This window comes from Vanessa cardui, chromosome 1, assembly GCF_905220365.1.
Source record: "Vanessa cardui chromosome 1, ilVanCard2.1, whole genome shotgun sequence".
In the NCBI taxonomy this organism is placed as follows: Eukaryota; Metazoa; Arthropoda; class Insecta; order Lepidoptera; family Nymphalidae; genus Vanessa; species Vanessa cardui.
The window spans coordinates 13,640,427-13,712,515 of NC_061123.1; the positions used below are offsets into that span (position 1 = coordinate 13,640,427).

At 32.2% G+C, this 72,089-nt stretch overlaps 1 protein-coding gene across 2 annotated transcripts; it reads left to right on the forward strand.

The window, feature by feature from the left end:
• Window positions 1-13,087: 13,087 nt before the first annotated feature.
• LOC124531659 (monocarboxylate transporter 12-B-like) lies at window positions 13,088-35,850 on the forward strand. 2 transcript variants are annotated; one of them, XM_047106150.1, is made up of 8 exons: window positions 13,088-13,197; window positions 32,486-32,681; window positions 32,990-33,260; window positions 33,591-33,793; window positions 33,873-34,134; window positions 34,521-34,687; window positions 34,850-35,015; window positions 35,230-35,850. In XM_047106150.1, exons 2-8 carry the CDS (start codon window positions 32,568-32,570, stop codon window positions 35,580-35,582), a joined length of 1,536 nt encoding a protein of 511 aa, XP_046962106.1. In that variant the 5' UTR covers window positions 13,088-13,197; window positions 32,486-32,567; the 3' UTR covers window positions 35,583-35,850. The 2 variants fall into 2 exon arrangements, with proteins under 2 accessions (XP_046962106.1, XP_046962098.1); XM_047106142.1 differs by lacking the exon at window positions 13,088-13,197 and adding an exon at window positions 18,764-18,932.
• Window positions 35,851-72,089: the final 36,239 nt, after the last annotated feature.

A 72,089-nucleotide genomic window follows, 5' to 3' on the forward strand; every position in this document is an offset into this window, starting at 1 on the left:
TAATTCATCTCATGCTCAGCGGTGAAGGAAATCTACATGTAACAAATTTCATAGAAATTCTGCCACAAGTGTATTCCACCAATCCGCGTTGGAACAGCGTGGTGGAATATGTTCTAAACCTTCTCATTAAAGGGAGAGGAGGCCTTTAGCCCAAAAGTTGGAATTTACAGGCTGCTGTTGTTGTAATATTTGAACATACCAAGACAGATCAGTAGAATGCTCTCATAGTCCATTAATCTGGATGAAAAAACTCTGTCAGTCTTTGTGATTGTTCTGTTTTCATGCTGTTACTCTGTACCAAGAGCAAACCGCTGAATCTAATTTCAAGAAATTTATTTTTAACTCCAAGGCTATTTCCCAATTCCTGATAATCAATCCCTAAAACACGAGCGATACCGTCGGAAACTAGTACTCAATAAATAATTGAATTTATTAATTGAAATAAAATATTTCAATCGTTGAAATTTTACTAATGACCAGTCTTTAAAAGTTCTTCATAAAGCCTTCAATAAAGTTTCCCTTTTAAAGAGAAAAACTATACACTACTTTGGACATCAATGGACTTTTCCATTTCTTGTTGAGGCTGTTGTTTCTGTTGTCCCGCGGAGTTCCGCGGAGTTATTACCGACTGCTTTGTTCATAGTAACGTAAAACCGCAACTTTTACCGTAAATATTACCGGCCATTCGAAAACTACGAAAACCTAGACTACTATACAAGATTCTCTCATATACTATACAATGGTTAAAGTAAATAATATTGAAGTAACTATTTGGTCGAGATGTTCGCGTGTACAGCACCTGGATTGCAGTATTATTGTCGCGAGTTCAAAACCGAGCAAATATCTGATATTGTTAGTTCAAACTGTGTTGACAGTTTTATTCATGTAGTGCATCGTGAGGAAAGTACGGAAGCAACGTGGATGTCAGACAGTCAAGCTAATTGTGTAAGTTATTTATGTATTCATAGCTATTGACGACTTAATATCCTATGGCATGTAACATAATTATTCTGTAATTTGAATAAAAGTAGTTTGTCACTTACACCCTTTTTGCGTTATTGATTGATTTCGATTGATCGTTCTGTATTCATATCTACAGATTTTACTAACATAGTCTCCAAATTTAACCACTATAATTATTCCCGATATCTATATTCAAACTTTGAATTTAGAATATTACGTGTTTTTTGTTATTACTGTACTTACTTATAAGTTTATATTGAGTATTTAGATATGGTAAAAAATAAGAGCGAATTCATAAAAATATTCTTAATAAGACATGACCTCATTACAATCATAATATTGTTTGTCTGGTGCAAAAATAAATAAAGCGAATACAGAAAAAAAAATAGTAGAACATCACACTCACTCCGACACTCAGTCGGTGAGTATCGATCCTTCGACTACTATCTGGCATACAGTTTGCGGTATTGGGTTTAATTTAATATACATATCTTAAGTCGCTAGTCTGCTTTGCTCTGGAAGATAATTTGTAGTTCTATTCCGTAAGAACAAACTCGAAACTCACAGACACAATCGTGAAATCTCAGAACTGATATGCTACATTGACTATAATCATATACGAATATACAATGATATACGAATCAAAATAGCGTATCACCGTAACTAACTTAGAACATTTTAAGAGAATGAAATGCAATACGAAGAGAATCCTCTTAGCATAATTGTTTTAAATTCATAAACAAAATCAAAACAATTTTTCCCAACCCGTTCCCGTCTTCTTAACGAGAAAGTTTCAAGTTTAGTCCACATGATAGGTATATATAGCGTGGACCAGTCTTATAAGATCACCTTATGGCTTTTTAGAACTGGACTATATAATACTTGATTCTATTCAATTAATCAAAATAATCTTTATTCAAGTGGGTTTTTACAAGCACTTTTGAATCATCAATTAACAATTAAGTGAAGCTACCATCGGTTCGGAAAGTAGTAGATTCTACCGAGAAGAACCGGCAAGAAACTCAGTAGTTACTCTTTTTCAACTTTTAAAAAATGCAAAGTCATGTTAGTTAATACAATTATTAAAATTAACATATCCTGCGTGGAAGTCAACAGGTATTAATTCCACGCTTTTTTATCATCTACAAAATCTTGTATCGAGTAATACGCCTTTTTTACCAATGTTTTTTTTATAAACGATTCGAATTTATGAAGAATTTTATGAGTAAGACTTGGGATAGGAAGTCGCGTGCGCTGTGACGCCGATTATTTAGAAATACAAATCGCAATTTGTCCTCACGAAACAATCAGAGTCATGGAAGACGCTCTGCTATGTCGTTATGAAATCTCAGATGCCGCACTCTTCTGTCTTGTATTGTGTGTGAGTGACGCTGCTAGTGAATACGCTTCCTTGCTACGTATAATTTTTAAAATATTATTAAATAAACTATTTTATTTATTTTTTATTTAAAGTGTATATTAATAAAATTAAAAGTACCATAAATTATATAAAACTTTAAAAAATAAAAATTTAAAAAATAATTATTTTGCGATAATTTTAAAAACCTGGATTATCAGAAAAAAGGCAATCGGTGCAGAAACGGCGGAGAACGAGCCAGGATAGGCAGACGGACAAACATGACGAAACTATGTATAAGGGTTCCTAGTAGACAACGGAAACCTAAAAAAGACAAACAATACTCTGTTCGAGTGTTATCTATCTCTCATAATTTAGAATAAGAAAATTACTATTAAACTGAAATAGTGTTAACGTTGAATTAATGCTAAAACCAATATAAATATTTAATTCATTAAAAAATATTAAAAATTATAAAACTTGTATAATTTAATGAAAAAATAAAAAGAATATTGTAAAGGCCACTAGTGAGTCCGAGGATGTGATGGTCCCCCTGACTTAGCTTCTTTCTTCTACCCGACACTTGTCAAGGCTTGACAAATAATTGGCGGGTAGGAAATGCGGGCTATGTCTTACTTCCTTGTATATTATCTTAGAATTTATTCTATTTATTTATTTTATTCCAAAATTATTTCTTAATTGGTTTCCTTGAATTTTATATAGCTTTGCTTTGCTTTGAGAGGTTGGTTATCAGTTTTTAGGCATAAAAAAGTCTGTATAGCCTATGCACAGCTTTCAGCTTCAATCTTGTGTTATATCAAGTTGGTTAATGGATTTTGGCGTGAAAAAGCAATAGATACATAGAAAGAGAGACAAAGTTATTTGCTTTTATATATAAACATTAATCAATTCGTTCAATAACTCTCAGTTTTGAAGTTTTCGTGGCCGCACATCTTGTGTATCAATGGTGTATGCCAGTGTAACTAAAAGCTCAAGCCTGTAGTTACACTGTCTCACTGACCCTTCAAACCGGAGCACCACAATACTGAGTATTGTTGCTTGGCAGTAGAATATCTGATAAATGGGTGGTAGCTCTAACATCAAGTGGAACATTCCGAAACGTTGTTCATTTACTTGTGTCTCTTATTTAATACTAAATGTATTGCAAAAGCAGCTTTCTTTTAACCAGATATCACACTTTACGTGTTTCTTATACGAACGTATATTAAATAGTATAAAACAAAGTCGCTTACCTTTGTCTGTCCCAATTAGATCTTTAAAAAGGATTTCGATGGAGTTTTTTATAAGATAGAGTAAATTCGAGAGAAAAGTTTTTATATATAATTCATGTAAAATATAGTAAATTAACAAGAAAAGTTCTGTAGTATATTTAGTATCAGCATTACACCCGTGTGAAACAAGCTTGCCGCTAGTCGAATATAATTTAAAAAGCATAACATCTTCCTAATAAAATATTCCTAATAATTCATAACAGTCAGCAATATTAAATTGATTCAACTGAATCTGTAATAGCAAACTTTTAATTCCAAATTATAAAAACCTGATAAATATTATCATAGGGCTACGATGAGACTTCGATATTAATGGAAAAATAACTTCGACGTAAATATTTTGATAAGGAAACTCTAAGGTCAAAAGGTTTTAAAAACAAAATGATGGTATCGAGATCTTCTTTTTTTGCAATTCTAATTTAAATTAACATTGGTTCTTAAATACGGAACATTATTTATTTTTTATACACAAAGTTTAATTTGAAATATGCTTATCTTTAGTTCTAAATAAATCATTATTTTAATGTTATTTCAATATATTCTGATAGGAAACCCTACCTTCAGGAGATACTACTTTAGGATATGCTTATATTATTCCATAATTAGAAATAAACATAGTATATCACTTTAATTGTAATAAAAGGAATGGTTTTATGCCTAACAACTAGTAAGTAACTAGCACTTTTATTTTATATAATAGATGTTCTGTAAATCCTTAAAGGTTGGACTGATATTATATTGATGTTTTTTTTTGTGGTGTCTTAGTTAGACCCTGCCGGTAGTGTAGCAGTACCGGATGTTAAATGAAATTATTATAGTATTATATTGAATAAATGTTTTGGCTTCGATTTGATACAAATATTATCATAAAGTTATGTGAATATTTGTAACACTAACAGCGCTTAACCACTTACCAATAGAACTAAATTAGTATTAAGTTTGAAGTATCAATTTTGAAATTTCAATCAAATATATCATTTTTAATAAATAAAACACAAATTTATTATTAATTAATTTGCACGTTTAATGTGTAACAAAATAATTAAGATCAAAATCTTTTAAGATTTATTTCTAGATTTCATATCATTACTTTGTGTTGTTGAATTCTGATTCGAAGTGTGAGTGAAGCAGTGTAATTAAAACGGACATAATATGTGAGTAGGATCTTATTCTATTTGGTATTAATGAAGATATTCTAAATTAATAATTAACACAATGCTTCACAATAAGTTATCACTTTGCCATTCTGTATAATACATCTGTATAAATATGTATAATTTTGCTATCATTAGTTATATTCATGTTATACGCATAGAGTCACTACCAACGCTAGTACTTTACAAAGTTAATTTAATTAATAAGAAATATGTATAATATTACTTGAAGTTTGTACGTCAAGTTATAAGATATCTTCAAATAATGCCTGCGAACTTTTCTTTCACTATATAAACAGATATATTTAAATTAAGGCATTACATCTATATAAAGATTTTAGGAACCATAGAAAAAGAAAAAATATTTTATTTTATTTAACTTTGTAGTTAAACCACAGACAATATGAAACCATCGAGGTTTTATATAATAATTTATGATTACACAAAATAAGTATATTAATAAGTACATAGACACAAAACAAACAAGAAATCCCAACATAAAGAGACATCACAAACTTTCACCAGTAGACGGACTATGAAAATAAAATACGAATTTTTAAAAAGGGCATACCTACGCACGGGTTTTCTACGAGCGTCTGCCGAGTTCGCTTTGAAAAAGTTTAACCAGCAACGTACCTGTCTGCACGTCAATAACAGAGGACGCTCAAAAGAGCCGCGTGTCTTTTAGGCACGAACAAGGGAAGCGATACTGACGCAATGAGGATTTTATTGTTCTGAAACGCAGAATGAGGGAAACTTCGAAACTACAGTATTGTATCTTAAAGATTGAAACTGCTCATTTCAAAAGACTTTCCGAATTCGCTACGGTGAATTCGGAAATTCTGAATTTTGTGCGAACGAGCGTTTTGAATGAACCTTAAATTCTAGTGATATAAAACATTTTAATAATTGTGATGAAAATAAGATCAAATTGTTAGTATACATGCATATGTAATTACTGTTTTGTTTTTATACAGTTTTTTTTATTTAACATGGTATTTGATTGAATATCAAAGTAGTTAAAAACAAAATACCGTTTATTTTTAATAATGTTTAGTTATATTATATTACTTTAGTTTATAATATATTAACTAGTCTACACATTAAAAATAAACTCCAAAAATTATAACACACTCATTTTGACCAGATTTAAACAAACTTTTTAGATATGAGTTATTTTTTTCTTGTTCCTTATATTGTTCAATTTTAAAATATTTTAAAATTAGTTTACATATAAACATATGTGTATGTTTTGTATTATTTAATTCATATACATATCAGTTATAATATAACGAAGTCTATGTTTTTCTTATCAGGTGTAAGATATTGTGTACATTGTACCTTGAAAAAAATTAAATTAAATGTAGTATTTAAACAGAAATACAAATGACAATAGGCATTAAAGTTATCACTAATACCTTATAAGTAGTTAATTATTAGATTTTGTTGAAAAACCAGCCAAGAAGCCATGTAGTGAAGTCTGGCAGAGCCTCGGAAAACACGTGAAGTTTAACACGTTGAAAATGACAGCTATAGCTATCGGCCCTGTTTACTAATTAATATGCACGGCTTAACCTGTCACTCATACATCTATATAATAAAATTGGAGTGTTTGTTTGTAATATCAAAATAGCCCCTTTTTTACTGCATTGCATACGTGATGTACACTGTACATATACCAAAATATTTTTTTTTTACAATTTTTTGTCTCTCTGTCTGTCTGTTTGTTTAAGTTAATCTCTGGAACCGCTGGACCGATTTTGACGGGACTTTTATTGGCAGATAACGGCTACTATTTTTTTTGTTATATTCATAGTCAGTGTGTTATATAAAAATATTATACTTTAAGTTTTCCTATACATGCAGCTTTAATGTTTATACAGTCGTGTCAGTTTTATTTAAAATATTTTGGTTTTAATTTCATTTAGGCAATACGAACAAGACGTTCCTTCATTTATTAATATGTATTATTAATTTTATATGGTTTGGCTTGCAATATTATTGAGAAGATTTATTAGTATACTAGCTAAACCTACGGCTTTACATACACGAGATTTATAAAACTTTCCCTTTAGCACAAAAACTCTCAGTCCCCATTTTAACCCCTCGCTGTCCTTTCCGGGACTCAACCTATCTTTATACCAAACTTCATCTAAATCAGTCTAGCGGCTTAAGCTTGATAAGGTTACAGAGTTACATTTTCATTTATAATATAAGTATATATATATATATATATATATATATATATATATATACATATATATATTACTTACTTTATATTATTTGACGTATCATATTATTTGGAAATTATTAATAATAAAAAAGTTCTAAATTGTACAGTTTTCTTAAAAATATGGTATCATAACAAAATGATAATTCGTAATGCTGAACAAATACAATAACATTAGGCACTTAGCTTAATCCCGGCAATTAGCCCATTTAATATGATTAAAGTCTTAGGTAGCGTTCTAACCCAGATGATATACAGTTGTGTAAGCCAATGGAACTGTTAATAAGCCTCATATGCTCTGGTCTTAAGGGATTCGGGCGAGATTTGTATCGAGTATTAGAGACTATTAACAAAGGGATGATACGGCGCAAACGAAGAGCAATTAGTCTGCTAAAATCATACATATTAATGGCTTACATAATCAACATACTAACTGTAATTATGATACTTGATAGTTTTGCTGATGAATAAGACGGCATTCCATTTTTGAGTATCTTTTGAAATAAGTATACAAATTATGTCATGTCATATGTAACAGCGTTTTTCTGTTGAATCATAATTCCGATTTTGTAACTTTCTGTATGATAATAAAAATGAACCAGCTCTACTGTATCCAATGGAAACACTCAGTATATTTGAATAGAACCTATATTCCATTTATTGTTTTTTTTGAAGCCGTGTTTTCTCTATTTATCTTAAATTGTATAACGATTTGAGTTCTAGTTGGAAATGTGCGGAGTTTCGGGTTCTGTAAAGGCGTATAATGTTTTCTAACAAAAGACAAAGGACTAAGAATTTCTATAGTGTTTTACTATAATTTATTTTTAAGTGTCTGTATTTATTCCTAATAATATATTTCAGGTAAGTTCCATGGACATGTTTGTTTTTTTTTTTTTTTAGTAAACAGATATCACAGAAACAAAATATGCAGTTAAACAGAAAACCCTTATCATAACCAACACAAACAAGGTTTTAAGGAAATGTTAGTTAGTAATAAAATTAAAAAGCTTCTTAGTTCTTATAGCAACGCATAAAGAACTTATGACTTCAAGTTTTACGCCGTTAAACCAGCCGTGCCGCAGAGCTACACCAGCTGAGAGCGATAAAGATTCGCAAATTGGATTAATTCCGGATTGACGAGCACTCCCTAGTTGATTCAGCATCAACAACGAACTAAATATAAAATCGTATTTAAAAACTCGTTCGTTTCTCAATAAAGTACAAGTTAAAGTAAGCAAGGAAAAAGCTGCGAATTACACGTAGCCGGCGGCACATTAAAAGAACGAGGCCGTCTCGGAATGTTGCTAAATCTCCCAAGACGTGCTATAGGAAATGTTCTCTTTATCTTACCCCATCCTGTTTCCGAAGGCGCACCTTCCGCTCCGCGTTCCGCCCGGCCGCACTACACACCGGATTCGATGTAGATTATTTTTGAATATGTATTCTTTTGGATTACTGGGTTTTACGAAGCTAAATTGACAGTTAATAAATCGTTCGAAATTTTATATAATTTTTAGAAAACTTTAATTACTTTATAAAATTTAGTAGCTGGAATAAACAAATTAACATTTATTTTTACTGTGTATTTTAGTTTAATATTTTAGAAATAATATCTCAATTAACGGTCTTCAGTTTAAACACTATTACATAGATTTGGTTGAATTCTATCTAATTTATATATTAAATGTATCTATGATGCAAATATTGTTAACTGATTCTTTTGTTAGAAATAGAAAAGAGACGGTTAAAATTTTTACAATCGCCTCTTAGACGTAAAATACCCAACGTTTTCAACTCGCGGGGAAATGAAACGAGTTTGGTCTATTCTACGCTACCGAACTCGTCGTTATTCCACTAAATAAATAAAACAAAACGTCGAAATAAAATAAAACAAACGACATAAAAACAAACGGACAATTGATGTGTTGAGAAAATTCCCATCAGAGTGTGCACGTTGCAAGTGCATTGTTTTGCCGCGCAGATGTATAGGGATTATCATCAATCACCAACTGCGAATTGCGCAAGGCCTTTTACAACGCACGCCCGCTATATGTGTGCCACCGGTCAGGATTAGGCTGCATTAGTTGAATCGAATTCCGTGCTAAGCGCTCTGCGGAGCAATGTGTTACTCCGAATTGCGCCTCCAGCTTTCCGTATAAAGCACTCGAATTGCCCGCACGGAAACATTTAACGTACAAATAAATTATTTAATCATTTAAGTGAGGAGCAAAATCGAAATTAATTTTGTTTCAATTTAAGTTTACCAATTCACGCTTCCTCTTAAATTTGGTTAGGGATTCGGTAAAGTCTCTCGTTCGAACTGGTTGATAAATTCAACTTATTTCATTGGTTTCGCGTCGCGGTCGTTCGCGTTGCAAGTCAAGTATCGTTGTAAGCAATAAATAACTTCCTTCATGATTATTTTCCAAGTTCGCTGTCGGGGAAAATGAGAAAAAATGAACGGCTTAATAAGGTTCCCAATAGCATAGGTGGATTTATGTCTTTAATATGTAAAACTGGCGAAGCAAAAATTTTCTTGGTCAGTTTCAATTGAGTTTTATAGTTACAGTGTTCATTTTCAATATTTATATGACAGCTTGTTATTAAGTTACCGTATATTGTGTGTGCAATATACAATAATAATTCATAAACAGTTTATTTCATATTCTGATTGATAGTTTATGACTTGATTAGATTATCTTGTAAAAATATACTAGCGACCCGCCTCAGCCATGTATTTGTCCAATGCTGAGACTAAATGTACTACAAAATTTGTTCATTTACGACATCACATTAGGAATTTCTAAAATTATAAATGTTTCTTTACTATACTGTCCATGTTAATACATATATATAATATAATATACAAAGACCTTTCTGTCGAATCACTCTATCTATAAAAATAACCACATCAAAATCCATTGCGTAATTCTAAAGATCTAAGCATACCTATGGGCAGACAGCGGTAAGCGACTTTGTTTTATACTATGTAATGATAATGATGATGATGACAATGATACCTGATACGATTTAAAAGATAAGACATAACTCAGATAAAAGATAAGAGATAATCATTAACGCGTGTTTTACATTCACTTGAATAAATTGTTTGAGAAACTTATGAAACTTCCCACTTATCCGAGCGACCAGATTATTCATCATTTATCAAAGAATAATTGTTTACTTTTGAATGACTTGACCGATTGAAGTCGTTATTACACAATCTTTACATACATACAAACATACATTTATAGAAATGGTGTTTCTGTTTTTAATATTAAAATAGCTCTTTGTTACTCAATGCATATGTTTGTATACACGATACACATACCAAAGTAACATTTTTAAAAATTTTTGTATGCCTGTCTGTCTGTTTGGTCCGGCTAATCTCAGGAACAGTTGAACCGATTTTGACGGGACCTTCTCTGGCAGATAACTGATATAATAAGGAGTAGCTTAGGCTACAATATATTTTTTTGGTTAAATTAAAATGCGTACAAGGTCTCGGACACAGCTAGTAGTCAAGATTTCGCGTTGTAATGATTTATGGCTTGAATCCGTTAGATGGCGATATGATTAAACTTTAAACAATATCAATATATATATAGTATTTAAATAGAACACTTATCTGTGTGTTGTCTATTGGCTTAAAGCCCAAAATAGAAACACTAAATCAAGTATATAGAATTATTGGCAAATTTTATTCACAAATATTCGTTGGCGAAACCTCAACTAGGTTTGATAGTGTATTTATATAAATATAAAAATGGATGTCGCTATATTAATTTGAGAGAAGTTGCCGATCGCTGTTTCGCTATCATTTAAGGGATTAGTTGTTTAGACAAATATACATAGTTAGTATAATATTACAATAGATACTAATTTTATTATAATACGAAATGGGAACCTTCAAGAAAAGAGCGTACTCCTTACTTAAAGGCCGGCGACGCACATGCAAGCCCCCTAGTGTTGCAGATGTCCATGGGCGGTCGTAATCATTTTCCATCACGTGAGCCTATAGTTCGTTTGACCCCTATAACATAAAAAAAAAGATTAATAGATGTCGAAGTCAACTGACTTGGTCTATAACTGATAAATATGTATATTACTACCGGGTTATTTAATAATAAATAATCTATAAAAAAATATGTTATGAAATATGAACAATACAATACGTCACGATTGTTTCCTCATTATTATTATAAAAACCAAAGTTGTTTGTATCTCGTTTTAACTTATTTTTTATGTTATAGGTTGGCGGACGAGCACATGGGCCACCTGACGGTAAGTGAAATCACCATTACCCATAGACAATGGCGCTGTAAGAAATATTAACTATTCCTTAAATCTTCAATGCGCCACTAACCTTGGGAACTAAGATATTATGTCCCTTGTTCCTGTAGTTACACTGGCTCACTCACCCTACAAACCGGAACACAACAATACTGAGTACTATTGTTTGGCGGTAGAATAAATGATGAGTGGGTGGTACCTACCCAGACGGGCTTGCACAAAGCCCTACCACCAAGTAAATCATCCGATCATCCGATCATCATGACATTTTGTCATAATTACAGAAGAGGACGCAGGGTAACTATCTTCTATCTATATCTTAAGTTCAAGACTTAGACAATACACAGCCTTTTACATTATATATTTAAGAAAAATAGAACAATATATTTATGGGAGTTAAAATTCAACAATAATCAAATTTGTTATTGATGTTACTTCAAAACTTTTTTGAGTTAACGACTTGTTCATTTCTTGTTTCCGGTTAAAATATTCATAATGATAATAAACCTAAACACTGTGAAAAGGGCTCTAGGATTTGGGAATAAATTAAATTAAATAAGCCCGGTTAATTGTATTATACCTGCAATTAATTCACTCGACAAGTTTAACGATTGTTTGGAGCGGAAACTCTCGAATTAACTATGTCCCGACCTAGTCACAGTTCATTCAGACTTTTAATTACAGTTACTTGAGCGAGTGGGAGCGAGGGTGTGTCCTAGACTTGAGAAACTATTCGAGGTACTAAATCTACCCGTACAATACCATCTCAAAGCGCAACATGCATGTTCATGCAAATTCCAGTGGGTCGGCCCTCTCGTTAATTCGATTCATGTCACAGAGCACGTCCCCTTCTTGGTAACTAGACAAAAACGCTTATATTTATCAGCGAAAATGTTTAACGCTCATATTCGATTTTTAATATCTTTTGTTTCGTCTAATGAATTTAATTACTTGAAAGTGCAAATAGTAATAATTTGTCAAGTGTAAGATTTTTTATTAGGGTTTATGTAAAAAAAATTCTAAACAGAAAACTTTTACATCTATACATATAATAAAATTGTGTCGTTTGTAATATTAAAATGGCTCTTTTTTACACAACATTTTTTACAATTTTTGACGGTCTGTCTGCCTGTTTGTTCCGGCTAATCTCTGGAACAGCTAGACCGATTTTGGCGGGACTTTCACTGGCAGATAACTGATATAATAGGGAGTAACTTAGGCTACGATAATATTTTTTTTTGTTAAATTCAAACGTGTACAATGTCGCAGGCACAGGTTTATAATATAGTTATGACTATTATATATATAAGAAACATTGGTGAATCATATTGATATGATATATTTAGATGGATAAGAATGCAACATAAGTATGGATTACTGATCCTTATCATGACAGAGGGGTTAACGAAGTTAGCATAAGAAGATTTACAATACAAAATGTTATCGATTTTGAACTTTCGAACATTATAATTAAAGTTCTTTTTAGTCTAAAGCAAAGTGAATGACAGGTTGCAAATATATTTATAAAAACTTATTTATTTCGAATCCAAAGATATGAAAACAAAGGAATTCTTTTTTTTTTATTTAAACATTCGTTTCAATTTTAAATCCATTATTATCAGTGGCTTTCCTTTATATAGAATAATAGAGGGATTATTTGAAGTCGAAATAGTCTGTTTTATGATACAGCCAGAAAATACATGTGATAGAATTTTAAGGGTGGACTTTTCAATTCTCAATCAGCTGTAGTTTAGTTTGGTTAACTAATATGTGTAATAAAAATGTGTAATGTTGAAGTTATTTATGTACATGGACGAAATCTCAGAAACTCCATTTCAGAATTGATTTGGCAGATAAGTTTCTGATGTAAGTGGAGGAGGAGGAGGAGGGTAAAGGTGTAAAACAGAGGTAAGAATTTTGTGTTTAGTAAATTTCACGCGAGTAAAGTCGCAAGTTCTGCAAGTATATTTTGATTTTGTGTAACATGACAATGCGACTCACGTTGTCTATTGTGTTTAACGCGGGTGATATCAGGTGGAATAGCTAGTAAATAATATATTACAAAATGCAAACAATCGTAAAAATATACAGTTTCAAGTCCACAACTATTTTTGGCAACGTCACTGTTGATTAAACGCTTTACAATTTACGATGTGTTTCAGAAGCATTTGTAAAAATATGGGTTGGGGAAATGTGAGAATATATATTTTTAAGTTTTTTTATTCGCGGTTGATTTTTATACTATTTTTTTTATTTAAAAATCGTAAAAGTATATAAATAGTCTACGTGGTGGAAAGTTCTCACCTCCACCATATTAGTGGTGCATCCATATTAACAACAAACAACAACAGCCTGTAAATTCCCACTGCTGGGCTAAAGGCCTCCTCTCCCTTTGAGGAGAAGGTTTTGGAACATATTCCACCACGCTGTTCCAATGCGGGTTGGTGGAATACACATGTGGCAGAATTTCCATGAAATTTGTCACATGCAGGTTTCCTCACGATGTTTTCCTTCACCGCTGAGCGCAAGATGAATTATAAAGACAAATTAAGCACATGAATCAGGGGTGCTTGCCTGGGTTTGAACCTGCAATCATCAGTTAAGATGCACGCGTTCGAACCACTGGGCCATCTCGATTCTCGACTCGATTATTATCCATATTAGTGAGCAAAAAAAATTATTACAATCCACATAAGTCGTGTAATTGCTTTGGGTGGACATGTATATGATTTTACAATTAAAAGTTCATTAAAACTCTTCAGGAAGGTTGTCTGCCTTTTTTGTAAATTGGTATATTACTGACACAATTTACCAAAATAATCTATAAGAAATTGCACATAACTGGTTTTTTGTGTTTGAGGTATATTCCTCAAAACCGATGAAATTTTTTTGTTTGTAAATGAGTAAAACTAATGTCTTATAAGTACTGTATAGAGTCGAGATGGCTCAGTGGTTAGAGCGCATGAGTATTAACTGATGATTGTGGGGTCAAACCCTGATGAGTACCATGTCCACTAGTATTTAAACTTGTAATTAATCTCGTGCTCGACAACGAAGGAAAATATGGTAAGATATTCTGTATGTTTTCAATTTCAATGATATTCTGCCACAGGTATATCCAAATTGCATCGGAGTAGCGTGATTTAATAGGCTCTAAAATTTCTCTTCAATAAGAGAGTTCATTTCAGTTCATTAGTTTTCTATGTTGTCTCGGGTCTGGGTGTTTTGTGGTATCGTAGTTACTTCTGATTTTCCATAACACGAGTACATTAGCAACTTACGATGGGATCAGAGTAATGTATGTGATGTTGTCCGATATTTATTTTTATTATTTACTTATATCAGCGTCTGTTTCTCAATTGACAAACTTCACAGGTGAATTGTCTTTTCGTGTTATCGCATCATCGCAAGCCTTGACGATACGATATTGCACGTACCTTATGTCACAGAGACGGTCGTGGCACTTCACTAGAACCTTCAGTTGGTCCCGCCGCTTCAACATTATCGTATAAGATTCAATTCAACCCAGTAACATCAATTCAAGCGCTTGTAAGTTGGTTTTGAATGCAATTTATTTTGATATTGATTTTCGAAATTCGAATTTCAATTGGAAACAAATGAATACGAATATTACTCTAATAGAAAATAAACAGTTTTTTATAGTACGTAATTCAAACATTCGACCTTTTGTAACCGCAGCGATAAGATGATTACTACGAAATATAATATTGAGATGTCAGTCAACTCTGAAGTTATTATTAAATAATGTATAACAATTTATCGTCACTTCATATAAATATTATTGATTGAAATATTTACGGTTATGACAGTCGATATGACATTTTTGTGAGATAAAAATTGAGCTCTCTTCATATAATTCTCGAAATTATTTCGAGGGTTGATAGTAATCTTACGATCGTTTCTTCTTTAAATACATCACAACATGTACACATCTATACATGTAAATATTCTTTGCCCCCTATACAAAAAACCAGTGTAACTGTATGTGTATATAATATAATATACACGAGCTATAGATAATATCCTATATAAATTAGGTTTGTCTTTGGCTTAAATCTTCTACTACAAGAAGAGAGATATCTCTCGCATTCACTAGCTGATAATTTCATTTTCTTTAAATTACTTTTTCAGATAAATAGCTAAAATAGCTATGCTTATCAAGTCCCTATCAAAATTAAAACACACTTTATTCAAGTGGTGGTAGTAGTTGTAAACACTCGTAATTTTGCAATTATATTAAATGTTTCCAATGTTAGTTAGTACTCAGCAGACCGTTTCAGCTAAGGAGCTGAGTCATTTAATTAGGATAATAAGTGGTAATTCTATTTAAGTTTCAAATCTAAAGTCATTTCTGAGAAAAAGATACTGCGATGATCTTCCAAAAAAAAAATCTTTGAAGCTATAAAAAATATTAGAGACTAGATAGAAAAGCTATAGAATATTTCAATTCACAATAAATAGTGATCGTCACGGGACATCTGAAACCGATACGACGTAAGAACCTTTAAGAAAAAAGCGTAGATATATTTAAAGCTGATAACACACCTGCAAGTCCAAGTGTTTCAGCTGTCCATGTGCGGTGGTAATCTCTTTCCATCAGGTGAGTCTCCTGTTGTTTGCCAGATATAATTATAAATTGTGTAAAATTTCGCTCGCAGCCGGAAAGATTTTACTGAGAATTTCAAGAATAATCGTTGTTTTTCACCCAATTACAATACTAATATTTATAATACCAAATGTAATGCTTGACTATTAACTAACTAGTGCTAAAAGACTATGAAAAGTGACTAAAATATGAAGTCCAATGTACAGCAAAATGTACCTAATTTTCATGCCATCAAAACATTTCAAACGAATAAAACTATTATCGATTGAAATTGTTAATATAAACATACATTATCAAATCCTACACAAGAGAAAACAATTATAAACTACTAACTAGTAACTAATAATGTGCGTGGTTATGTTTACTAGTGAAACGAATAGTTTTTGTAACATTGTATTTTGATAAGGTTTTAACAGAATCAGCGGCACGCGTCTCTCTTTATTGCAAGACATTGTCTTCAGACATCAATAACAAAAACAAGAATATATAAGTATTGAGTATATATAATTACAACAGAAATACAGAATAACTTCATACAAATAACCAGCTTAGTGACAAAAAGTTCAACAGTTATCCAAAAAAATACTTAGTATTGGATGATTTATAACACCTTGTAAATGTTCCGCGTGTGGACAGACCTCACTTTCCTCTTAAGGAGTAGCTTCTTCATCAACAATAACAACAACAGCCTGTAAATTTCCCACTACTGGGCTAAGGCCTCCTCTCTCGTTGAGGAGAAGGTTGGAAACATATTCCACTACACTATTCCAATGCAGGTTGGTGGAATACACACATGTGGCAGAATTTCTATGAAATTAGACAAATGGAGGTTCCATACGATGTTTTCCTTCAGCTCCAACCACGAGATGAATTATAAATACAAATTAAGCCCATTATTTAGTGGTGCTTGCTTGAGTTTGAATTCGCAATCGGTTAAGATGCACGCGTTCTAACCTCTGGACTATCTCGGCTCTTCAATGCAGTTTGGTAGAAACATAAGTGGCTGAACATCATCCAACATGCTTTTTTCTGATGTCTTCCGAACATTAAATCAATATTTAAGACAAAATAAGCTAACTAAATTTTGTACGACTTGTCTGGCCCTGTGCCCTCAATCTAAGGGTTTGATTCACTATTTCTAAACTAAGATAATTCTCTTCTTCTTCTAAATGTCCCTTGCGCCTGTAGTTACACTGGCTCACTCACGCTTCAAACCGTAAAACAACAGTACCAAGTACTTCTGTTTGGCGGTAAAATATCTTATCAAACGGGTTGCACTAAATCCGATTATTATATCAGTGTCTTCATATTTAAAACACATCATTAAATATAACACATTCTGAAGTAAATCTATTACTTTTCCCCGAGTAAAGAACTGAAACGATTGAACTTTAAGGAGTGCTTAAGATGGAGTTCCTGTGAATACTACTATGCTGTCAAAGAGTTAAGATAATAAAATTTAAAGAATTTCATTTGAAGATAGTACCTTTTTTTCTAAAAGAATCTTGGGATTCCTTTCAGATATTTTTTTTTCCTATTTGCTTTTCCAGCTTAGCTTGAAACTTATGTCTTTGGAGTAGGAACGACAATAGCCCAAGGGGTCGGGACCAAGCTTGCATCTTTTACATCTCTAGTCGATCCGTATATTGTTAAGTTATTGACGCTTCAAAATATAAAATATACTTAACACCGATGCGATAATATCTGGTACATGATAGGGAATTAGGTCTGGATTTCCCATTGAGGTTTCTCCACCATTACGTCAATATTTGCTATATTCATTACAATTTGTAAATCCTTGAGATCCGTATGTGTTTTCGACCATTATTTGGAGTATTAAGTATGCATTAGGCACACTCCTGCGCATAAACTTTCTCTACAGATCTTGCAACATAGATTAAATTAGATAGAATCTAACTATTTAAACTGTAAGTAAGAAGAATATAAAATCCGAGCAGAAATATGACCAATTATATACGTATATATAAATCGCATATATATTACAGTAAATATAAAATTAGAAGGAATACTTTCTTTAGACTTTGCAAGCTTAATCACTGCATGATGACTGATAAAAATTAATAGATAATTATTATCGAAATATAAGATCATACTTGGTACTCTATAGTAAAAATGTTTCAATATATTTTTTTATATTAAAATGAGGTATCTCATGATCATCTTAATCTTTGGACTTATCTAACTAACCTACATTATAGGTTGAACAGATGAGTCAAAGTAACCTCTGTTGAAATGAATCTGACGAAATTTCTCGCGAGGTTGACATTATCGTGTCAATAACGGGACATTGGTCCTGTTATTTCGTTTCTTACGTCAGACACTACAATTGACTTACTTACAATGAACAGTTTTAATGGCAATATATTAAACAACGTTTCGTTCGTGTAATGGTTGGTAATGTTTTATCTAAACCTTCGTATATCTATATTTAATCAGCTTACGCTTGATCACAACTACACCTGATGATAAGTACTGATGCAGTTACGATAGAATTACCTATAAGATGCGTGTTCGTAATATTGACGTAATTAAGAGATCGTGACTTGACCGATCGTGATACATATTCGCACAATTTATTAGGAATTTGTGTTATCAAAACGATAACTGAATCGTTACGTAGAGATACTAGGAAATTAGGTGAAAAAATTCCACATATTTTTGCGTTAAAGAAAATTAAAAATTTGATGAGCGGTTTTTGGTGGATTTATTAATTAATTTTATTGTTGTTATTTTCGCGAACGAGGCCACCACATGGTTTGCTAGTCTAAAACATTGTATAATGTGATCTTATCGCGACAGGTCCGACTCGATGACTCCGATACGGCGACAATTCATTGATGTTAGTGTATTTGCAGTGGGCGGTCGTTTTTATTAATAATAAGTAATGTGCACGATAAACGACGTTACGCGTATCGGACTGTGAAACAATATTGCTTAACAGTATTTCTTTGGACGTTTATTTATCATGCATAGTGTTATGAACGGTTAGAAATAGGTAAGGGAAATATTTATTTTATGAAAGTGCAATAACTTCTAATATGATTACTTTTTCTTTATTTTTAATTCTTTATAGTTTAATAATGACTTTAAACATCTTAATTAATAACTGAGCTTATTGAGCTATTATAAATTTGAAATATTGTATGTTTGGATGTATGTTACAAAATATGCTTAAATGATTTTACTCATTTTCGAATTTTGAAATTTCGATAAAAGCGATTATAGTCGTAAGGAAGGGCTATGTTTTTGTTTACTTGCGTGATTGGGTAGCTACTATCTACATATGTGTTACACAGTGTATACAATAGTACATGTATGTATGTAATTAATTATATAAAAATATACAATTTCTAAATTCAAATATGTTTTAAAGTTAAAGAACCACTTACTAACGGTAATATTCCTATGATTAAAACAAATTCTTTTAAAAAAATATCATTTGAGATTATTATCTGATAAGGATTTTAAAAGGCATTCGGACATATTTTTTTATCGGAATAATCTTTTTATACATAACACGTAACGGATTATTTTTGCGTTACCATTTAATACCATTTCACTTGTTTCTTATAAGAAAATAAATTTGTGAAATAGGTATTTTTTATTTACATAAGCCATCAATAATAAGAACGTTAAAAGTTAACTTAATAAATATATTAAAATAAAAAGTTGACATCCTCATCGCTGACAACCTTATTACGGTTTCATGTGTAACAATTCGACTCGTCAATTTCATTACTAACAGCTGAGGACTAACTTTAACTACCTTACTGAGGATTTTCCCGAAATCTTATAGTTCTAAAAGACATTAAAGACCGACGAGGTATAACAAAAAGATATATGTAATGCGGAGGAATGAGGGACATATTGTGAGGAAGGCCTTGAGCATGGATGTTGATGGATATAGAGATAGAGGAGGACGAAGGAAACGATGGATGGACTGTTTGAAAGATGATATGGTTAGAAAGAATGTTACTTGTGAGATGACGTCTGACAGAGAAGTATGGAAGGAGAAGACATGCTGCGCCGACCCCAAATAAAATTGGGATAAGGGCAAGAGGATCATGAAGATATATATATATATATGTATATAAAATTTAACACCCATATTCTTGTGAAAAAAAACACCAAGGTGCTTATGATGCAATTAGCATTAGAGAAACTCTTATAGACAAAGGCGCTGAAATTTCTTTCATTCATCATTAACCATTAGTGCGAATTTGCGTGATTGCTATTAATTTTTTTTAACTAACGTTTCCACGTTAACGTTTTTCCTACAAAGTTTTTTATTTATTATATTTTAATATCTTTTAAACACTAAGTAGTGATACATTAAACCGGATTCAAATAGATATCAATATATTTTTTATCACTGATATAAAGAAGGTAAACGTTCGCTCATGAAACCTTGCTACTGTGATATTAATCCATTGCTTGCACTAATAATGCGTTACCATGGAAACTAATATGGTTCTTACGCCTTTTCTAATACTGAGTCTTAAACTTAATGTACAAAACTTTATCTATACCAAATTCTATTTGGCATGGAGATGGTTTGAGGCCCGAAGTAGGACTTGGACTCCTTTTTTATTTCACCCCTAGAGGAGTTGAAGGGGGGAACGGTGTGTATGGCTTTACCTATAAAGATTTATAAACTGCGCGAGTAAATGTGGGGTTCAACTAGTAATATAATAAATGCAAAAGTTGGGATCTGAGTTAAATTTGCGACAGAGCTAGATTATAATGTGAAACATTGGTTACTTTGTATCCTGGAAACATAATACCTGCAACCCTCATCTCTCACACGCATAAGAGAGTGGAAACTATAGAAAATATTACCGAAGAGCGGTAGGTGATATATCCTTGGTCAGTTACGCTGTTACAGTATTAAGTATAATCGTACAAAAATGAGACAACATCACATACATTACTCTGATCTCAATGTAAGTAGCTAAAGCACTTGTGTTATGGAAAAGCAGAAGTAACGACGGTACCACAGACACCCAGACCCAAGACAACATAGAAAACTTATGATAATCTACATTGACTCGGCTGGGAATCGAACCCAGGACCTCGGAGTGGCGTACCCATGAAAACCGATGTACATACCACTCGACCACGGAGGTCGTCTTCAAAAATATTTCAAAAAATGCTTCAAAAATACCTGGATTTTTCTGAATGCTTTAGTATCTTGACTTATATTTGTTAATAAAAATAATATATACGTATTATTAATATGTATTTATTTTAATTCATGTGTTAGTTTGTGTAGGCAAAATGTTGCAACTGTTATTTAATCTAGTTTCACCCGTCGATCGAGATGAAATTCCGCGAAAACTTTTGGTACTGGTCAAGTTTATGTCATAAATAAAAGCTTTTTTATACCAAAATGTAACTAATACATGAAACCCAAACCAATATTTCGGTGCCTATGAGTGGTGGTGACCACTTTGTCTTCATAAAACAAAGATAATAACGACTGTAACAAGTAGAAGATGTACATTTTACTGTATGCTATTTTTGTTAGGATGAGTTATAGTAGTAACCGCAAAAAATATTAATTCTTATTCGAGATATTAATTTTCAACCACAGAAATCAATGCGGATGAAACAATAGAAAAAATTAAAAATATTAAACACAGGATCAAACATCAATTCATATTAAATAGACTAAGCAAAAATTGCAGGATTAGAGATCCTTTCAATACTTTTACATATATATTTGACACGATAAAATAGACGAAAAGAAGACTCGTTGAGTTTCTTTCGCTGGTTCTTCTCAGTCAGTGTGTTTTCTTTTCCGAACCGGTGGTACTGTTTCATTTGACCATCAATAAGCAAGCGTTATGCTTACATATTGAATAAGGTAATTATAGTTTGAGTTCGAGTTCGATTTTCATAATTTAAGCCTATTCGGGTAAAAGCTTTAAGTTATAATGCCACAGAGCCTTTTTACGAAATATGAAAAGCAAAGCTTACATTTGTACCGGATTAACCTACATTGATTGATGGCTGATTATATTCTTTACAATACGTTTTGAAAAAAAATGTTAATCTCAATGTGAATAAAAATGTTCGTATTCGATATTTAAATTTTCAAACATCATTCAAATATTGATAATCTTTTGTTTTCACGAGTGAAAAAATAGCCAGTACTTGTTGTTACTTGACCTCGCGTTTCGTCATAAAACTGACGTAACGTTAAGACACTGTTGTTAATCATTTCGTCATATTATGATAAAAAATGTCTGATTAAAACATTTATAAGTATTACATGACTATTGCTTTGTTTAAAATCAATAAGAATTTATTATATATTTGTTGACCATCAGTTTTGTTCGATGTACAATTTTTAATAATATTTATTTGTGTAAACAAATTTGTAGCAAGATATAATTAGATTGTAGGACGAATACTGGAATTAGTTCGATCGTTCAAAGATGAATGAATGATAAACGATGAGTAAATAATTTTTTTTTGAATTAACATTCACACTTTTAACATAAGTTATATTTACAGTTTGTGTCAGAGCGGGCTTAAAGTTAAAATTTCTTACCATTGATTTTATATGAAGAAATTCATTTCAAAGTTAACTCTAATTATTATTGTTCATATAACAGAATTTATTATACACATTATAATTATGATTTATGCCTTATAAAATTGTTGACATTCCACAACTTTATACGTAGAGTACATCATTATTAATACCATTATCATACATACATAATCTATATATAATAAAACTGGTCTGTCTATTTGTGATATAAAAACGACGGTTTCCTACTAAATGCATGTGTATGTATACGTATACACGGTACATTTACCAAAAGATATTTTTTTAGCATTTCTATCTGTCTATCTGTTTCTTTTGGATAATCTCTGGAACAGTTGCACCGATTTTTTTTTACATAAATGGTTTGTTTTTTATGGTTTATAATTTGATGCAGGCCGCGTACTCAGCTGATTAATTTATAAATTTTTGTGCAATTTTTGTGCAATATTTGACCGTGAGTCACTCTCAGTAAATGTGTGTGGGTTTACGGGTAACACCGCGTAGTATGATAAATGCAATAAGGGGATTTACTTATCATACAAATTATTAAAATTAATTTGATCATTTATAAAGTATTAATAGTGTATTTCTGAAGTATGTTACTTTTAATTGAACAACATTCATTTGTTATTGCTATACATTTTTTTTATCTAAGTACGATGAGGAAAATTTGTATGAATATTGTCATTAATAATTATTTAAATTTTGATTGCGGGCTGGTAGTAAAAACACGCAGACACATTGAAAGAACGAAGGTAATCTATACTAATATTTTAATGAAATAGACAGTCTGTGTGTTTATCTGTTGTTTATTGAAGGGTAAACAGGCTAACAGTTTTCGATGTAAATTGGTTTGGAGCAAGCTAGAACTCCAAGGAAGAGTATAGGGTACTTTTCTGCCTAAAACCTAACTACCAGTTACTAAGATGAAAGACAAGTCGACAGCTAGTTTATGATTATATAAACGGTTTGTTGTATTGTATAATCGACTCAAAGTCGAGTTGGCCAGGCGGTTAGAGCTCATATATCTTAACCGATGATTGCGGGTTCAAACCCAGGCAAACACGAATTTCATATACTTATTTTGTGTTTATAATTCAACTCATACTCGGCGGTAAAAGAAAATATCGTGGGGATATCTGCATATGTCTAATTCAACTAAATTCTGCCACGTGTAAATCCACCAAAGTGCGTTGGAGAAATGTGGTGGAATATGCTCCAAACCTTCTCCTCAAATGTTAAAAAAGGAGGCCTTAGCCAAGCAGTAGAAAATTTACAGATTGTTGCTCTTGTTCATTTAATATTAAATAATGCAACTTGAAGAAAACTGAAATATCAACGTTATATTTTGATTGTTTCGTACAAATATTTTCGTAATTAATTTCAATTAAGTCCAACAGGTAAGTACACACTTATCAGATAATCTGCAGCCAAACCACAACGATTTGAGTGTTTGTACTCCTGTAATGAACTAAATGTGTGATGTCAGTAGTAGTCAAATGCATTAACTGTGTAAGGATCATTAGGTTAGGTTAGTTTATTTTGTCAACCACGCCAATTTCTTTGGTTGATAGTGACCATTTTGTATCGAGCAGGAAAATAAAAAAATAAAAAAAACATCCTTAAAACGTACTTTAACTATATAATATTAACACAGATATTATTATTATTATGCATATATATTTGATAAATTCTAGTCAGCATATATTATTTAAATTTTATTGTATTTAACAAAAATTGTATACGGTACGGATTCATCATAGTAGCATCTCCTTTCCGAACCGCGAGTAACTCTACATTTAAGTCAATGCTACAACAAGATGATTCCAATATACATATAAGTCTATTTAAATAAAAGACTAATTTCTAAAGACTAAGATTTTTCTTTAAAAAAAAAAAAAAAAAAACAGTTCCAATATATATAAGTCTATTTGAATAAAATATATTTCTAAAGACTAAGATTTCTTGAAAAGAAAAAACTTTTAAGTTGTATATATATAGCCTCTTCGGTAAACAGTCATAATTTAGGGCATTACCCTTTATAATATTCATATATACTTAATAAAGTCGTAAGTAAGTATGTCATGAATAACAACGAGATAAATTATTTGTTTTAATTATATCATTGCATAATACGTAATGACTAGATTGTATGAGTAATTATATGTAAAGGAATCAAGATGATAATATAATATATAATATAATAATTCATGTTTACGATAAATCGAAAACCGTTTTATTGTGCTATATTAAAGAGGAAACGAATACAAGCCGCCAATAATTAATGATAGAGTTTGTCAACAACTGATTAGGGATAATATATGTATACTGATAAATATACTCTTTTATTAAGATAAGATTTATTATTGAAGAAGAGTTTTATTGAAAAAGTTACTATACAAATCGTAAACGCGTTATATTTTCTCGTTGAGTCCCAAATCTAATTCTCTGGACAGAAATGAATCAGTTGGACAAATTTTATACTTTTAAAAATAATTTTCCCTTTAACTCCAAATAATTCAACTAAAAACGGAACAAAGACATTATTTGTAATAAGTGACGAAATAATTGGATAACGTTTTAGCTTTTCTGGTGGCTTCATTAAATTAATATAATAGTTGATATACATTCCGTCTCAACAGATAGTTCTTAACGTAACTCACCTTGCCTACTTGCCTAATCTGGCTATGCAAAAAGCACTGTAAGTCGCGCCTATCTTGACCTTACCATGCTAGAAACTTTTCTGTTAGTACAGATGGCTAAATGGGGCATTTGATTGTAGGAAGTCACCACTCCATTCCTTCTTATACCAATGCTTCATCAAACATTGGAGCCAATATACCTTCCTTATCCCGTTACTCTCCCGTAGTTACATTGGCTAGTTCAAAGTTCATCAAGCACAATGTTATATTTAAGAATTTCTGTTTAGCGGTAGAATTTGTGATGCTTGGATTGTATCTATCCAGACCAGCTTATACAAAGCCCTTCAACCAAGGTGAAATATTTTATAAGCTTATAATTATAATTAGTGTAAACTAAAGAAAATTAATCTAATTATATAATAAAGTTATATAATTCAAATAAGTTGTTGAAGAAGAATCGGTTTCGTAATCAAAAAGTAATATATATCTAGCCTTATTCATTCATTGGAATGTTACAGAAAGATTAAACAATTCTTATCGACTTTTAAAAATATATTGATACTAAGACCAGTGGCGCATAATCTTTAATTATATTTTGAGCGATAATACGTCTTTTCTATTAATTAAAATCAAGTAAGGATTGAACGAAGATGATTATTTTTCTGTATATTATTTTACTATAAAACTCTTACACATTACTATCTGTAATCTTATGCATTGCTCAGCGTATTCCTTTATGAGTCAATTTGCTTTTAAATACAAAAAAATATCCTTGAACAATCATCGAACTTCTAGACATGTCAATTCAAATGGATCTCAATTAAACTATTGATTTCAGACGAAATTTATATATGGAAAAAAATTACAAAAATAATCTGTCTGTCTGTCTGCCAGTTCTATGCTAATGCCGTTACCTACCTAAAATCAATTATGAGCTATGAGAAATAAACGCGTTTATAATGTTAACCTATGTAACTTATCGATGATAAGACCATTAAATCATTTCCAAAACTAATAAGATATCAAAAAACCGCGTATATATGTCAACAGAGAATTTTTATCTTATTAATATAGCATCAGAAGAAAAATCGATCAGATGTCAGTTAATGGCATTTTAGTTTTACCACGGCAGTATGCAACTGTAATGAAACGAATTTTAATGCGATATAATTTATTTTTAATTTTGCGTCTGGTTACGATTGACGATAAGACTATTTTTTTATATTTTTAGCCGTTAGTAGATTTTACCAAGAACAAGTACCTAAGTAAGATGTTATCTTTATCTATAGTAGTCGTCTACCCAATGGGATATTCCAAATATTACCCAACAAATTCAATAACAGAAACTTAAACCCATTCAACAAACCTCCATACATACTTAAGTCCTAAGTTTTACCACGATAGGTGATGATTTGTGCAAAATTTCATACGCTTCGATGCGCCGTTGTAGAATGTGCGTAGAAAGTCGTTTTTAAACTGTCACTTCCTGCTGCTCCATTCCTTTGCTGGTTATCTATTTTTTCTAAATTTTGAGGCCAATGTTTTGATGAATAGGTCATTGGCCTTTGCATCAACAAGTGACAAATGTAGTTCCTCACCTGATTACTATAAATTGATTGAAGACTACTAGATACTCCCATTTGAAATAAAATGAAAAAAAAAACAACTCCTATTTTGGTAATGTTTTTGTTTGAATATTTTTTATTAATACGTTAAAAGAGGTTGATAGATTATCTAACTGGCAAGGTAATGATAAATAAAGTGTAACAGATAACAGTTGTGTTATTAAAAACATGTTTTTTACTATATTTACGTTATTGACATCCTTAAGCGACCTTTATGTATTTGTATCTAAAAAAATGTTTATACATTTTTATCAATAGTTTGTTTGTTAAAACTATAGTTGTAATAATGGTTTATAAGCCACACATCGTGTACCTACACTATAATTAAAAACGATTGAAATGATTAGTGAATGATTTTCAACAATGTAGTTATTAATTTATTTTATTAATGACTACAAATAGTCTTAATTTTTTTTATTCACATGTAGTTGTTAAGTAGGTAAGCCGAGATGACCCAGTGGTTAGAACACGTGCATCTTAACCGATGATTGCGGGTTCAAACCCAGGCTAGTACTGAATATTCTTGTATTCATCTCGAGGTTAGTAGTAAAGGAAAACATTGTAAAGAAATATTAATGTGTCGAATTTTAATGAAATTCTGCCACATGTGTATCAACAATAGCAAAATGAACTAGCTTGGTTCAAGAAGCTTTACACCTTTTCCTCAATGGTAGACAAGGCCTTAGCCCAGCATTGAAATATTCACAAACTTTTATCTTTTTATAGTCAATGTTTAATTTATTGGAGAACATAATACATATATATCCAGATATATATTACTGCTCAATGGCTTCAGGTGCCACCTGAATGAAGGTAGATTAATATCCTTAACTTCCTGAACTGTTTTTATTTTTGACTGAAAAGTTCATAACTCAAACAAGTTGAATTCGAACCTGAAACATCCGAATCTAGAGCCGTATAGCCTAGCCATTACATCAAAGAGATACCTGTGTAGTCTAACAATGCGGAAAGCATTGTTGAGCACACCAGTCGCTATAATTGGACTCTTGCTGTCCGATTGAATGACACAACAATAACTCAATATTTTCGTTACTTTCGCAATAATGGAATAAGATTTTACCTGTGATATTTAATAACAAATAAATACGAACTTTAAAACTATTGGAATTTAATCATTTACATTTAATTACACACATTCATACTTATAAAATATACTCATAATATATTGGTCCTTTTTGTTTGTCTTTTGGACATTAGTTCAGAATCAAGATCAGTTTATTAAAAGCTATAAGATTTTTCTGTGGATATATTCTCAGTATGAAAATTTACACTCTCTTTTACACTCTCGTCCCTTGGAAAGGAAATAAAGCCTTGGTCGTTGGTTGGTCTTGCGTCGGAACTCTTTTTCACCATATCAGATTAGCTGTGGCCTTATATTATAAGGGTAAAGGAATATGAAATTTTGCTGTGCCATAAGCCTTTCCTAAAAGTTTAATAAACAATTTAAATTCTATTAGCAGCCATAGTTATGACATTAACGATTCACCAACCATTATACAAAAAAAAAAAAAAAATTAAACTCTTTTTATTCCCAAAATAATCACTCATAACTACATTAATAAAATAAATTATTATCACATAAATGTTGTTAAGGAGTTATTAGATTAAATAACGCCGGCTCCTTCAATCAAATGCCAAATCAGTGCTGATAAAAATGATAAATTAGTGAACTAAAAACTAAGCAACTATTAAATTAAATGAAATGATTACGCTTCATAGTAATACGATAAACAACAAATACAATTTGCGGCTCTCGACGCGAAAATTTACGTTCCGGATGACGATGAAGTATCACGTTTCTAATTATTGAATTCATTATAAGCGTGTATACAATTAATAGTAATACGACTCGTGAAATTTCCAAGGTTTGTTATTTAAATGAAACACGTTTAAAATTAGAAGCTAATGTTTCATACTTTGATAAAACTTGTCATTTTCTTAATTATATATCAACGTGACGTTTACATCTATAACATTTAGCATGAAAGTGTAAAATAATTACACGTGAAAAATTTAATTAGTAGATCTTACAGATAAGACCAAGTTGGAAAAATCCTTTTAAGGGGAAGGTTTGGAACATATTCCACGCTGTTCCAATGCGAGTTGGTGGAATACACCTTTGACAGAATTTCTATGAAATTAGACACATGCAGGATTCCTCACGATGTGTTCCTTCAACGCCGAGCTCGAGATGAACTATAAACACAAATTAAGATGCACGCGTTCTAACCACTGAGCCGTCTCGGCATTCTAACTAATGTAGATTTTAATCGCATTAGGACACGAGATGACCCCAAGTTTAGGTTACTCGTATCATTATTTCTCTTAAACATTGTGTTATTATTTAAAATATTGTAATACAACAATTCAAGTAATAATTTGGATTATCTAATTAACAAAATTTTATAATGACTACATCAGGGAAGGACACTGCAGGGAAGGATTTTTCAAAATTATTTTCTAGTATGTACGGATTGTTTGGAAATTTGTCATAACGTAACTAATATTAAAATTGGTATTAAGGCTCGTTAATAATTTGAAAACAGCTATTAATACATTTTTATTTAATTTATCCCATAATAATTTAAATTTAAGATGTACGTTTGTATAGAATGTCGTGATATTGACAATTATTTCTATAAGTGAGATACATGAGGCGTGAAAAATTGTGAGAGTTCGTCATTATTGAAATTCCAAATATGGAAATCTTTCTGTAAGAAACATATGTTACCAAAGTAGTGGACTTAAATATTATATCTAAATCAAATTAATATTATATTTAGTTGCTTACACGTACGTCTGAATAAGTTAACAAAATAGATTGAAATTAAAAATTATTACACATTTGGACCGTATTTAACCGAGAACGAAAAATAAACTCAATATATACTATTTTGCGACAGTGAATTACATAGTTATGTAAATTATATTAACACTAATGGCAAGAGGATCTTCTTATTCGTGTGGGAACAAATGACTGACTTGATGCGTCTTACTTTATTCATTTACGCATTGGTGAAGTTTTAAATAATACCTTTTTGTGATATATTTGGTCGTACTGGCGAATATTGACTACTAATCTATAGCTGGTCGTCTGATGATAAGTGGCCTTAAAAGAACTACTAAAATTCCAACATCGGTGATACCTCACTAACGTTGAAAACTAAAGTGGTTTGACCCTTCGGATTGTTTTTACATTGTACACTCGTAACTCGTACCCGTAATACAAGAAGGTGATACTTTTACATCACCCAATTAGTAGACTATAAAATGTTTAAACTAATACAAAGCCATAAACTTATTAATAATTTAAAATATCGATGAGCCTTTGAACCAATCAAGATTTCAGAAAGAAAAGATCAGTTTATATTATATAAACAGAAACGCTCAAAAAAGTTTGTAGAAATGAAAAAAAAAAAAAAAAATTTCAATTTATCGTATCAATGTCAATTAGACGTAATTTTGTAATCAATATTACTTAATAACTATATTTCTGTTATTAAAAATAGATAGTTCCGCCCCAAATTAATAAAGGAACTAACTACTAATACTCTTACTACTATTTTTACTACTAACTACTACTTTTTAAACTACTCCTTTTTTAAGATTATTACTTGTTATTATGGACTTTTACATCACTAGGCGGCCCGTAAGCCATAATGCTATTGATGATTAAATATTAAAAAGATTTTAAATATTACATACTATTGGATACAAATTATAGTTACTGTTTGTTACACACGGAACCATACACTACAATAAATTACATATCGCTTCAGCGTGAGATAAGACTGATAAAGCTGCATATTCAAACGACTTGTAAATTTCATTTTATACTTCCTATATCTACCAATTTCACAGAGATATCATTTTTGATGACGATTACGATTACTACTGATAGTTACATATATTTTGATTATTAGGCTTTTTACAATCCCTTCTGAATAAGTACGCAATCTAGTCAGTCGAGTATATCTCGTGGTTTCGTAGCTAATTTATATAATCGTCTCTGGTTAGCGAAAAAAAAACTATAACATTTTTCTGTCAAGATCTTCCCAGCAGCAGTCTCGCGTTTCAAATTTGTCAATGTTAACTCCCTCTATTTTGGAAGCACGTAAAATTGCTACTGATCTTGGGCTATGATTTTTTGATTTAATTATTTTTTTCATTATGGTAACCTGCAACACTGCAGTGGCGTTGCAAGAAATGTTAACAATTCCTTACGTATCTAATACGTCACCAACCCTGCGAACAGAGATGTCATGTCCCTTATGCCTGTAATAAGACTGACTCAATCTATCTTGCAATAAAGTATTTCTGCTAGGTGATAGAACGTCTGATGATTCAGTGGCAGTTACCTATAGGGGCTTGCACAATGTAAATTCCATATTTTATATACTATGCAATTATCTATTCTCTGTTGAGAATAGTTACAGTGCCCATAATCTGTTGCGAAGACATCTATTTTTACCTATTACTATTATTACTTAAAAATAAATTGCGGTCATTTTTTCAAATATTGACAAAACAATTACATCCAAACTTTTCGAGGCATTGAAGTGCAAGCACTGCCAAATTCCGAACTAGAAGCAGTAGCTTAGAATTTATTTTCCAAAAAAAAAGGTTTTATTCACCCGACTTGAGATTTGCAGCTTTATTAAGCTATCTACTAGACGAAGAAGACACATGCAATATACAACGCATGTTATGGGTATATTGTGTGAGATAAGTTGCATTGTTGAATTTGTTTTGATTTTGAATGCAACATTTCATAATGTAACGTTAGAGTAAAATATAGTATTATTTGTTTATTTAACGCACTCTTTTCTTTGTAATATTTTCGAATTTTAATGAAAGCTCAATGATTAAAATCTATATACACTAAATATAATAATTGAAAATACAGCCATTTCAAATTATTTTTAATCATGTTAATAATAAAATAGATATTGGTTTAAACGTAAATTCGGGTTTAGTAGGCAACGACCTTTTGAAACAGTGTCAGGTTAGTTTACTGGCAGTAATTCCGGAAGTACTATAAAAATCACACATCATTTTTATGAGTTCATATTCAGTAATAACCCAGAACTATGAAGTTGGTACGGTCTCAGGCTTTGCAAAGCATATCATAATTTCAAAGCTTTCAATATGAACTCCTAGCTGGTAACAGCCATGTAGCATGGGATACTAACCTACTTAGACCCACAAATATTGTACTGCATTAAAAAGGGCTATTTATTTATCTACTCTTATAATCTGATGGAATTTAAATCAAAATCAGAAAACTTTACTTAAAGAATAAATTTTATTCAAGTAGGCTTTTACAAGCACTTGAATCGTCATATTAAAGTGAAGCTACCGGTTCGGATAGCAGATTCTACAGAGAAGAACCGGCAAGAAACTCAGTTACTCTGTTTCAACATTCCGATAAGACTAGTAAATGTTCAGAAGCAGGACTTTCTAAATGAATTTGCGTGCTTTCGGAGGCATTGTATGTAAACATTGCCGATTTCAAATTTCGAACAGCGACAGGAAAATCCAATAGCTATTCAATGGGCTAACTCAAGTATTGCATTAAGAACCTGTACATTTATAAGCTTACCTTTATAATGACGAGGCATTCGATTTAATTTGAAAAAAAGAACATCCAAAAAAATGACAGAAAAGACTTGACAAAAGAAATAAAAAAACTGTTTTGTTTTAGGTATTAATATAGGAATACAATAAAGAAACTTATAATAAATAAAGAAAATTAACTTATTTTATCGAATATTTAAATAACAAAAATGTCAAAGAGAAACTCTTTTGCGATGTCACCGAAGACAGAGAAGAGAATAAAATTGGTGCCGCCTGATGGAGGTTGGGGATGGATGGTTCTTATTGGAACAGCTCTTTCAAATGTGAGTTTTTTTTTTTTTAATTTAAATGAATTTCTATAGAAAATTTATTAAGTTATGAATAATTAATCATTTGTTACATCACGTCTTATTAAAAAAAAAAAACGTATTGAACTATTTTTACAGTACCTCATTATTTCTTGAACAATAAGTATGTACTTTGTTAGAATAAACTAGAGATTATTACAGCACAAGAAAGACTTTTAATACAACACTACAATATAGCACACAAAGCCTTCTTTATTTCCAATAAATAGATAGGGTATTTATAGAATTTATTAATGATTGCATATTTTATTGTATCGTTTCAGATTTTCAATCAATCAATGCTCTCTCTGTTCAGTTTGTTGTACGGAGACGCATTGGAAGCGATGGGGCACAATACCCAGGGAGCAGCCATTGTTTTGAGCACTATGTTATTTGTCACAAATTTCGGAGGTCCGATAGCCGGAGCGGTCATCAAACTAACGACACCTAGATTCGTTGCAGTTTCCGGTGCTATTTTTTGTACAATAGGCATTTTGCTCAGTGGATTCTCGACAAATATCTGGCATTTGGTCTTAACCTACGGCATTTTCCTCGGTACGTTCAGTTTTTATAAGCATTTATTTTTAATAATATTATTAATCTTACTACTAATCTTAGAATATTTTTTAACATTCTTAGAAATGCAGGACGACCAAATACCATTTTAGACTTAGTAGTCTAAGGTAGTCCTTACATAGACAGGACCTGTAACAGATAATTACAACATAAGCAGTGCTATTGATTGCGAAAACAAAGATTCATCTCTTAATATCAGTTACTACAACTGCTCATTTACCGTCAAACACACAGCAATATAACAATATATGTTGTTTGGTACCTACCTAGAAGTGTACAACAGGACTTTAATGTTTGATCTTTTTTTAGGATTGGGTCTAGGGTTCATTCAAAATGCCACATTTGTAGCCATTAATAGTTACTTCAAAGTACGGAAGAGCCTTGCCGTTGGACTTGCTATGGCTGGGACAGGAGTCGGACAGACACTTATGCCTCATGTTGTCCGATATTTTTTGGAACACTTCGGCTTTAAGGGCGCGTGCTTGTTATTGGCATCTCTAAGCTTACATGGGGTAATTATTAAACATTTAACTTATTATTAAATTATCTAATTAATTTTATAAAAATAATTATAACTGAAATTACTTATAGATTTGCGGAACCATGTTAATTCAGCCAGTTGAATGGCATATGAAGAAAGTTGAAGAAGAGGTAGTAGTTGATGAAAAAATGCATCTACTTGAAGAAAATAACAAAGTTATCAATAAAAATAAAGAATACAATGGCAATGGTGATGTTAACCATAAAGGTCAAGTGACCGCACTAACTGTAACTTCTGAGAATGGAGTTGATAAGAATATACAAAGTCCAAAAGAGACGACAGTAAATGCCGTATCAAAAGAAAAACTTAACGGTAAGATCATAATCTAACCTTCCTTAAGATAAGACATGTATCCACTAATACTACTACTAGCTGTTCACGTTACCTTCGTCTGATATGAAGGTGGTTTTCCATGATATGCGCCGTACTGTGCTAACATTTGCTATATTACTACAAGCTCCATGCCATCAGAAAATCTGATAAGTCCATTGTAATATTTTAGTACATTGTCAAAATTGCTTGTCAAAGTTGTAATGCTATTTTTATATGAAAACTATATTTCTTTACATAACAATTAATGTATATAATATACGTAATGAGCTAATCTGTTCTCAAACTACAAACTATCCTTAAACATCGATACAATATTCATTAAGGTAATATTAAATCGACAAAGACTCAGTTAACTATTATTTCAGGTACACAAGATATCCCACAGCCAAAGAAGACTTTGATGAGAAAAATTTATGAATTATTTGATATTTCTTTATTATCAAGCCCTCGGTTCCTCAATATTATTATCGGAACTGCTCTTATCGTTGTTTCCATTCAAAACTTCAGTATGTTGTATCCATTTTTCTTGCAAGTAAGTTGAATTATTTTTCGTAAACAAATAGACATCTTATAACAAAGTACATTAAGACCATTATTTGGTAATGTATTTACTTTTACTGTAAAAAATAAACAAAATTAAACAAGCAAGAAATACGATTGACTGACAGCATTTCTTTTATTTAAAATTTTACAGAAAGTTGCATCATTGGATAAACAAAATACAGCTTACTGTATGTCAGCAGTTGCTTTTGCTGATATTATTGGAAGGCTTACTTTACCAGCGTTGCAGGACAAGTACAAAATTAAGGCGAGGATGATGCTAATTCTGACGAGCACGTGGTTGATCGTAGTAAGACAAAGTAAGTTAAAGACGTATGAGACAAATTATAAAAAAAAATATGTATTTTTAACAACGAATCCTCTTAAAATTTAGGCCGTTTTAAATTCGTAAAATATTTTCCTTTCATAATTTTAGTAATTATAATTTTTCCTTTTAGTAAAATATCGAATTTGCTAATAAGTTTTCATAAGACCTTTTAATTTATTATAAACATAAAACCTTTTCTTTTTCAGTATTAGCATATCAAACCGAATTACACGTGCTTCTGACATTGTCCGCATTATATGGTTTTGGAAGAAGTATGATTATTGTTGCAAGAAACATCGCTATATCCGAAAACTGTAAAATGGAACAAGTGCCATCAGCTGTTGGATTGGGCATGTTAACAATGGGCATAATAGTACCCCCTGTGGGCTATTTCCTTGGCTGGATCAGAGACTACACAGGCAGTTATGCTCTTTGCATAACATCGCAAAATCTACTCATGGTATTATTTTTAGTTATGTGGATACCAGACATGATAGTGATTTATTTCAATGAAAGAAGAGAGAAGAGGAAAAGTGTGGAACAGACATTATCACAGTGATTTAGTGATTAAGAATCATATTACTCGATAGTTCGCACAGGTTTGTCTGTGATATTTGTATATTTACAACGGCTGTGAGATTTCGAACGAGTATGAACAATGTTACGTGTGTTGCCAGTTTAGCATTTATAAGTATTTGAGACTGACCGTGGAAGTGTTATTTTCTATTTTTACACCTACTTATCGTTCGACAGTGCAATATGTAATCTCTAGTCTTATAAATAAATCCCAATTAATATTTTACTCAATAAACGATACATTCATATGACACGATATTTATTTTTAATATACATTTATTCTGGTTTACGACGTGCTATGTGATAAAAATCACATTCTTATAAATTTATTAAGTAGTAAAATCTCATAAAAATAAAAGCAACACAACACAATTACAGTTTATGAAAGTTTACCGAACGATCGGTTCAGAATTCTCATGTTTAATTCAGAAATGGACGCCCAAGAGTCGCAAGGATCGGGCGTCGCCGGCAGACTTCCCCCGACTAGCATACGGATGTAAGTACTCTATCTAAATATGCAATGAATTGATGATAAATTTTAAATTTAAATAATGTTTGGATCATATAAATGATTAAAATATATTTGAAATAAACAAAATACAATGTCATATATTTTATTGATGAATATATCTTTTTAATCTCTATACTGATTCGTACTCATCGTGATTAAAGATGTACTAAGACTAGGAGCTCGCCTTGGCTTGACACAAGCGCAATGCTGATATTAAATATGCTACAGAATTTATCTTGTTTCTTTACTATATTGTCTTAGTATTATATACAAAAACTTTCCTGTCAGATCACGCTATCGAACTGTATAAAAAAACTGCATCATAAACCGTTGCGCAATTTTAAAGATCTAAGAATACATAGGGACAGACAGCGGTAAGCAACTATGTTTTATACTATGTAATGTAAGATATAAAAACATAGACAAAAAATATTAAATGAGACATGGTTCCATCTTCATTATAAGTGAAATAATTTAATAATTTTGAATTGTGTTTAACAAGCCCGTAGTTAGTGAGCACGACCCGTAAATTTAAAGAGCCCTTTTCATGTATTCGAGTCGACTAGCACATTATTCTCTGCGCAAAATGTTTATATATTTAGCTCTTTGTAGTCTAGAAAAATTGTGGACTCGGCCATTGTATACAGATTTTTTTTACATTATTCACAAAGTAATTAGAACAGTCGTTAAATACAAAGTATAGCAGTCAATTAGCTAACTTATTTTTTTTCTTACTTTGATAAAGTATTCTCATACTTGACCATTGTAACTTCAAATATTTTGTAACATAATAAATAACATAAAATTATTAAGCACAGTTTTATATTGGTTTATAATATCATTTAATAGTACGCATTCAGGCTTTAATCGCGATCACGCTCATCAATTTCGTTACGACGTTGTTACATCATAAAAATGTCAAGGAAAATAAATAAAATTATGATCTCGATTGAAAGTGAATTATGTATATTACAAGAGATAATAGTTCCTTGTTTGAATTCAATGCGTCCCTTACCATCTGATTCAGTTGAAACTTTGTGCAACGTATGTAAAATTTTTGCAATATATAAAATTTATATTGTACGCTTTAGTTTTATAACTAAAGTTTCGAGCGTGACGTTATTTACTAAATATTAAAATTAAAGATGTTAAATGGATGCAGTCAACCGATATTATTGATTAAAAATGTATAAATTATCTAAATATACAGTTTATTTTATTTCATAGTTTAATTTTACTACATTAATAAACGTTATTAAAAATATGCAGTAAAGAAACAATTTTTTTAATTACGTAAATATTGTTATGTCTAAACTCATAAACATATTAAATTATTTATGTAATATAAAAAAAAATACCGAGGTCCGCTTCGATGTAAATAAATCACATTTTACTTGGAAGTAGGGCTTTGTGCAACTGGCTTGCTCCTGTCTGGGTACGTACCACCCACTCATCAATTATTCTACTGCCAAATAACAGTACTCAGTATTGTTGTATTCCGGTTTGAAAGGTGAGTGAGCCAGTGTAACTACAGGCACAAGGGACATAACATCTTAGTTCCCAAGGTTGGTGGCACATTGACGATGTAAGGAATAGTTAATATTTCTTACAGCTTCATTGTCTGTGGGTGATGGTGACCACTTACCATCATGTGGCCCATATGCTCGTCCGCCAACCTATACCATAAAAAAAATCTTTAGACAAGTAATATATAAGATTCCGCAAGGAATTTCAAGTTATTCTTATGTTAAATCAAAATATATAAATCTCTATACTATACATACAAAACATTGCATATGAAATTACCAAGGGATTTTTGACTTAGTTGTTTCGTATGTAGGTCGCTATTTTTTCTTATACTCTCATGTTTTAAACATATTTTCAAAAATAATTAAACATATTGCAGAGTTATTCTTTCGAATTTTAAACATCTATTTTTATTATATTCATTTACAAATTATTCCGAAGTTATATTTTAGAGTAACTTGAAGAGTCTATGAAGCGTTGACATGATTTATTTTAATAAAACATGATTTTTAAAATTTTCCTCTTTCTGGAGTTTCTCAAAGGAAAAAAATATTTACGAGTCTCTTTAAAAAGTATGCTTGCTTTTTATATTTAAATTGTCATTCTTCAAACTTATTATGCATATAATATACTTTAAATTCATAATTTCGAAAGCTATTTTGTTATATATTAAATGAGAACATCGGTCTACTATAATTGTATATTGTAATATTTTTGAGGAATCTACAAATTTTGTGAAATATATAGAAGTGATTGATATTTATCAATATGAAACCTATGTTATTTATTGAACAATATTACCAATTTTATAACACCAGGCTACTCAAAATTCATAAAGTGAATTATTCTAAATTTTTTACCCACCTAGAATCAGAACTCGATACTGTGGAATCTGCAGTCGTGTAAGCTAGCCGCTATAACGAAGCAATTATGACAGATATGATTAGATTAAAAAACCACTTCTAAATTCTTTGTTCTACGCGTGTAAAAGTGAACATTCGCTTATGTGCGAGTTTAAAATTATGAAACGCTCCATGAGAATTTCAACAACAACTACATTTTTTTGGCTTAATATTCATGCATAAGGTGTCTGTAAATTTCACCAGCTGACTAATATATATTACTGAAATAGCTTTCAAAAATACACATCGTAAAAATAGCGTTGGTTGAAAATTTATAATTGCAATAATAATAATAATAAATAATTTCAGCAATTAATCGCTTCAAAAGCTAGAACGAGTTTTTTCGCCAAATTTTAATCCGTCAGCAAAAATATTTGGATAATCCAGTGCAATATTATAGATCTATTCACTAACGAACGCACACCCACTCCTTGTTAATTTATCAGTGTTTAAATAAAATGAACTTTAAATTTGTATTTATAAATTCTAAAATCAAAATTTGTGTCATTCTGATGAATTTAAGTCATGGCAGCTATTCTCAATTAACACTTGACAACTTCGGAGGGTATATACGACACAACTTAGATGTAGCATCGGCAAATTCAATAGAACCGATTAGAGACGACACTACCAATAGAAATAGCTCCCCATCGCGCCGTGCGACGCTATTCGTCGCTATAGTTCCTCGCGTCAGTTCAACCCGAGAAAGCAAGTGCATGTAAATCGATGTACCAAATTGACGAATAGGTCATATGATATTACAAGTTATTACGTTTGTGTACATCATATTCAAATAAGAAATAAATATTGATAATTCGGGATAGCGTACTTAATTCGGATGTGATCGGTTTTACCAGTATTGCCGATGCTACATCTGAGTTGTGTCGCACTATACGCTATCCCAAATTACCAATATTTTTTCGGTTTTATTAAATTTGCCAATGCTACATCTAAGTTGTGTATTACTATACGCGCATAAGCGTACTAAGCGTACTAAGTATGTTTGGGCGCACAGGTGCTTTTGGAACAAGTATATGCTAACTTGCATATTGCGATAGATTGGCAACTACATGAGCGGACAGAACACTATCTGAAGCATAGAAGAGTAACAATTTATACTTTCCACCTCCAGATTTATTGCGAGAATTTCCTGACAAATAAATATAACACTAACTGTGAGTGTTCTGAATAATCTACAATCTTAAAAAAACGTATACGTCACGGGGCGTCCGACAGAAGATAAGCTAACTTAAAAAAAGGTCTGTCTAAAACGGGGCTAGCACTGTGATTTAGAGTGAGAAAGACGGAGGCTGCCTACCGTTGCCGTATGTGTAAGAGAAAGGGATGCCAGACAGACTGGCACCGTAACGCATTACGTAATGAAGCGGTACCCTCCCATAGCAAGATATTACTTCAAAACTAAACAATAATTTTTTGACACATGTATTGAGAAATAAAAAGGCTATACTAGACCGTTTCACACTGGCCTATACCTTCGCAGGACATGTCCGAAGCCTCAACAATTGTCGACAAGATTTTTTTTGTCGAAACCGATACGTTGCTTAATCTCATTCCTTTGAAAACTGAGGAGGTAAAACAGAAAAAAAAACGTAATATTTTTATGTTCTCTCGACCGATTTCGGCCATGGAATTCCGTTTCAAAGGAAACCAGCCAACTACCCACCACATATTATAGTGTTCAAGTGCATGTCCAAATACAAGCGTTTATTCCCTTACTATAATAATTCAACACGATCGGAAAGGGGTCAGGCGCAGGATCAGCGACTTTACATGCTTTACGAGGCACGACACTGTAAGGTCTGCTGTGTAATTTCTAGGCTCGCTGCTACGGAGAATTTATCGATGGAAAAATCCAATAGTTTTGCATTTAATATTAACTTTATAGCAACTTTACGACGTAACCACGTATAAGAAATAACTATTGCATTTGAAGAGACACATTTAAGTAATAAATAGACATAACCCGATAAAAAGTCATGAATTAACATAAAATCACCTTATATAATAATATTGGACAACATCACATACATTACTCTGATCCCAATGCAAATAGCTAAAGCACTTGTGTTATGGGAAATCAGCAGTAACGACGATACCACAAACATTCAGACCCAAGACATCACAGAAAACTATTGAATTTTCTACATCGACTAGACCGGGAATCGAACCCGGGACCTCGGAATGGTGAACCCATAAAACCGGTGTACACACTATTCGACGACGTAGGTAACGTTAATACAAATTAACATAATGAAACTACTCTTATTTCTGAAACGTCGATGAAAGTTAGATTAACTAATCTGACGTTAATCTGAATGGTCATTGATCAATAGCAACCGATGACGTAATCAGTGACCAATGAGCATTCAGTATTATTCCCGAAACTGGCGTTTAGGTCATTTATGAATGAATTATTTAGTGCATCATGTTTTATTAAAATAAATCATTTTACCAACACAAAAATTGAGCTTGATTGCACTTCCAGTACATTTTCTATATTTAAGTTGAAACAAAACCCAGGCAGGACAGTGAGTGCTACGGAATACAAATTGCTATATTAAATGCAACTGTTTTCTCCAAATTAATTACTTAACGTATGTCGCCCACGCTGTACTTGCTTGTCTGATAATGTTTTTAATAAACTGAATTTAATTTATAGTGAAATTTACGCTCTGATAAAAATAGTACTCAGTTTTATTCATAATATTACACTTATTTATAAAATATTTTATATTTTTTCACACAGTGTTGAAATGGTTCATATCGAAGGAAATTAATATTATCGACACAGTATCGTAGATTACTATCCTCTGTCTAGGATTAGAGAATTATTTAGTCAATTTGGGTTTCATACTTGCAAAAAAAATTATTATGAGAATCGAATATAATGAGATCGAAATCAAAATTTATTTCATAATTTCTAATTTTCACATAATAATTTTACATACAGTCTTAAATATAAGCCGTAAAGTTTTATCTATATTAATATTATAAATGTGAATTTAACTCTGTCTGTCTGTCTGTCTTTCGCGACCAAACTGCCGAACCGAATTTGATGAAATTGAGAATTTTGAAATTTGAAAGCCGAGCGCAGCTAATAGTGATAATATAAGAAAAGTAAATGGACCTATTGGATAGAACGCGTGTATCTTAATCTAATATATTGCGGGCACAAATCCGGTTGTAAAATCATTAAGTATTTATTTGCAAATATATAAAAACTTATTAGTAGAATCTTTGCAAGTGTGCTGATCTAAACTGACGAACGGGATTGGTGTTTATAATTACTTTAATAAATCAGAAAACTTAATAATGATTCTTAAACTATTAATGTTCAAATGCGGTCCATATAACTTACATTATGAGTGAATAACTAGACACCACCTTCCCTTTACTCAAAGGTTTCAACATCGTTATGTTACCGAGGAAAAATAAAAGCTCAGTCAAAAAAACATCAAAATCTCATTAGTTCCCATTTCATGCCGAAACGACACTACGGAAGCTGTATAACTAATGTACAGTAATAAACAGGGACGAGAAATGTCGTATTGCTTTTTATAACATCTCTGTTTCATCCATTTACTTGTTTAAAAGGTCTCAAAGTGGAACATGCTCGTAGAAAATTGTTTGAGATTCTTTTTCTTGTTGTCATATAAAAGAAAGTCAAATGTAAGGTATGGTTCAGCCGTCAGACTCAAACAATGCAAGGAATTGTTGTTCTGAACTGGGCAGGTATAATAGCAAATTCAATTAAATTCGAATCATTTCAGAAATTTGAAAACGTGGCAGATTTAAAGTGCTTAGTGCACCAATGCTTAAGATATGTGATTAATAATAATGCATTAAATGTATACACATAACATATTATAAGGCGCATTAATTAACAATAATAAGATAACAAATTAATTACAATAAAATCACACTGATAATTAATCACAATTATCAAATAAACAAACCATTGATAAAGCCATTAATAATCCAATTTAATATCATCAGATTAATTTAAAAAACGTCGTATGATAATAATTACTATTGTTTTTAAGGTCTTGGTTTTCGTATATTTGATTTTTTTATTTTCGATATAGCAATATTTGTTGATCCGTATCAGGTATTTCGTGGAACAAAAAAGTAATTAGATATAATACACGAATATTTAGTTCTTTTTTTGGCTTCAGCTTTTTCCGCAGCGGCACCGGCTCTTAACATTGTTTCTCGGATATGAGATGGGGCCAACGTGTCAACACATGTAACGTCCCACACAAGGGCCCGACCTCGTTCCCAGGGAACCAATGTTAATCCAGCAGGTCTCTTACCATCATCACGACTAATTCCACGAGGCTCAGTAAGAGCAGGAACGTCGATGGTGGCAAGAGCCCTTTTTATTATGTCATTAAGAAAACCGTGGCGGAAAAGCCTACCTGAACTCCTTGGGCAAGAGAGACCATGTAAACTGAAAGAGTCCACCTCCTTTCCAAACGGATATCTGTGCTCAGAACACAAAGGTGTTCCCAGTCGGAGACCAATCGATATGCGAAAACATTCATTATCTAAAAGTGTCCCAAGATTTTTAGAGGATAATGAATTCAACCAGTGACTAGACTCTTTAGATGATAACGCTAGAAGGCTGGCACGGTCTTGAGCACTTAAATTTTGTGTCAAACTGTGTAGTGTAGCGTGAACCAATGAAGAATCCCAAAGTTTTTGTTTTGTGACTTCCTTAGGGATAACATCATTAGGGCACTTTACCTTCCAGGTCTCTATCGCCTCAGTAACATTCATGATTTTTACTGAATTTGATTTTAAAATTTTTGAACAAAGGTCTGAAATGCTATGTACAGAAGAAAGAAAGGCCGGGAGGGCAACACTTGAAATTTTTCTCACGCCAATGCCACCAAAAGGAATGGGAAGTGTAGCTTGAGTCCAAGAATATTCATCAAGAGATAAATTTAGATTTTTTTAAGGGTGGCATCGATTTGATTGGTAAGACTATATTTCCAGATTGGGCTCGCACGTAGAATGTACATTAATTTTGTTTTAAGATATATGAGAATTTAAAATGCCCAGTCTGTCAAAATTGTCCGAAAATATTTTAATTTTTCGTTAAGAATAGGCTCTATGCCTCATCAAATAGTGGTGCACCAAGGAGGCAAAGTGTATCCTTATGAAGAATTTTTATGTCAGGTGCAATTTTATTAAATTTATCTATTGCCGAACTAATATTTTTGTGAGTTAAATTGTCCGTAAAAGAAATTTCACATTATGAAAAATTTAATTTAAGACCAATTTTATCAAATTGTTCTTGACATGAATACCTAAGCTAAAAAGAGCAGGACCCAATAGATCTCCTTGCTGAACGCCTACATTAAAATGAATTGTATCTTCACCAAAAAATAATTTGGAAGGTGAACTATAACATTGCCAAACGTATGGGTAAATTTCAGGGAGATTAGAGAAGACTTCGTTAAGCAAGGTTCCTCTATCTAAGGAGTTAAAAGCATTCTTTACATCAACTTTCAGAAGTACCTCGACCTCGTTTCCTTTTAGAAAGGTACGAGTAAAGTGTACTGCTAATTCACAACCACTTCTTCTTCCAAAACCGAGTTAAATTGTTTGAAATTTGGTTTTTAGGGTGGAGAATATGTGCCTACATGCTAATTTAGATGCCAAACGTCGAAAAGTGCTCCCGATACTTCCGTCTTTTTTATTAAATGCACAAAGTCTTGCACCATAAAGATACTTGCACCTTACCAGATAGCATAAAATTGCAAAGATTAGTTATGTCACTTAATACATACATATTAGTATATAATACATAGCTGCATATTACATGCTCTTAAAAAAGGGATGAAATTTTATGTTATGTAAACGCAAATTCGGACCACGGATTTCAAAATGAGGCAGTATTAAATATTTTAGATTTTGCAACTAAAAATACTGGACTATCGTCAGTGAACAGAACCACCTCAGTACAGTCATTTACATAGAAAATAAATAATACTGGACCAAGTATACTACCTTGCTGTACTCCACTTACATTACGTTATTTGAATCCAACACATTCTGGTTACCCGTTTTTTATCCTTTGCTAAATTTTTTAATTAAATTTCTTTTTGCTATCTGTTATGACTATGACGTTTTTTTCGGACAAAATATTTCATACTCAAAATCAATCACACTTACTTTACCGAATATACTTGGTGTCGCACAACGTCATATGCCGTAGTATAATCCATAAAAAGCGTAGTTGTTTTATTATATATAACAGATAGTTTTGTTAATATGAACCTTTTGACAAAGTGTTGAAAACGCCTTTTGTTTTCAAATATTTGTCGATACTTCTAAAACATACAAGTATTATAAAAAAATTAACAAAAACTTTATGAAAGATAATGGTCGATAGCAGTACTTTTTCTGCTCTATACATGATGATACATGAACTTGTAAGTTGCTTTAATTAATTAAGCGTTTCTTTCTGTATTTGACACATGCTTAGATGTATGCAGTGATTTATCTATTAAAGACACACTAATATTATTGTGTTTTGTTGAAGATAAACTTACTTATTTTATCATAATTTTATATTCTATTTCTATGAAAATTTTAGTCCGTAATTTGATTCTTATTTAATATTAGTTATCAAATATAACTCTTTTGTGCTATGAGTGTCAGATATACTGCTCAGCTAACTAAAGCGAAATTTATTGTTATATCCCCTCGTATTTCATTACACTAGTTCGCTGATAACCTGAGCACATTATCCATCATTTGTATATAAATATACATATAATCGATACATAATATAATAGTGTATTCTGCTGTCTTATTTGTTTCGTTGATCTCCATGTGAAATAATAACTATAGTAGACTTTGTATTGTTGTGTCATGATGTAATATGGATACAACATATATGCACGTATTTATTATAAGCTTTATTAGATATAAACGCATCGTCATTTAACCAGACATATAGTTAGTCTTTTGACTAATTAGTTAAAAGCTGGAAAGATTGTAATAGTGATACTATTATCATCTCATTCAGGCAACAAAATTAAGGTTGAGCTGATTGTGTAATAGTAATAACAGTATACGTTTATAAGTATAAAGTATGTTCAGTATAAAACGTCGCCTCATTGCCGTTTTTTGCCCAGAGGATAGGAGTTGCGATTCAACGGGGAAATTCTGCTAGCATTCTTGCCACTATTGCACGCGATCAAGATTTTTACTTATTTTTTATATTTAAGCATTTAATGTTATTTATTATTATGTTAATATTTATAACTAGCTGAGAATATAATAAATTAATAATAATTATTATTGTTAAGTATTGTTCGATGATACGAAGATTAGGTGCATCATTGAATATTGTAGAGAACAATATACAAATCAAAATATTAAACAAATTGAATAAAAAATTCTTTTTTATATTTAAAAGAAGAAAAATAATAGAATACACGTGTTAATAAAAAAATAAGGCAATAGTTGCTTTGCACTTTGATCTTATGATAAAAATGTTTTTGCGATTACATTCAAGATAATTACGATCATGTTTCTATGCGTATAACAGTTGGAGAATGACCGAATTATATCTGATAGCTCTAGCTGATAAGTTTTGTACAAAACAATAACAATATAATCTTACGTAATGTGATTATTATTGAGATTAAACCTAGTTATATAAATATTGAATAACACGACGAAAGTTAAAAGTAGTTCGGTTATAATTGATATCATACAAATTATACAACATTATTTTTTCACCAATAATAGTGTTATTTTAACATTGAATGATGAACATTGGAAAAATGGATACTATTTGAAGTTGACAATAAAGAAAAAACATCGCATAATATCAAAATTGATGTTGGTGTATTTGTTTGAAATTAATGAGACTTCGACACTATTTAACAAATGAGTGTAGCCAATCCAGAGTATTGTTTGTATGTATATGGTTGTCAGTATTGTTTCGTGTGTTTAGTGGCGCTGCAGTATATTATCTTATTTATTTGTAATTGTTGTTATCACTTTGTGCAATTCTACGACAAAACATTAATTCATGTATATTTGTGTTCCAATTTGAAAGGTGAGTCTGTAACAGCGGGCTCAAAGAGGATAATATTTTTCAAGGTTGGCGCATTGGCGTTGTAAGCATTGGTTAATATTACTTACAAGGAAAATGCCTATGAACATATTTATCCGCCCTCCTATACCTACCCATATATCATTATAAAATCGCTATCATGATCAATTAACATTCGAGCTTGTTTAAGCGTGGAGTCTATTTTAAGTCGCATTGGATAGTTCCATTCAAACAAATTTTATGTCATAATTTATTTAATTTCGCATGAAATATTTTTCTATGCAATAGTACCTTTCCAGTGATATAAGTTTCATGATCCTCGTTATACGATTACGACTGTTTCATTGTATATTTTTTACACCTTAGTAATTCTCGTGCTTTTGAGTATAGGGTTAATTCATAATTCATAGTATATCCATACAATTCAACTAGAATATGACCAAAGAAAAACGTTAGACAATAATTTCGAATTATTTTTTTTTTATATATTTATTTATTTTACATTTAGTCCTGTCTGTACATTAATAAACCTCTTCTCTTTTTAATGAAACCTTTCTTTTAATTTAATTATAATGAAAGTAGCTTACTTGAGTTATGAGCTGTATGAGTGAAAAGAAATGTCTTGACAGAAACGGTTCAAGTAATTCTAAGTAACTTATGAGGTTCTTGTCGGTTCTTCTTGGTAAAATCTACTTTCCGAACCGGTGGTAGCTTCACTTAATTTTAAAATGACGATTCATAAGTGCTTGTAAAAGCCTACTTGAATAAAGTTTATTTTGATTGATTGATTGATCACAGATAACCCGGTATTGATTAACAGAAAACATTTTGAAAATTATATTTATTACTATTATTTTATATCATCGGCCATCGGACTAACTGTATGTAAGTACCTTCCCAGACGAGCTTGCACAAACCACTCCGTAAAATTAATATTATATTATTTTCATATTACAATTATTAATACTTAAACTTTATTGGATAAATTTTATTTATACATAGGAAATAAAGAAATCTTTAATGATTTATTTTTCGTAGAATCGGATATTCATTCCATTTCCTGGAATGCTAAAACATAGGTACACTTCATTCATGCATTCTAGGGTAATGGAGTTCTCGGACGCTCGGGCTTTCGAGCTGTCAATTTTAATTTTCTACTGCAAGTCTTTTGGTATAGAAACTTGAAAATGTTTAAGAGTTCTGATTGGTCAAATTACCTTTATTGATACTCAAAATAAAGCACAGTAACAATCAAAATATGTTTTACTAGACTACCTATCCGTAGAGTAAAAGGTTTGAATCTCATTTTATTATCAATTTTCTAGCCGGTTCTTCTCAGTAGAATCTGCATTCCGAATAGGTGGTATCTTCACTTATAGTTTGTTAAATGACAATTCAAAAGTGCTTGTAAAACCCTATTTGAATAAAGGATATTTTGATTTGATTTGACTTGACTTCCACTATACTGCTCCAAGGCAGAAAGGTGAATAAGAATATCTGATTTTCAACATTAATTTTCCCATGTTATAATCACTTGTTCATCTCAGAGATAAAAATGGCATTTCATACTTGTCTATTTCTTAGAAACTGGAGTCTGAACTCAAATAAACTGAACTTAATTAAACAAAAAATTGCATTATATTATACATTGTTACGTTGTCATCAATAGTTAGTAAGTGAATAAAAAAACATAAGAAGATTCGATTTTTCACATTACTTTTTCTTTTTGAATGTTGTAAAAAATGGTTTTATATATGGTAAAATAATGTTAATTAAAATTAAAATAATTTAGATGTATATATAATATAGATATTAGTAAAATAAAAAGCGTAGGCGAGATCAATATTTATATAATTGATATTATCCCATTTTGCACTGACTATGCAAAAAATTGGGCCAAGATGGCCATTTCCAAGATTCTGCATCTTAATACCTGCACAGGTATTATAATACAATAGCATAAGATGTGGACAAGAACCAGACTCTGAGTGGCTACTTAAAATTTGTTAACGGAAACCCCAAAAACACTTTACTAACCCCGCGGCACTTAAATACATCGCTTTATAAATGACAATCATTCAATCCGTTTTTAGCGACCCTTTATTATTTAAGGCTTGCCTACATTTATGCTTAGATTTTATTATTAAGTTACGTTAGCTACAGTTGAAAGATTGAAAAAAGCGAATTAAGTTAGACTAATTTGTTGTAACATAATTTCTTTACAATTTAAAATAATAATGAACTCTCTCAATAATTATATATATATATATTTATTTTTAATAATTATTTAATAAAAAATCATGTACAATACAAGGCCAGACTACTATACAGATCTCAGTAATAAAATAACATAGTCATCAAACGGAATATAGATCAGGTACTAATCTATTTTGTTTGATAGGATACAGAGAGATATATATCTACCTGTATCCTATCTAGAATTGAATAAGCTATATAAGCATGATTTGTCCTGTTAATTGAAAAGAAATATTTTATGATAGAAATATTTTAGATTCACATAAAGTAAAATGTTTGTAGGTACATAAAAAATGTTTTTGTGTGTGACTTACAAATAATAATATTTCTAAATTGCGATTCTTCACTATCGTCCCGGTGTCGTCAGTTTCCATATATTATTTGAGTCGTGGGAATTAATACATCAGCGATTCTCTTAAGGGATGTATATGTAACTAGTGTGTTACGCTATCCCTTTGATTAGTGCAATTGGATAAAATGAGTTAAAATACCCTGATATAAAGATTAAAGGAAATGCTATGATATAATACTCCACGATTTTATAAATTCTTATACTTCTATAATTACCAAGATTATAACTCTTAAACATAAAAGAACAAACGGAACAAAAGAAAACAGTTCGCTCGAACTCCCTCGGAATAACGTTGAAATTATTGCACGTTTGACCTTCCATTAACTCATTCAAGTCAGATTACAAGAACAATTTTTATACAGTCCTTTTTCCCTGAACTGAAGCATAAAACGTCTATAGCGATTCTTTGAAGATAAAATGAAATGATAATTTAGATTTCTTGTAAAGTTCAGGTAAAAAAAAATACAAATCAAAATATATTTTATTCGAGACCTATCAAGCTACCTTGTAAATGTTCCACTAGGCTATAATCTGCCTTTCCTTTTAGGTCAAGATTTTTAAAGCTTATTTCATCAGTATACGTCAACGCGGCTTGCTAAAATTTGGAAGAAAGACAAATGCATCACGCTGATTCCATCATTGCTGAGCACGAGATGGATCATAAAAATATCAAGGACATGAAATTTGGTACTTGCCTGGCTTCGGACCCCCAATAATAATCGATTAAGATGCATGCGCTCTACGGTACTCACTACAAGTGAATCTCATGGTGTAAGATTTATATTCGGTATCCTATGCTGTTTTTTCAGGTGCTAAATTATGTTTATTGATAAATATTTAAATTATTCCACCTATTGTGAAAAATAATAAATAGGTACATATGAAACTGAAAAATCTGTCTTGTGATAAAAGTTATTCTCATGAAGACACGCCCTTCCATTTTAAATCATTATCGGCGAGCATCAGTCACAAATTTCTATGAATGAGTATGATTACTGAACATCAGGTGGTTCGTTTGTCGGTCGACGTCTTTTTCCGTAAGGCTTACATAATAATAACAAATGCTGTTTTATATCCTTAACATAAATATAAAAGAAAAACTATAAAACAGAAGAATACATACATTTAGAATATTTCTGTTAATTTCCCTGGTGGGTATAGGTTTTCTCCAATAGTTACCAGGTTTTCTAAGTCATGTGCCTTCTTTATCCAGTCTTTTATATTCATATTTTTTTCTAATTTCACCTTCCCATCTTTCAAAAAGGCATCTCCTGGCTCTCTTACCACAAGAACTAGACCGATTAAAGACCAATTTTGTCCCTCAATCTGTTTATCTTGTCATGAGACAAGCCCATTTCCATTTCAGTCTTTTCATACACTGGAAAGCATCCATGACTTGGATTTTTTCGTGTGTCGTGTTTCGTTTTATTTTCGCTTATTCTTCAAGTCTAGTCCCTTTCTTAATTATTGTATGTCCAAGTTTGTGATCCGGACCTCATGCTGGACTGTGTCCATTATTTTCTTTTTTTAGTTTCAAGGGCAGTTTTACTTCATTATTTTTTGAAAACTCCAGAACTATGTCCTTATCTTGCTTATTCTTCTATCAAAGTTCATAATCCATATAATTGTCATGCCACGAAAAGTGTTGTACTAAAATAAAAAATCAAACAGCATCCCTAGATCAACTTCGCAAACGTTTATACGGAACCCCGAAACAATAATATGTTTTTACGGTAGAGGTTAGACCATTTCGAGGGAATGCAATAAAGTTTACCAAGATAGATGGGATAAGTGAAAAATGACATAGTGACAGGAGATATGGGGATACGAAATATGGTTTACCGGTACATTACAGATAAAGAAAATATCATGTTCAATATTTAATAGGTAATTGATATCATCATTACAAAGTATAAAACAAAGTCACTTACCGCCGTCTGTCCATATGTACGCTTAAAACTTTAAAATTACGCAACGGATTTTAATACGCTTTTTTTTTTAATAGATAGAGCAATTGTAGAGGAAGTTTATTGTATATATAAGACATTTTTTTTTTCGCTGGAATAACGCATTACGCGTTTCCCCCACATGATGTTGTGTTGTGGGGGGGTATGTGGGGCTCGCCGGCGCTGAAGGCACTGGAATACCCACTAAAAAACCAGCGGTACCCACTCCGTCTCTACGGGGGGCATCACGGGATCGCTTACGCATTCTACCGTGACGCCCCGACGGTTGGCCCACCGGGAACTCCTCTAGCTTGGAAGCCCATGCTTCCAAGCTAGAGGAGTTCCCGGGGTACAGAGAACATCTCTACTCCCGGCGACGTTTACAGCTGGAGGAGAAGCTGCGCATAGCGCTGCTGTCTTCTCCCCGGTCTTCTTCGTCGAAGCGAATCCGCGGCGGCACTCTCCTCACGCGCTCGCTCCGCAGCCTCTTTCTGCGACATTACACTTTCGCAGAAAGACGCCATCTCGTTCTAGCACCTCTCGCTGCCTATCATGGCGGTTATAACGTTCGGCAGCGAAAGTTCTTCGCCGATTATCCCCACCAGGGAATGCCTCTGAAGCCCCCAAGCGGCACACTCCATCAGGGTGTGACACGCCGTGTCCATAGGCGCACCACACGCGTGGCAGGCGGGTGTTATTTCCCGCCTTACTATCTTGTGCAGGTACTTCCCGAAACAACCATGTCCGGTAAGCACCTGAGTTAGTCTGAATGTGAGTGTGCCGTGGCTTCTTTTTATCCATCGACTTAAGTGGGGGCGGATCGCCTCCACTGTCGCATGGCCTGCTGTTGGGGACACCAGGTCCTCCTCCCACCTGCGAATAAGGGCTTGTTGAGCAAGAGTCCTTACTCGCCCCACCTCCGCGGAGTATATATAAGACATGAACAATATAGTAAATAAATACTGATATAATTTTAGATAATTCTAATGTGATGTCGTAAATAAACAAATTCTGTAGAATATTTATTATCAGTTTTGTACCCATGCGAAGTCAGGACGGGTCGCTAGTATTTTATAAATTATAGTCGAGTTCATAACTTAAAATAAATTTACATTGGTTGCGCATCAAAGGCTTATATTTTAAATATTAAAATACATTATCGTGAGGATACTTTATATCTTGATGTATGAAAACGGTCTGCTGATGACAACTAATGTGCGCGCCGGAAGCTCGTGGAAGGCTTACAATGCGTAGTAATTATAGGCAATTTAATTTGTTCACTCAACTCCTTACAAGTATATATCCAATGGTTAGTTGGACATTATGTACTTTTCTTACTTTGGTAGAATCCACTTTCAGAAACGGTTGTGGCTTTACACTGTACCATGACGATTTAAAAGTGCTTTTATGAGCTTACTTGAATTAACAATATTTCAATTGATTTAATTGAAATATAAAATGACATGATAATCATTATCAGAAGGAAAGAATACATGAGAAATAAGGAATGTTCGGTACGGGATCTAATTTATATAAATATATGTATATATAGTTTTCGTGGAGGTTTGGTGGTACATATAACATGGTAAATTCAAATCTTTTCAATGCGAATTCCATCATGACATATTTATTACTTCTGCGTAAACTATAATATATAAACAAGAAGTGAGCAGAATAAAAAGCTATAAATGTTCCCAGATTTGAACTCGCTCCAGTCCGCGTTCTAGGTACTTGTCCAGAGGTGGCTATTCTTATTATCTTATATTTGAGTAAAATTCCGCCTTGGAATGAAGTTATTCTTGTAATAATTTTCTACGCCATATAAGTATAAAATTAAACGTTAATAATTATTAGTTCTTTTTCTTTTAATTTCGTGGTGTAATCTTTTTTTTTGCTAAATTAAGAAATCAACAGCAACGTTGTGCATATTATTTATATCTTATAAACATATATTTTATAAACGTGTTTGGCTTGAAATTATTTTTTCCGAACACATTTTCCATTAATGATTTTAATGAAAATCGATGGCAAAGGAGGTCACGTTATGATAAATTTTATTCCGGAAACGAAAAACATCCACGATTATAAAAAATGTATTTTATAATGACTTATACATAATTCTTTTTTTAGGGAATATTGACAGACATTCATCTCCTGGGGGCTCATATGGGATTCTTATCCCTTAATCCATTTGGTATCAGACATATTGTTTCATCTACTTGTAATTAAGCTACATTGTAGCGTCATTTCCTAACATGAATTTATTTAATATCAAAAAAGTCGTAAGTGGACTTAAAAAGGCCAATATCTTCATATACAAATTCAAACCGTCTCCTATTTTCAATTTTGACATGTCTTTATCCAGATAATACCGAAATCGTCCTGTTATCCAGCATCTTATATAGTAAGGGATCTGCGAATCTATCTCCAGCAGTAATGGAAATTTCATGCTCACCCGTTAAAGGTTCTGCGGCGTTAGTAGTATGAGTACATACTTTAAATTTGCACCGGTTACGCCCGCGAGCTCTTCAACAAGAAACTTTTTGCGAGTTTTAAAGGGATTTAAATGGGTCTTTATTTTTTCAACTTTACCAGCCCATAAAAATAACAGGCAAGTTTTCTTTTTAGCATCGTAAATACTTGTGTACTTTATGATTTGATTTGTGTTCGAGTAAACTTTTAACTTAAACAATTCAATAATAGAGCCTAAAATATCTTGTGAATATAATTGATTCGTATTCTTATCTTTCGTAGTTTATGCTGAACACGTGATCTTTATGTTAAAGATTGGAAAGAGTCTACATCTGAAGCACCGTGTTTAATTTTCATGCTAATATGCTTAAGTATATTTCATTTAATGCTTGACTGTATTTAAAAAATATTAAGGAAGCCTGCATGTATCGCAATTCTGTTTCATGTATTTCCACCAATAATTCTAAAGGGTTAAGTTAGCGCGTCACCTTCGTTACAAAAGAAGACTTCTTTGCCCAGCTCTGGTATACTGTAGGCATTTACACTTTTTTTACTTTGCTAGTTATACAATGAGAACAATTAAACAAATTTCAATACGATTTCAACAGAAACGTAGTTCTCGGAAAGTAGTTAAGAAAACGCAATTTAAATTCTACTCTGACCTCTTTTTGTTTTTGTGTTTGCGGTTGATTGGATTTGTTTGGTTTTCGAAGCTCAGACTTCCTAGAGGATGCTCGTTTTCAGTAAAATTCCACAGTTATCCATCGATTATTAAGTTGCAGTCACACTTATTATTAATGATAAGGCCGAAATTAATTTGCTATACTAACCTCCCACGATTTATATGACACAACGCGGTCTGTTCTTAAATATTTTTTAAGATACATCATTACACATTCGGACATATATTTGTATAAAAACATATATCTAATTAAGTCTAACATAATTACTTAAATTATTAGGTAATTTACACAAATTAATTTATTGGTGTGTAACTAAACTTTCCTCTTCCTCGCAATCTGTGGAAATGGTTTCGTGTCAAAAAACGAAGGTGTGTCACAGGAAGCCGGGAAAGGACCTTTTTGGTTTGACCAATGAGCGCTTGGTTTGTATTTTGTTTTAAGTACCTTAATCACCATTTGTCGTATCTCCACGATTTGAGAACATTCCGATAGCCGCTACAGGTAGTATCGGAATACTTGGCGTTGATATTTCGAGCCTCGTTCAGTTCCGCGATCAATTGGAAGGCAAAGCCAAATTGGCTTCAAAAAAGCTGGGCGTGCTCAGCAAGGCGAGACAGTATTTCACGTCGGCATTTAGGCGATGCTAAAACTTTACAAGGCGCAAATTCGGCCTCACATGGAGTACTGCTCTCACCTCTGGGCGGGTGCTCCCCAGTACCAGCTCCTTCCATTTGACAGCATCCAACGTAGAGCGGCTCGAGTTATCGACGATCAAGCCCTTTCCGATCTCCTTGATCCTTTGGCTTTGCGTAGAGATGTCGGATCACTCTGCATCTTCTACCGAATTTTTCACGGGGAATGTTCCGAGGAATTGTTCGGATTAATCCCGGCTGCTGAATTTCACCTTCGGACATCTCGTCAAAATTCTAAGTTTCACCCGCACCATCTTGATGTCCGAAAATCCACAACAGCGCGATTTCTTAGACATTTTCTGCCTCGCACAACCACTTTGTGGAACCAGCTTTCGCCGGCGGTTTTTCCGAACCGATACGACATGGGAACCTTCAAGAAAAGAGCCTACTCCTTTGTCAAAGGCCGGCAACGCACCTGCAAGCCCCCTGGTGTTGCAGATGTCCATGGGCGGTGGTAGTCACTTTCCATCAGGTGAGCCTCCTGCTCGTTTGCCACCTATGCCATAAAAAAAAAAAAAAAAAAAAAAAAAAAAAAAAGATAAGGTTGCATACGGATAAATATTGCACCCATCACGCTGGCAAAAGGAATACATTTGCCTTTGCGGAAATATCATGTACCTCGGGTACTATTCTGCATGCATGAATGCAAAGGATACAATTTTATACCACATGTAACGTTTTTTGGCATACACCTTTTTTATACTTTTTCCAGGATCTGTGTTCTAAATTCAAATAAAAAATGGCGGTATACCCAAATTAGGTTGTGTTATTGATTGGTTTCTTTTAGTGCATGAGAATACGCTTAGAATATAATGTAACTTATGTTATTTATTATATTATAATCAGTGTACACATTGTTGAAGAACCAAATAAAATAAATAAATACACGATGAGGTTATAAAGGAAAATTAGTAATTTTGAAGTAGTATATGATAATGTCAAGCAAGTGTGAACACAGGCTTAGTATTTCATAAATGCAGTTCGTTTACCTCTTCCTTTTATTTCAACTGTTTGAGCCATTAATTTGGGAGCGACGAATATTTCTTTGCGATAGAATGACAATTATTTTTCCATTGTTGCAGGACCATTTAATATCAGCTCTGTAATGAAAACTATCAAAATAATTATCACAAAGTAATCGTCCTGTACAAGATACTTCTCAGATTTGAAACATCTTAACTAATTGTTATTAAAATAATATAAATTCAATTCAAGATATTTCAGACATTTTTCTTAACGTAAAATTTGTACCAAGCACAGACGTGGAGTCGAAGGATTTGGGTGCGGTGTTCAGATACATAGGGTGTAAACTCGCATAAGATGTATATACTAGATGTATCGAGCATGATCATAAACCGGTGCATTAAACAGAATTAATTGATCAATATTAGTAAGCGTTAAGAAAGAACGAATTTAAATGGAAATGAATGTATATGTGAATACTTATAATTTCTGTAAATGACAGCTGTTAAAGATATATTTTAAAACATCACTCAAGAATGTGAAATTGAGGATGTAAGTTTGTATGGTATTGCGATATTTTTTAATTTAGAATCGAAAAGGGATGTTAAGGCCGAAACTTTGGGTTTCAACGCATCATCATAATTTATCACATCATTTGATCTTCTGGACCCATCTGGTATATAATACAGTTATGTTATAAGAGTATATTGCAATAATTACTCCTTGGAAAAATACCAACATAATATTCGATTAAATACTCCTTTACGGGGAGGCATTAGGAAGCCATAAAAAATAAAATCGATGTAACTAATTTAACAGAAAGACATTCCTCTATCAAGCATCTTAAAGCCTTATGTGAGAAACGTGATTAAGAATTATGAGAAAAACCGTTCTTGAATTTTATAGAAATTGATCTATTTATAAGTATTTATAAAAATATGCTTTGCCTTTTTTAGTACTAGTATAGTTGTTACAAAATGGTTTTATATCGCAAACTAGCGAATCGCCCGGCTTTGCACGGGTGCAATGATATGGCAACACAGTGGAAACTTCTAAAATTATCAGTGTTTCTTTACTTTACTGTAATATCTACGTATTATATATACAAAAACCTTAATCTCGAATCACTCTATCTATTAAAAAAATCGCATCAAAATCTGTTAAGTAGTTTTAAAGATTTAAGCATACATAAGAGATATAAGGACACAGAAAGCGACTTTGTTTTAAACTATGTAGTATGTAGTAATTATACAGAAGTATGTTTTCAATGATTGTAGTGGAATTATTGGTTCCAGTATCTTACGACCGAATTATTTATCAATGTAATCTTAAATATAAAGACGTAATATGACGTAAACAATGAAATGTGTTAAAGCTTGGAGTTAAAATCAAAAAGCGAATTAAAATAGTATGTGCTTGACATCTAAAATAGTTCGTATAGTAATCGTCGATGCAATTTTTTAAATTTGAAATACTGTAGAAGGACCAATCACAGTCGTTGATATCAGTTTGCGTTTTGTAAAAGCTTATATTTGAGTTTACGCTTGAATAAAATGTAAAGACTTAATAAAAGTAAATTAAATACATTTCAAAAATATTAAGTCACGATGATTTGGGAAAATTATTTTCTGCACGTCATATCATGGAACGACTACGTCGTTATCACCTTGGACAGCGTGGGTACAATCAAAATGTCTATTATACGTCGAACATTCCTCGATAGACAGCAAAAGTGAGACCGAAAAATATCTACGAATACTACTTTCCATTTGTGGTTCAGAAACGTTCAGAAAGTAAGTGAGAAAGGGAAGAGGGGAGGAGGGGAAGTTCTACGTCCTGCTTAGACATTCTGGCGTTATTAAGTAACGAACATCCATCTACCCATCCATAGCTAGTTAGTTAGTAACAGCCTGTAAATTTCCCATTGCTGGGATAAGGCCTCCTCTTCCATTAAAGAGAGGGTTTGAAACATATTCCACCACGCTGTTCCAATGCGGGTTGATGCAATGCACATATGGCAGATCTTCGATGAAATTAGACATATGCAGGTTTCTTCACGATGTTTTCCTTCACCGCCAAACACGAGATAAATTATAAACACAAATTAAGCACACATATATAGTGGTGCTTGTCTGGGCTTGAACTCGCAATCATCGGTTAAGATGCACGCGTTCTAACCACTGGGCCACCTCAGCTCTTATCCATCCATACATTCGCGTTTTTCATATGAGTGAGATAAGATAAGTACTTACGATTCAATCGATTTTAAATCAATGCGATGAAGCAAGTAATGTAATATGTGACGCCGAGTGAAGCTCCATATTGAAAGCAATGAGCATAATTTTGACCAATTTAATTAATTGGCTTATTAACGTAAGATATTTAAAAAATATATGTCAGAAATTGAACTTTATTACGAGTCAATAAGAACTAAGTAATTTACTATCGACGTGATTAAAGACCTAGATTATTCGATTATCGATTACGTTTAAAACATGCAAGTGTAGCTGAGAGAGCTGAGAATTTCCCACTGCTGGGCTAATGGTCTCCTCTCGCATTAAGGAGAGGGTTTGGAACATATTCCATCACGGTTTTCTAGTGCGAGCCATGTGGCAGAATTTCAATGAAATTGGACACATGCAGGTTTCCTCACGATTTTTTTCCTTCACCGCCGAGAACGAGATGAATTAATAAACGGACTACACTAATTTTGGTAACTAATGCCTCAAGTCTGAGAAACTAGCGAAAAAATCTAAGGCAGATATATATATTTACTATCGTTAGTCCGATTTACAAGAAACAACCCTTATCATAGAAATAATCCTTAGCATACACAAGCAATTCTTTAATTTACATTTAAAAAAAGAACAAATTGAATACCCCAGGTTACTTTTTGATATGATTTGTCATAGAAAAAGTCCTTAGAACTTTTAGAAGCCATTCCTTAATTCACATTTTTAAATTAAATAAAATTTAATATCCAAATTTACTTTTTGATATCATACTAAATAATTCCAATTACCACAATCATTTTAATACTAATAAGTAAGTAATAACAAAGTGTTTTATTAGAACGTTCTCTTTGTTTATTTATGATACATTATTAACTACAAAAGTAATTGCTTTTCCGTCTAAACCTATGCAATGCGCATTCACTGTTCGTCGAACAGAAACGACGTGGTGAACTCATAAAACCTTATCTGTCTCCTTCGTGCTGCGTTTGCATCGGATTAACTACTCTCTCCAGTAGCTAGAATGTATTTATATTTATTAAGAAAGCACAGGTTACAGATAAAAAATAATACATACAGACAGAAATAGGGTAGAGATAAAAACCCTTATTTCTTCAACGCATATAAAAAGGAATAAATATATCAGATCGAAAAATTAAAATAATATATATATCAAGCAAATACTCTAATACTATACATAAGAAATAAAATATTTTAATACGTTGGCAGATGCATTATTTTTTCATTCTTACGTTACGGGGCATTTAAGACCTCGTGTGAAAATTATCATAATACCGGTACAGGGTTTAATAATCGTAACGTTACAGAAAATAACATCAATGTGATACGATGGTATGATGTGATTGAATTTTATTTCTTCTGTGCAATGTGTGGTCAAAAAGATCCCATATCCCGTAGGAATCATGAAGATATTTATCACCTTCCTACACTGTAAAGATTTAATGGAACCAAGGTTTAAATTTGCTAAATAGCTTAGACTTCATTTAGTTTTGATATGAAATTTAAATATTACATTGGGCACTAACTTGATTTCGATTCAATATTATTTAAATTAACATCCACTTAATTATCTTGTAAGATTCAGATTGTTCATTAAATGAATTATTCTTCCACTTAAGCCTGTCTGGTTAATTTGTTTCTAAGCGTAATACGTTTTATATTTTAATTAGACTATTCCCTGTACATTGTTGTAACTACCCACCCCGAATGCGAGATTCAAATGGGTATTTTCAAAGTAGAAGTTTTTATAAATATACTACGACATTATTTATTTCGCAGTAAAAGTAGCTGACCATGATTTTTATATAAAATAAATGTAAGTATAATATAGTGTAAATAATACCTCCAATTACTAAATTTTTATTCATCTACATTTTTATATTTATACTATACCATTACTACAACCAATCAGTTGCAATGCAATTTGGCGATAAACAATCGATGATGTGAACCAAACGAATGGGATTACCTACACCACACCTAAACACTATGTAAATATTCTACCCATCCCTACTACATATATCTTATAAGTTAACGCTTTTATAAACTATAATAAAACTTATAAACTTTTTTAACAAATCAGAAAAAGTCACGACATTCACTAAACAGTCTCTCGTGTTTTGCCATGCTATAGAGTCAATTATATTTAATTATTGTAAAACTATAAAATTTTCAATGAATTCTTTCTTGGCTTCCCGTCCTTTTTCGTCACTTCTTACGAAAACACAGGAACGGATTGCAGCAAAGTTAGAAGATAAAAGTTACCCATCAAAAATGTGTCTGGTTTCAACGTTTTAAATAACCCTCAATACGAATAGCACGCCAATTAAATGCATTCCAGTAAACTCGCCACATTAAACGCTCCATCAAGAGGGGTCTGGGATTGAAGTACCCGCAACAATGACGGTCTTTGGCTTTTGTAATACTTTATTATGTGCCGGCAAAGATCCCCTGACAAAACTTTATTGGAACATTGAGTATGAACACTCAGGCCGATATGAGACACTAGTTATAATGGAGTACCATTATACGATAGAGAAGCCTTATATAAAGTATTCTATATTTTCTCTCCATTCGCCTTTCTTCCTCAAGAACATTAATTATCCGAAAATGTCATTTCTATTGTAACTATCCTTTGTATAGGGTTATATTTAATCATTCAAACTGTGTCAATCAACTGCCAGCTATTCATTTGTTTTGTAAATATATTTACATATTCAAATGTTTCTTTCAGATACGTAAGATTAAAAACTAGTTACTGTCTCTGTTAGACTAGGTCATCTCCACTTTGGATAATAAGTTTCGGGACTAAATCCAAAACGCTGCTCCAATAAAGATCCGGAATACGCGTGTGGTAGATTTTTACGCGCAATATTAACCAATCATAACAGTCGTAGGTTAATATTAAAATCCAAAGGAATGTAAGATGGTTCATTAAATACTAGAAGTAATATACCAGTAGAGGAAAACGTCGTAATAAATAAAATCTCTAAGTAGGTACTAAGTCATTCAGCTTCGAATTAGTCACTGTCGATTCGTATATTTGGTCGGAATATTCGATATTCATGTCTGTTGGAATACTCTTCGTTCCACCCTCACTTGTTAGTTAAGGTTCAATAGATGTTCATATTGAAACACACTACTTGTTATTTTATTCAACATAATATTATGTCCTTTAAATTTTATGTGAAATTAATTTAAAATTATTTTTCCTCATGTGATCAATCCAAAACGGTCATAACCCAAATCCAAAATGGCCTTAGACAAATTCGCTTGATAATTTTGGTTTGCCTGGAAGATTTTAACAACCGCATAGATTAAAAAAAAAAACAGAGAAAATAGAGAGAGAGAGAGAGAGAGGTTGCCTCTGGGGAGGGTTTTTTATGTTTTCATGACTCTTTTTCCTTGTATGATAATTTCTGCTAGTTCACTCTAGAATAAACGCATAAAAGAATTTCCTTTCAAAACTTCGTCCCAATAATTTCCAAAGCTCTTATTTAAGAGGTCAATTTATAGCCAACATAACAGTAAGTTTACGGGCTATTAGGGACCTTTAAATATCGAACTCGGAAAAAATGTTTTAGCTATCATATTTGAGCCGAGATGGCCCAGTGGTGGATAGCCCAGAACGTGTGCATCTTAACCGATGATTGCGGGTTCGAACGCAGGCAAGCACCAGCATTTTTTTTGTACTTAATTTGTGTTTATAATTCGTCTCGTTCTTGACGGTGAAGGAAAACATCGTGAGGAAACCTGCATGTGTCTAATTTCTTTTAAATTCTGCCACATGTACATTCCACCAAACCGCATTGAAACAGCGTGGTAGTATATGTTCCACACCTCTCCTTAATGGAAGAGGAGGCCTTATCCCAGGAGTGGGAAATTTACAGGCTGTTACTTTACCATATTACTAGGAAAAACGATCCCTTGTAATAGTATTGTTTATATTTCTTGTTTAATATTTTTGTATAAACATGTATGTATAATGACCCCGTGTGATCACGTTGTTCCCAATAGAACGAGCGGTAGCATTGGTTGGTCTGTTCGGCGCCGTTGGGTCTCGTCTTAAACGTGAACTAATAATGATGTCTTAAATTAATCACGATTTTTATCAATATATTTGATAGATAGTATTCTAATACTTTTAGTATATATCATTACATAAAAGTCTTTTATATTTTATATTCATCATTAGTGGTAGGTACCACAACCACTTTGTTGAACCAGCTTTCGCCGGCGATTTTTCCGAACCGATACGACATGGGAACCTTCAAGAAAAGAGCGTACTCCTTTCTTAAAAGCCGGCAACGCACCTGCAACCCCCCTGGTGTTGCAGATGTCCATGGGCGGTGGTAGTCACTTTCCATCAGGTGAGCCTCCTGCTCGTTTGCCACCTATGTCATAAAAAAAAAAAACATTTTGATCAGGGACAACCTATTACTTATTATACGTCCAAGTAGTACAACCTAGTACTGTATTTCGGTGGAGAATAAATGTCACAGTGTAAATACAATAACAAAACTTCTTAGTTTCCGAAGTTGGGAGATAGGATTTGAAATTAATGGCTAATAAAACTTTAGTTAAAGTCAAGGTCTACAGGCCATAAGCTCTTGTAGTCTTCTGTTATAGCCTTTTATAAAAAATGGTTATTTTAAGTTATCTAAATATACAACTACATCGTCAATCGTTAAGATATAAGAAAATAGGATAAATATTCTATAGAATATGTTAATTCATATTATATAATAAAGAGATTTTTGGAAACCCATATATATGTTTGGCGCTAAATTATTTAAAACGTGGTTAATGGAGTGATTTGTGCCGAATTTTACTGCAGTAATAATTCAAAAGGCGTCGGCGTAATGTGCGTGAAATACATTCAGTACTTCTTCTTTGCTCCAATAAGAAATTTTGAATAACATAAGCCCCAACAAATGAGTATTTAATACGAATGTATATGAAAAACTAAGCTTAGTTCGACCACGCTTACTTTCAAAATCGGAAGAATATATATTTTTTTTCATAAGCTTATTACTTGACTTTATTTTAAGTTTGATAGTAGATGATATACATAGGGGCAACGTAGTATAACTTAAAAAACTGAACCCTAATTTAACTCCATCAAGGGGTAAATAACAAAGTAGTAACTTAGTGAATTAAAAAGTCCTTCCCCGGTAATCAAACTGTCTTCACATAAAATTTCATCTAAACCAGCTTAATAGTTTAAGCATCAAGAGGTAGAGTTTATTTAGTTTTTATAATATTAATTTTATATTGAGCACATTATCTCTGTGTGATGTAGTCTACAATGATATCATTAAATAAAGAAAATATACAAGAAATCATATAAATCATCAATCAACATACAAATCTATATCTACTTATTTATCATACTAGTTATTGGTCTAACTAACTGGAACAGGAACTAGTACTTTTCATTATTTAATTTTGGGACTGTTGTCCGACCAAGGTATGTCAGTTCTATTGACCCTTCTCCCAGATATATAATTCCAGAAGCATCCTAGCAGATTGTGATAAGGGACCTGATACAATACTCTGAAAACAGTAACTTAGTAGAACAATTTCCTAAGAATTCTACAGATGCTGGATATAAATAGCACTTGTCCTTACCTTGGAATTGCGGCTTGCTTTCAAATTGCATCAAAATCGGTTAAGGCATTTGTGTAAGAGCAGCAGACTTTACAAGGCACAAATTCGGCCTCACATGGAGTACTGCTCTCACCTCTGGGCGGGTGCGCCCCAGTACCAGCTCCTTCCCTTTGACCGCATCCAACGTAGAGCGGCTCGAGTTATCGACGATCAAGCCCTTTCCGATCTCCTTGATCCTTTGGCTTTGCGTAGAGATGTTGGATCACTCTGCATCTTCTACCGAATTTTTCACGGGGAATATTCCGAGGAATTGTTCGGATTAATCCCGGCTGCTGAATTTCACCTTCGGACATCTCGTCAAAATCCTAAGTTTCACCCGCACAATCTTGATGTCCGAAAATCCACAACAGCGCGATTTATTAGACATTTTCTGCCTCGCACAACTACTTTGTGGAACCAGCTTTCGCCGGCGGTTTTTCCGAACCGATACGACATGGGAACCTTCAAGAAAAGAGCCTACTCCTTTCTTAAAGGCCGGCAACGCACCTGCAAGCCTCCTGGTGTTGCAGATGTCCATGGGCGGTGGTAGTCACTTTCCATCCTGCTCGTTTGCCACCTATTCCATAAAAAAAAGACAGCCAGGCAATCAAGTTGATAAGTTTGTTTATTTGGAACCACTAATCCCAATCGTCAATTTCACGATTTGATATATTAATATCCATTTATAGAAAAGATTAAAGTAGTAATCACGCTGCGTCCCATGGGGGCAGACTATTAACATTTAAAGCGGATGAGAAGCGCTATAAAGCAATTGACTTTAAATATTAACCTTTCATAATAAGTGGCTAAATAGTGTTATAATTTTTAATTAAAACTTGTTGATGATACCATGAAATATTTTGTTTCGTTTCATTCATTTAATTTGAATGAATTTATTAACAGTGTTAATGTAAGACACTTGCCAATACGCGACCAACCATGGTAGCTAAGACGTTATATCTCTGATGGACTCAGACCATGAATACTATGTGTAAGAATGATAATAAACAAAGATAACATACACGTATTTAAAAAAAATCACATTTCGGACGAAAAAATTAAAACTCACATTTTGAAATTCAACAGCAAATAGTCATTGCATTCAAAATGAATACTAATGTACTGCAAATAGATAGATTAAATTTATATATATAAAAAAAAATTGAGAATATAAGGGAACGACGGAACTCTGGCTCTGAAGCGGCTATGAATAATACACCCGTCAGAACCACGCGAGCTCGGTGCCCAATTAAAAACCTACTCTTTCCACGATTTTTAGCTTAGAATATTGTATAATAAGCCAATAAAATACCCCACTTAACGCCTACGAGGGCCGCCGGCCGTGAAATATGCACTTCTCGCCTTCATTACAGGCGCTAAATTAAATGCATAAGCTGCCTTTGGGACTGAACTGCCTCATAATGTTAGTTGCACTCGCCACAATTAAGGTTTTTAAATGATTTTAGATTGCTTATAAAAATATCATAAAAATAAATTATAAATCGGCCAGCTGTACTTTGTTTGAGATCTGTTTTGGTACATAACGCATTATGACTATAAAAGTAAGTTTGAAATAAAGTAATGTGTGCGTAAATATCCCTCCCACATATGGGTTTAGGGATTTCTTCTTGAGGAGAAAGATTAAACTTCTTCTTCCTTCTCCTTAAACGGAGAGGAGGACTTAGCCCAATAGTGGGAAATTTACAGGCTGTTGTTTTTGATGTTGTTAAGAAATATTAGCTAACAATCTTCATTTAAAATTCATATAAGACACATATTCTAACCACTGGATCATCTCAGCTAAAGTCCAATTAGTTTCTATAAAACAATATTCATACAAACGATAGTTTCTCATAATGAATAAACATTATTCGAAAACGTTCAAAAGCGATCTGCAGATATATTGTATCGAACTGTACATAGATAATTTATCGCCCCTTTAATCTTTCATGTGCATAACGTAGCAATTTTGAGGAACAGATGGTTCAAGAAAGGCACACTTATTTCGCCTCTGCAACTGTAAAAGGCTCGACGGAAGCTCTTTCTCCGTTCGTGTCGAAAAGTGGCCACTTAAAGAAATTCTCGCATCAATCCATGGTTACATAAAAATGATAATAATATTCATAATTGTCTTAGACACAGTTGACGGTGTACATCATTTTTATAAGATTGTTTGGATGTTTAGAAAGTGTGATTTTGCTTGTTTTATTTATTTTCTTCATTTTAATCTAAATTGTCAATTTTAAATAGCGTTTGAATGACAGACAACAAAACAGATTTTTTTATAAATGAATTTACAAAGGAACATAGAACATAATTATATTATAAAGGCGAAAGGGAATATTTTTGTCTCTTTGTTGCTTTTGCTCAAGTTAACTTCAAAACATTGAAGTTAACTTGAAAAAATAAATAGTGTGAAGCAAGCTTAAGTGTTAAGGAAAGACAAATGCTACGTTTTTATCCCTAAGACCTGATGATCAACCCTTAATCCAAGTCATGTCGCTGAAGAAAGCCGGGGAGCGGGAGCGGGATAAGGATGCTGCTGCAGATCCGTTGCGTCGAAGACGACTGGCCAGCCGGCTGGGTCTCCTCCCACCTCAATAGGCGCCTCAGGGGAATACGAGAGTAGGAATAAGGAGTCCCGTGGCGTCCGCCGATAAGATAAAGAAGGTACCACTAGTTTTTTGGAGGGTACAAAAACCCTAAAAGCGCGGACGAAGCCGTGAATGATAACCAGTACAAAAAAAATTAAAAATAACATTTTGATTTTACGTAATTACTATTAAAATGTATTGTATATATTACTATTAAATTTTAACTGCCAATCAATTAACTACGTAGCTTATATTGATACAAAATCTGATATAAATAAACTGAGTGACGTCACATTGTAGTCATGAATATGAAAGTGAACGAGCCGCTACCACTCATGTTCGAACGTACAAGCGGTTGAAAACTACGTAAAGATATTCTGCCTCGTGTATATGTGCCCTAAGAATTCGAAGTATTATAATGGCAGTCTATAACTAAATTGTAAAAATGCGTTTAGACTAATCACTTTAATTATAATAAAAAGTTTTTGTCAGACCAATTTTTATTAACATATTGTCTTAAATAGTAAAACTATAATTACGTTATTTTTTTAAATATTATGTTCATTTTGATCAGATGTCACAGCATTTGATACTCCTATCCTATCGGACTAGCAAATGATAAATAGTGGTCACCACCAACCATAGGCACCCTTAAAACTAGCACAGAAGAATACTGAGTACTGCAGTGGTTTGGCAATAAAATTACGTACGTACGATTAAAAAGTTTAATTTTGATACTTGATCATTACAATAGTAGCAATATTCATTTTATTTTAATTTACTACTTATTAAAAATAAGATCACTAACCCAAACCTATACATATAAGTCTTGCTAATTGTACTGGAAGTGACAGTAGATTGAAGCGCTCGATGCTAAAGCAAACGAGTTGTTGAGTAAAGACCGCGAACAGCCAAACGCAATCGGCGCGCTCGACATGATGGACTGACGAATCAAAAACTAAGGGCACACACATGTGTATAGTACGACACAACTTAGATGTAGCATCGGCAAAATACTTAAAACCGATCACATCCGAATTAAGTACGCTATCCCAAATTATCAATATTTATTTATTATGGGAATATGATCTTTACACAAACGTAATATCATTTGACCTAATATATTCGAAAATTTGACACCTCGATTTACATGCACTTGCTTTCTCGGGTTGATCTGACGCGAGAATCTATAGCAACGATTAGCGTCGAATGGCGCGATAGGGAGCTATTTCTATTGGTCGTATAATCGGTTTTATTGAATATGCCGATGCTATCTAGGTTGTGTCGTACTATACATATAAAAGCGAAATGAAATTGACCATCAAATCTAACGTCTATCTGAAATTATCTGTGAATATTATAAATGATATTGATAAATGGGTCGTCTGGAAGAGATGGCTAATGAGCCAATAATATTAAGTAAGTAAGACAATGATTCCATCAATTCAGTATTTTAACTCTGATGACAACAACGACAACAAACAGTACAATATGGGTATGTTCATTAATGTATATGTTTTATTAAATAGAATATAAAATATTATAAAGGATATCTCTTAGCTCCCTAAAAATGCTCGTGAATATACATTTATGTCCGCTATAACAAAGTCACTCATTGCATTTTTAATTGACACCTACGACTATGGACAGCAATTGTGACGTCACACTTCTCTATTAACAGACGCAGTGCACGAAGCAAGGTCCTAGGATGCAACTGTGGTGCTTCAGCGAAGTTTCCACAAAGCGACTGTCGGCGTGGCGTTGTCACACCGCATCATGTAATGTATACAAGCCCTTAATATAGTTATTGTTGTTTGAATAATGCGAAAGGCTGCGTACAAACTGTTATTGTAGCAATTAAGACATAACGCTCAAATTCATCAGCACGTAAATTTGAAAAATAGGCTGTTCCTTTTTACTTAGTATTCAACAACAAACAACAACAACAACAACAGCCTTTAAATTCCCACTGCTGGGCTAAAGGCCTTTTCTCCCTTTGAGGAGAAGGCTTGGAACATATTCCACCACGCTGTTCCAATGCGGGTTGGTGGAATACACATGTGGCAGAATTTCTATGAAATTTGTCAGGTTTTCTCACGATGTTTTCCTTCACCGCTGAGCACGAGATGAATTCTAAAGACAAATTAAGTACATGAATCAGCGGTGCTTGCCTGGGTTTGAACCCGCAATCATCGGTTAAGATGCACGCGTTCTAACCACTGGACCATCTCGACTGTATCAACGTATTATTCAAATTTTATTAGAAAAAAAAAACAATAACAAACTGTTTAAAAAACAAGATACATTGTATTAAAAAAATGCGATGGGTTTTTACACGCTCGGCTGGTGGATCTCTCAATCGGTTGAGCGGTTTTAAAATTAAAATTAAATGTCATATCCTACATTGATATATTTAAAAAAGTAAAATAAGATATTTTCCAAAATTCCGCCTTGAAATTTAAATGCAAAACTAAGAATCCGCATACCTAATCAAATTACTTATTTAAATATAAGAAAATAAAACATTTACGTTTATAATATTTAATTATTTTGAATATTTAAAAAAATATATTTTATTATTTTTAGAGTAAAAAAAATAGATTATGAGCAAAGAATGTCACAGTATAATTTTATAAACTACGTTCAGTTGGTCTGAAAATATGTTAATGATACGATTTTTAGTTTAAATTTCGTCATAGCATACGTCCATTACGTACCGTTGGCTTTCAAATAAAAACAGTCATTTAACTCAGCTACACTGAGCTCATTTTTAGCTCATTTTTCTCACACAACATTATACGTGAAGTTCATGATCATATTTTTTTATATATGATATTCATGAATCTTTCATCTTATGTTCCTTAAAAAATATTAATTGCTACACACAATTAACGAAAAGATATTAGAAAGAAATTATTTAAATTTAAAAATAATAGAAGAAGAATAAACAAAATTAATTTTATAAAAGAAACTATTGAATCAATAATTAACTAAAATCAATTAAAAATATGACTTATGTAGAAAATCTAAATATATTTTTGTTAATTATTAATATACTTTATTGTACACCACAAAGATGAAATACTATCTTAGGACTAAAATAAAATAATACTATATATAAAATCAAAAATATAAACAAGTATTTCATGTGTGTACAACGGGTGGACTCATTGGCCATCTCTTTCAGACAGGCCAATTATGACAACAAAAGTTAGACAGAAATAAAGTAAAATAGGAGGAATATCCTCGAAAGCCGGGATTTTCAGTAAAACGTCTAAAAACTTAATTTCGAAAATATATTTATTTATCATCATTACCAATTTTCGATACTCGTAACCAGCATGTTTCCTAAACATGTTCAAGACATTTGTGAATGTCGCCTCATCAAAATTATACAGAATACATTTGAATTAAAATACACTGTTTCATTTAAACTTTTACAAATATTTTTGTTTCGTTATTTTAACTTATGATATAATTGTGACAATAGGCTGTTTGACTGTTTTTTTTAAATCCATTTTATATTCTTTCTTAGAAGTTAGGGAACTCATTTAAATATGATTTTTATTTGCCGAAAAATATCATATTAAAAATTCCATATTTAAGTAGCGCGCGACGAAACGCTACTTGGACAATATGGCGCTGCTATGGGCTCGGTGACGTCACTTGCCTGTATTTTAACTTCATTATTCAGACTTCTCATAAGTCCGAATAATCAGGAGCGATTTGTGTCACGTGACATAGGTACGTTTAAAAAAAGTCATGTTTATTTATGTTTTTTTTAATTAATTAAGTATTATTTTCAACTGTCATTTATAAATAACCATTTTTAAACTCATAATATATACTGATTACAATAATTGACACTTTATTATTCTAATTGTCAAATAGCCTATTAAATATTACCAAGAAGCAGAGTGAAACTCAGCAGTAATTAGACCCTAATTTATTTATTCTATTACATTTTTATATTAGATATTTTAACAGAAAAACCGACCGTAAAAAAGTAAAACCGACTTATTTAATTGTATTATGATTGATAGATTGATATAAATAAAACTTTATTTGAGATTTAAATTAAAAGGATTATAATCTTGACATGGAAGATTAATTAATACATTGAATAACATAATAACAATAAACATCTCGACCCAATAACAGACCCAAACAACCTTCTTTATTTAATTATATAATTAACTGAAATAAACAATTTATTTAATTATATAACGTAATACACATATATTTTAATTTCAAACGATTACATTAAATAAATTTAAATTTAATAAAATTTTGACCATTTAATCATGATCAATCATTCATCACCATACCTTAAATCATATCATTTAAGCGCGATCGGCGATGGTGACCTGATAATTATCAGGTAGCCTACCTACATTAAATCCAAAAAAAATGATAATAATGATATCCTTATGGGTATATTCTATTGGTACTAACAATTTTCATCAGCTACCAATCTTCAGTTGCAATCCCATGCTCAAATTAAACCATATCTGTAATATAAATAATTGTAAGATACAACTTCCTCTATCTAAAATAACATGATTATAAACGTTTAAACAAAAAACTTGACTATTATGGGAAGATATCCTTATATATCAATTTAACTTAGTACAAACAAACATATTTTGTTAGTGTTTATTTATCTACACTATTTCGTTCCCGTTCAACAAGTGGGTAAAGTAAACAAACGCCCGGAATAGGGTCGGCGCAAACTTGATTTCTGATATTTTTATTTTACTTATAAAAAAAAATTAACGTTGTACATATGTCAACGTAAAATTGTAAATACAGTTAGATTATAATCTATCTCACGAGATTGAGAACTGTCTTTTTTATGGTATAGGTTGGCGGACGAGTATATTGGCCACCTCATCAGGTGGCCAATATACTTCTTATCATCATAAGTGGTCACCATCACCCATAGACAATGACGCTGTAAGAAATATTAACTATTCCTTACATCGTCAATGCGCCACCAACCTTGGGAACTAAGATGTTATGACCCTTGTGCCTGTAGTTACACTGGCTTTATCACGCTTCAAACAAGAACACAACAATACTGCGTATTGTTGTTTAGCGGTAGTATATCTGATGAGTGGGTGGTACATACCCAGACGGGTTTGCACAAAACCCTACCACCAAGTTTCGAAAAATTATTTATCTTAGTGCATATAGATTTGACCGTAAAATGTAAATATTATGTGAAAGCTAAAAGTAATCTATAAAATCAGTCAAGTACGGATGTGCAAAAACGTAATTTTCGTTGTAAATTTTAGTACTGCTATCAGACTCGATATCAGAGCTCTGTACAACACTGTCTAACCCAGGTACCACACACTCAATATTCTGCCGTTAAAAAGTTGATTTAGCCAGACAGTGCCCAAGGTTGTTATCAAATTAGTAATATAATTAATAATTAAATTTCATCATGGTGATCACCACCGGTAACTATTTATCACCATGGCCCATATAGTCATCTGCTTAATCTTATAACAAAAAATATAAAAGAGAAATAAAAAAGAAAGTCAGTGTTATAATATCAAAATCAAAATAAACTTTATTCAACTATAAT

Excerpts from the sequence above, each read along its gene's own strand:
- LOC124531659 (XM_047106150.1), top strand. The coding sequence starts at position 32,568 with ATGTCAAAGAGAAACTCTTTTGCGATGTCACCGAAGACAGAGAAGAGA. Across the intron at positions 34,135-34,520 it reads ATCAAAAGAAAAACTTAACG|GTACACAAGATATCCCACAG; the intron begins GTAAGATCATAA and ends CTATTATTTCAG. Across the intron at positions 34,688-34,849 it reads TGTATCCATTTTTCTTGCAA|AAAGTTGCATCATTGGATAA; the intron begins GTAAGTTGAATT and ends AAAATTTTACAG.